This window comes from Lycium barbarum, chromosome 10, assembly GCF_019175385.1.
Source record: "Lycium barbarum isolate Lr01 chromosome 10, ASM1917538v2, whole genome shotgun sequence".
In the NCBI taxonomy this organism is placed as follows: domain Eukaryota; kingdom Viridiplantae; phylum Streptophyta; class Magnoliopsida; order Solanales; family Solanaceae; genus Lycium; species Lycium barbarum.
The window spans coordinates 96,120,381-96,192,469 of NC_083346.1; the positions used below are offsets into that span (position 1 = coordinate 96,120,381).

General features: G+C 35.7%; 3 protein-coding genes across 8 annotated transcripts; 2 read left to right on the forward strand and 1 right to left on the reverse strand.

Annotated features, from left to right (window-relative positions):
• The first annotated feature begins 13,733 nt into the window (after positions 1–13,733).
• On the forward strand, positions 13,734–21,998 carry LOC132615096 (protein COFACTOR ASSEMBLY OF COMPLEX C SUBUNIT B CCB4, chloroplastic). 5 transcript variants are annotated; one of them, XR_009572547.1, is made up of 10 exons: positions 13,735–13,960; positions 14,043–14,215; positions 16,529–16,628; positions 16,754–16,827; positions 17,965–18,140; positions 18,327–18,397; positions 18,569–18,652; positions 19,339–19,493; positions 19,587–19,696; positions 21,285–21,998. XR_009572547.1 is itself a non-coding variant. In XM_060329650.1 (8 exons), exons 1-8 carry the CDS (start codon positions 13,826–13,828, stop codon positions 19,393–19,395), a joined length of 870 nt encoding a protein of 289 aa, XP_060185633.1. In that variant the 5' UTR covers positions 13,735–13,825; the 3' UTR covers positions 19,396–19,574. The 5 variants fall into 5 exon arrangements, 1 of the variants encoding a protein (XP_060185633.1); XR_009572548.1 differs by having other exon boundaries at positions 21,288–21,998; XR_009572546.1 differs by having other exon boundaries at positions 19,587–21,998.
• Positions 21,999–30,973: 8,975 nt separating this feature from the next.
• LOC132613769 (pyruvate dehydrogenase E1 component subunit alpha, mitochondrial-like) lies at positions 30,974–44,829 on the forward strand. 2 transcript variants are annotated; one of them, XM_060327987.1, is made up of 9 exons: positions 30,976–31,401; positions 32,929–33,306; positions 33,892–33,971; positions 34,651–34,728; positions 42,716–42,811; positions 42,901–42,972; positions 43,147–43,200; positions 43,307–43,372; positions 44,524–44,829. In XM_060327987.1, the coding sequence occupies exons 1-9, from the start codon at positions 31,110–31,112 to the stop codon at positions 44,566–44,568; spliced, it is 1,161 nt and encodes a 386-aa protein (XP_060183970.1). In that variant the 5' UTR covers positions 30,976–31,109; the 3' UTR covers positions 44,569–44,829. The 2 variants fall into 2 exon arrangements, with proteins under 2 accessions (XP_060183971.1, XP_060183970.1); XM_060327988.1 differs by lacking the exon at positions 43,307–43,372 and having other exon boundaries at positions 30,974–31,401.
• An 8,548-nt stretch (positions 44,830–53,377) lies between these two features.
• LOC132615918 (histone H3.3-like) lies at positions 53,378–53,756 on the reverse strand. The gene has a single exon (XM_060330515.1). It carries the CDS (start codon positions 53,754–53,756, stop codon positions 53,421–53,423), a length of 336 nt encoding a protein of 111 aa, XP_060186498.1. The 3' UTR covers positions 53,378–53,420.
• Between the last annotated feature and the right edge of the window lie 18,333 nt (positions 53,757–72,089).

A 72,089-nucleotide genomic window follows, 5' to 3' on the forward strand; every position in this document is an offset into this window, starting at 1 on the left:
TACTCACACTCCATATTATTATGCTCATGATAATCATTTCCTGATGTATCTGGTGGCGTGTCATAATCCTTTTTCATCTTATCTTTTCCATGACAAACCAAATTAATTGACCACTTTTTCATGTAGTCCATCAAACCAGATTCATCCCAATCAGCAGGATTTTCACCATTGATCAGCATACTTGATCACAAAACGACGATAATTATAATCTCTGAAAGTCATAAAAGAGAGTTATTTTAGAACAACAGAAAAGTAAAAAAAAAAAATCAACAAAAAAACAACGGAAAAAGCTAAAAAATATAAGAATGAAACGTACGATCCTTGCTTTGGACAGTCAGCCGAGGTATATGTCAGATTACTGAATTTATTGTATGATGGCCTGAATAATTGAAAATCATTGATCGCAAACAACTTAGGAATCATACCACAGTAGGCCTCGACAATGCGAACCAAACGATCATCATTATGATTGAGTGAGTTATAAACTTCCAATTTATGCTCATCAATGATGAAGACAACAAGTACATAGTGAGAAATTGCTTCAGAATCATCATCACCTGGGCGAATAGGGATGAATGCCCTGCCGACATTCTCCCATGATATACCACATTTGCCTCTTTTCCCATACATAATATTACTAGGCAAAAATGCATCATCGCCTCTGCCACCAAACCAGTGGTAATTAACCGGGTCTTCGTAGTATTTATCGATGTCAAATTGCACGAGACTGATCAAACATCGTATCTACGGTTGTGTACTTAACAGTATTGGCAGATGGAGGATGATATATCATTTTCTTCCTCAAATAATATAGCATCACATCAATTTGCTGTGTTAAGCAAAAAATAAAAAATAGCGATTCAGCGGTAAAGAAAAAAAGAAGAAGCAATAACTAACAGAAAAATAAGAAAAGAAAAAGTAAAAGACAATCACGAACCTCATCATTAAGTGCATAGACATCATGGTACAACTCCAGAAAAACATCCTATATTTTGGCTCAACATCACCCAACTTATAAACTTCATTGAGTTGGTTCAACTTTCCAGGATACATTACTTCGTCTTTTGCCCTGATTAAAAAAAAAGAAAATAAAAATTACAAAAATACAGAGATTGTACTTAAAAGACTGAAAAGGAAAAAAAACATAAACCTAAAATGTGCAAGAAAAATGCAAGAAAGCACACATAACTAAAAACTTACCCAGTAGATCGAAATCTACTTCGTGGAAGATTTAGAGGATTGATAAAAAAAATTCAAAAGCCCACGACAATTTTTCTTTTGAAGTAATGGAATGGACACATCCTTGTGTACTGTTCGTTCCAGTCACTTTCATCCTTCCGTGACCCAAAAGGAAGATCATTACGTCTAGAATATAGCATCCAGCCGGGTACCGGGGTATCACCCACTGCTTTTCTTTTCCTCTGGCGCCTTGTCTTCATGGAAGATAGCACTTCCCCCACTTCAACAGGAAGTTCTTCTTCAGCAATAGCAGGGGTTTGAATAACAGTGCTCTCTTTGACAGTGGAATAAGCAACATTTACAATATCTTCAAAGGACGCATAACTAAAATTCTTCTCCATTCCTTAAGAGTTATCAGCCTTTCCATAAAAAACAGCAAACTCCCTCGGAGTACTGACTTCAACCCGGTCTACATTGGCAGGTTCACTCCTCAATGGCTCAACCATTTTAATAGGCTCGGGCATAGTACCAATAAGAGGAACAACAGCGCGGTCATCACCCTCGTTAGAAACTTGAGCTTCAGGTGTTTCAGGTATTGTATGCTCAAGATTTTCAGGTGTTGTTTGCTCAAGATTTTCAGGCATATCTCCTTTAGGTAGAGATACATTGGCATCTTCGCGATTGACGTTAGAAAATTGTTCATCGCCCAATTGTTCCTCCATAACAACCTACATAAAGTAACAAATTAAGAAACACAACATCCATCATCGAAGCAAAATAATAAAATAAAAAATTAACAAATTCTGCAAGTGGTAAAAGATTGAAAATTATGTCAAAAGAGGCAGAAGTTAGGTTTACAAAAAGGAAAAGTTATCAACAAGTTTTGAACAATATGCCGGAAACCTTATGTTTGAAAAAGGGAAAAGTATGCCGGAAGAGGCAAGAGTTAAGTTTCAAAAAGTAAAAGTATGCCGGAGTGGGTAGAAAAATAACTTTGCAAAAGGGGGAGTATGCCGGAGGAGGCAGAACAAGAGTTTGCAATAAAAGGGGAAAGTATATCGGAAGGGGCAAGAGTTGAGTTTCAAAAAGTAAAAGTATGCCGGAGTAGGCAGAAATATAACTTTGCAAAAGGATGTAGTATGCCGGAGGAGGCGGAACATGAGTTTGCAATAAAAGGGAAAAGTATGCCGGGGGGAGGGGTGGCATAACCATCATTTGCATAAGTAAAACAAAAAAGAGCAGACAAAGTGTTAACTATCAGAAAAGCGTACCGAGCAACTTAGGTTTAGAAAACAACAAAGTATACTGTAAGTTTACCGAAGGCAATTCAGCCTCAACATTTTCAGTTGCATTTCCTTCAGCTTGAGATATAATGGATTCATCATGATGAGGCGACACCATTGAAGCACCCTCTTCTATTGTATTATCTCTGGCATAAGATTCAGTTTGTTCAAATGCCTTTTGGTTAGGAGCTGGCATATAACTTGATTCCGGTGCATCTTCCAATGCCAATGTATCACCCTCTTTTATCCTATCATCTCTGGCAGGAGATAAATCTTGTTTGAGATGATTAGACACCACCACAGCATCATCTTTTGTCGTTGTATCTCTAATGGGAGATTGAACTTGTTCAACATCCGTCTCCATAGGATGTGTCACATTTGCTTCGCCTTCTCCAAAAACATGTTCAAATGCCATGTCCCTATCAGCTGCCACATTTGTAGATTGAGGACCATCTGAAAGCCATGGATTAGGAGAAGCATTTGCATCTTGTAATGTTTTGCGTAATTTTATTCGTTTGTAAAACCGGATTTTGCCTCCCAATTCTATATCATCAACGGTTCTTTCAGTAGAAACATCTTGCACATCTGTCGTCTGAATTTCTTGATTACTTTCAGCCTCAACATTAGACAAACCAACACCAAACGAGTTGCCCCCCTCGTCTCTTGTGGCATTTTCAGCATCCCAAAATGCCTGTTCAATATCAGCAATATCTTCACCAACATCAAACCGCAACGATCTTCTTCGTTGCCCAACGGAAGATTGCTCAACATTTTTATGAGACCCGACTTGTTTAGTTTTCCTTTTAGCAGCAGCACTTTTACGAATAGATCTTGTGCTCTTGCGTTTACCGTTTTCAACAAGACGAGGAGAATAAACATGTCGACGAACATTTTTAGCATCAGCACTAGTTTGGGATTCAAAATTTAACCCTGCTTTTTGTAGAGCAGAAATCAGTTGATTCATCCGGTCCATCTCCTGTTGTTGATTATTCAAAATCCTATCCAATTTAACATCACAAACATTTTCCAAGAATTGTGGAAAAAAAATACAGCAAAGTGTTAAACTCAAAAAAAAAAAAAACTTTTAGAGGGAAACAGAGAGGAACCATGAGAAATACCTCAATGCGACACTCTAGAGAAGAGCTTTCAGTGGTTTTGCCATCAACATTGGCATCTTCAGATTCACTTCCATCAACACTTGAATTGTCCGGAGATTATCAACCACCCTTTTACCTCGCTATTGAAATAAAATCCATACAATAATAAATATTAACTACATCAAAACATAAAAGCAACAGAAAAAGAAAACCACATTAAAAGTTGACACGAAAAGTAAAGGGCAATAAACACCATTACCTTTCTCATACTCTTCAGATACAAGCAACTTCTTGACATCATTGAATTATGGAGATTTATTACTGACATACAACAACATCAGAGGTTCACGACAATCGCCAACAACATCAACATATTGTCTGCGATAGTCATTGAGCCTAGACCAAACCCAAACGATAAAGCCATGAACAAAACCAACAACACCGTAATCAATGGTATGTCTGCTTATTCCTTATTTATATATTGATTTGAAACGCCTCAGGAGTTCAGAGAAACACAAAGACCCCCAATTAAACTGCTCAAACAATTCACTGTCCTCTATGTATACAATATGCTCCCACAATACCATCTTATCAAGCCTACCCCTCAATAAGACACGACCCAGAATATATACCTCTGTTAGCATCACCGCATCAAGGTCATCTTCAAAATCTACATTTTCAGCATTCATCACATTCTTCAAATTCCTCATTTCCAAATTCTTTTTACCATCTTCAACGTCAAAATATCTTCTCAAAAGACGACTGCCATTGATTTTGTTATATTTAGCAAAGAAAGACCTAGGAGGTTCAGTAATTGATAACCCAAAGACTCTCTTAAATGATTGGTCTGTAAATTTCACAAGTTTATCTTGTATATTAAAATGCATTTCATTGGTTCCAGAACAACGAACTTCCGACAACAACATAAAATTCACCAAGATACCCGACATTTTTAAATTACACAATTCCATAAATTTCCCAAAAGGACGATTCTTCAAAATTACCAACTGTTCTTTGTAAGAAATTTCTCAACAAATCTAACAAACTTTTCGTCCCCTCTCCATACAGCACTAATGCGTGTGTCTGTCCACTCTTCCGGAGGAATATAATAGTCAGCAACTTGTCCAAATTGACGTCTCATGATTTAGCACACTGACATGAACAAAACATAAAATTCAATCAGGAAAAAAAAAGAAAAAAAAACACATTAAAAACATTACCAAAAACTACATTAACGCAATGCATTACGAAAAAGGTAAAAGAAGGGGAAAAAACCAGAAACCCTATTAAAATAAAATACAACACAAACAATTGAAGGAAATAACTTAGCCACAAGTAATAAGATAGTAACTGATAACTTACAGATGTAATTCGAACCTCAGTAAGAGAAATCAATCCAAAAATTAATAAAGATTATATAGGAAACATCAAAAACAAACTGCCTTCTTCAGTTTTAAAATGAACAAATAAAAATAAAAAGTAAAATAAACGAAGAGCGGGCAAATATATATTGAACAAAAAAAAATTAAAACTGCCCACGTGCTAACCACGTGACAAAACTTATGCCGAAGGAGGCATAATGTAAGTGTGTTAAGAATAAAAGTTTGCCCTTGTGGGCATAACTGTATGACTTTATATAGAAGTTCAAATTAGTCGATTTTAAACTAGAATAATTGTTGAAACGTTTGGATTTCAATTGGATAAGGATACAGGGAGTTTTGCAGTTTTTTTTTTTTTAAAAAAAACAAAAACAGTTAGTGAAATTGAATTGAAGTAACTGTTGTAATTATTGACAAAAATACAAAGAGTTTTTCAGTTTTTTCCTTTTTTTTTTTAAACAAAAGAATTAATACATTTTGAATTGGAAGTAACTATAGCACCTATTCGAGATATTGGGAATAAGAGTTACTTTTTCATTATCCTTTTTTGTTATATCCCGTAATTTTGCACATTCGGAAAATTTGAAATAATTGTGACTTGTAAGAAACAGTGTTTTAAAAGGCGGGGGCGTAAAGCGGGGCGTTTTACATATGCCTCGATGAGGCGTAAGCCCCGAGGCATGGGGCGTAAGCCCTATGGGTATTTAATTTTTAATATTTCATAAAATAATATAATTACAATAATTATTTTTAAATAGGTAAAATTAGATAAAAAATAAAAGAAAACTGTGAATAAATGAAAAAATAATATATATTATATATATAGATGTGTTTGATCCTGATCACAAAATACTAATTAAAGCAATCGATTATACACCACTTACAATTTGTATTTATAAATAACATAATTTTACAAGTATAAACAATACAATGAAATAAAAGCTATTATGAAATGCAAATTAACTCTAACAGTTTAACTTTCAAACAATGGAAAATCACAATTTCTTAAAACAATATTACTATCAAACTATTCATTTTATCTCCCTATAAGCAAACAATCAATAAAGCTTTATCAGTATTATAATTAAAACTTAATCCTTCATGAATAAAATAAAATTACTTTCAAATAGAAAAATAATAAAATATGACAATTTTGATACATAGGACAAAAGACCAATGATAAGTGAAAATGTAAAATTCGACTATGTATTTTTAAAAGAAATAATAAATGATATTCACCCTCACTATGTTCTCAAATAGTAAATATGCAATATTACGACTTGTTATTTGAGTTACACCCAATCTTCTTATTTCTATAGATGAAAAACTATTAAGTATCATTCATTTGTTAAAGAATTATGAGGGTCAACGATTTTAATTAAAGAATTTAACATATGATTTGTGTAAGAACGGTTAGGCGAGCCCCGAGCGTTGGGCGTTAGGCGTGTTTAGGGCGTACAGTCGGGCACTTAGGGCGTAAGCCTCACAGAAACTAAGCTCCGCACGTGAACCTCAGGGCGTTTTGCCAGTGCCCCGCCCCGGGGCGAGCCCCGAGGCGAGTCCTGAAACTGCCTTTTAAAACACTGGTAAGAAATAAGGCCATATTTTGATTTTATTTAATATATATATGTGTTGTTCATGAAAAATGTTGATGTGGAAATATGGAGGAAGGCCAAGGGCAAAATTGGGAATTTTGAAAATTAGTTTCGGGAATTACAAAATAAGACCCACAACTAATTGGGCTAGAAAAAAAAAGGCCCAATGTGTGTGCGGGTGGCCGGCCAACTTGCAAATGGCCCAAGCCCATGTGGAAAAAATTTATCCAAGTAAATAAATAGAAAGAGGCCCTTTACTTAGACATCATTTAGAAGCTTCAAGAAAACAAATTGAGAGTGAAGAGCAAGAAGGCCTCACGGCCAAGGAAAAAAAAAAGGAAAAGAAAAATATTTGAGGGCTTCCATCCTTGATTCAAAAATTGTAATTTTCTTGTATTCCTACTAAGCTCAAGACTCTCTTCAACGTGGTATAAATTTTGAGGCAAGAAAATACCTTTTGTGGCAAGTGAAAATTTTTGAAAAAGGTAAACATTCTATATTTTTTTATGGAATATATATATATATATATATTGTAGTATATGGAAATGAATGTAAAGTATGAAATTTGTGTGTTGTGGGTGTGTGGCCGTGTGTGTGGGTGTAGTGAAGGGAGAGGAATTAAATCTATTTAGTATGTTAAATTATGTTGTTGTGGCCTTGTGATGTAAATGGAAGAATGATGGTTCAAGATTGGCATGAAAATTAGTTGTAAGTTGTTGTAGGAAATTATGTGATTTTATTATAGCTTTATGTAATTATGGGAATGGAGTTGTAAGGTGCAAATTGCTATTGTTGTTGATGAAATTGGAAGATAAAAATGTGTTGTGAATGTTCGTGTCGAAGATTGGAGGTTTCGAGTGAGGTATGGTTTTTGGTGGGATTGTCGGAATATTGTGTAGATTGTTTGAAATGTCCTTGAATTATGTTTGAATAATCTTGAGCTAGTAAATGAATATGTAAGTGGCGATATTGGCTTGAAAAGACGTAGTTGAATCGAATATGATACGCTATGTAGAGAAGAAAGTTATTAATGTTAGAATGCGTTTAAATTGATTCTTGATGACTATTATTATGGTTGTTGGTATTGTTGGTGTGGTTGTTGATGAATCTGGCCGAGTTAAATTCTCGAGGATGTTGAATTTACAGGGGAGATGCTGCCGAAATTTCTGTAGACAAGTACTAGTTAGAATTGAAGATCTGAATACTTGTAGTTAATGTTTGGTAATTGATAATGTTATTGTAGAGATTGGAGAGCCCGAGACTTGAGTCGGGATTTGATTAGCGAGCGATCGAGGTATGTAAAGCCTACCTTTCTTTCTTTTGGCATGACCTTTATGAAATGAACAAATGACATATATGTATGCTTCTAAAGAAAATTCTATTCTTAGAGCCACTAGGATGGCCGACGTCTTTGACCTCCATAAGCTATTCCATATGGTTTGATACGTGTTTATGATGTTCGAAGATTCTAGTTGTTGTGTTTCCGAATGATGTTCGAAAAAATATTTGATATGGCTAAAGTCTTGGATATATTTTGATATGTACATATGATTCTAAGGCTCCATTTGATTTGCTCCACAGCGATAGTTGAAAGTTCCCTAATATGATTGTTACTTGAATTTCCAAAAAGAGCTTCGGAAATGCTTTTAGAAAGTTCTGTACTTCAAAGGTTTGTAACTTTCGTATACAAACTCCAATTGACCCGAAACTGATTTCTGAGCCTTCGGATGCCGTAAATATATTTGTCCATCGAGTTTTGAAATTTATTTATGTACTTATATGCATATGGTTTCCTCACTACTCCGCTCGTGCATACTACTATGATATCGTTCGCCGGATCCCGGGCCGTTTTTTGTGATCGTGCGCACTATGTTATGTTCGGCAGTATGATGTGTTACGGTTCCCGAGACCTCGTCATAGGGCCGGGTACCGCTTATATACGGCGTTATGATGTGATATGGCATATGATGTGTTCTGATGATGTGATATGTTTCGATGATATGATCGGGGATTGTACGGAGATTTGAAACCTTCTGGAGTATGATGTGTTGTGGCGCCAGCGTCGGAGTGGCGACCACGTTCCTGAGCCCTATGCATGATTTTTATTTGCATTATATATATATTTTCAGCACAGGTTTTGATATACTAATTCTGTATCCATTTTCTGTACTTCTCACTTCAGTTATGATTCGGATTACTGCATTTCATGCTTTACATACTCAGTACATATTTCGTACTGACCCCCTTTCTTCGGGGGCTGCGTTTCATGCCCGCAGGTACAGACGTTCGTTCAGGTGACCCGCCAGTGTAGGATACTTATTCTGCTGTTTGGAGTACTCCTTTTGATCTGGAGCTCATATTTTTGGTACATATCTTCTGTTATACATGTTCTGTATATATGACTATTTGGGTACGGCGGGGCCCTGTCCCGTCATATGTTTCTGTCATGGTTTGTAGAGGCCTGTAGTCATGCATGTGGGTCATGGGTCATGTTTGTTCGTTTATGTTTGTGATATGTGCCTTAATGCGGTCCCGTTTGCTATTATGGCCAAAACGGCCCATATGTTTGTCTATGTTTGTATATCTGGGCGATGTGTATTTCGCCAGTCTACCGGTTTTGGTATGATATTTTTGTACGGGCAACCGCTTAAGATGATGTCTGTTATCAGTAACCGTATAAATAATGAATGTTAAGCTTGAATAAGTCCTTGATATGTCGATCTGGTACGTAAGTCTGTTTGGGTGTCCAAATAGGGCACCAGTCACGGCCCACGGGGCTAGGTCGTGACATTTTTATTTTTAGAAAAAAATAGTTACTATCAATTTAGAAGTATGTCGGAAGGGGCATAACTTCTGTTCACAAAGGGCAAAAGTATGCCGGAGGAGGCAAGCTCATTTGGCTTGACCTTTGCATATTAAGCTCTTTGGATTTCAATTGGATGGGGATACAGCAAGTTTTGCAGTTTTTTTTTTTTTTAATCAAAAACAGTTAGTGAAATTTGAATTGGAGTAACTGTTGCAACTATTGACAAAAATACAAAGAGTTTTTCAGTTTTTCTTCTTTTTTTTTAAACAAAACAATTAATACATTTTGAATTGGAAGTAACTGTAGCACTTATTCGAGATATTTGGAACAAGAGTCACTTTTTCATTATCTTTTTTATTTTTAGGAAAAACAATTACTCCCATTTTAGAAGTATGCCGGAAGGGGTAAAACTTCTGTTCACAAATGACAAACGTATGCTGGAGGAGGCCAAATTTCTTTGGATAAAACTCAAAACCCAAACTCTGCCGGTTAAGGTAGACTACAATAGAGTAAAGTTTAAAAAGTGAAACTTCATTATATGTACAGAAATGAAAAACCAATTTACATATACATCATTCGAAAAAGAGGAAACATAATAACCATCATTCGGAAAAGGGAGAAACATAATCACATAACACTTGCCTTAAATAAAAACACAAATATGTTTACAGTATTGTCACCACTAAAAAATAACAAAAAAATCAATTCACTTTCCTAACTCTTCTGCAGTACAGTATATATCAGTCCCAAAACTCAACGGTTTCTCAATTGGAGTACAGCTCGGTGTAAGGAAATTCCAATTAGGATAACCACCATCTTCTTTGTTTCCATCTTCGCATCTCGGACGTTTTCTACAATATTTAACAGCAGCTGCTACTTCATTTACATTTTGTGATGCTTCATTAGAAGAAAACACATAATCTCCGCGTCCAAAAGCATCATTAATTGCAACAATTTCTTTAAGTGTTTTTTTTTTTACGCGGTCTTCATTTTCTTTCACAAATTCCTTTTCAAACTGAGAAAGAGTTTGAGTTTTATCAGACAATTGACTTGATGAAGAAATAGCAGCATCACAAAGCATATCGAGCATGGGAGAGGTCTCAATTTTCGTAAACCTTGCTTTACAAAGCATATTCTCCAGACATTCCTGCAAATCTTTTCGAAGATGTGCATCTAACTTCACCTCATCATTCACTGCATAACCTAAATGAGGTTGTCTTTTACCAGATGCACAAGCTTTACACGATTTGTTTTCACTATGCAGTCAAACTAAACTTTCAACACAATGGATCACAGAATCAAATCTACTTTCCAAACTATCAAGTCTACTTTCTAAACAAGTCCTTTTAGCACTTTCAGAAGCTGCTTCACATGACTTCGTTTCATCATGTACACGAACTAAGCTTTCAACAGCATTAATCGCACCAACAAATTTTTTATCCAATTCTTCAAAACGGCTATCCAAAGACTACAAAACCAGAAATTAAAAAAAAAAAAAGAGAATAAACAAAAACAAGAAATGCAACATGCAAAATATACATATCATATTAACAAACTCGAAAAAAAAAAGTCATACCTTTACTTGATTAACAGTTGTAGATCGTTCATCATCAAGTTACTTCTTCACACTAGACAAAACACCCTGTATAACAGATAAATAAAACAACACATTACTTTTGATGCCATTAAATTACTATTAAACAAGTATGCCGGGATAGGCAGAACTGAAGTCTGAAAATGAGAACAGTATGCCGGAAGGGGCAGAACTGAAATATGAAAGGAGAAATGTATACCGGATGGGGCAGATTTTAAGTTTGCAAAACCAAAAAGTATGCCTCAAGGGGCATAAACTTTCATTTCCATAACCAAAACAAAAAAGACTGCAAAATGTGCTAACTACTAAAATAGTCTACCGAAAGGGCTCTAACTCAGAATTCAGTTAAACAACCAAAAACACAAATGGGAAAGTACCACTTACATCAACTATTTGATAAGTAAGTTGAGATGGCAAAACCGCACTGCAAGAACAAGAGCCTAAATCATCAGGAAATTTAAGTGCAACTGGATAATCCATCATTTCTTGTTCCGTACCAACAACAACAGCATGGATAATAAATTTCTTGAATCTCTATAACACAATATAAAAACATGAAATATACAAAAACACAAAAAATAACAACAGGGAAAAAAACCAATAAAAAGAAGCACCAACAAAAAGGAAACACATACTTTTTCAACATGGAAGAAATTCTCAGTAATAACTTTATAATCAACTCGCTTTGAAGGACCTCAGGACAACATACGAGGAAACTTCGGACCATGAAAACTTGAAAACCCTCGGAAGATAGGGAAAACCTCCAACAGCCACACATTTAAAGCGCAAGAGAAACCACTAATCATATAACGTGTAGATGGGGTGGTCTTGAAAGTCTTCACACAACCACAAATCGACCGTACCAACCAATTAAAACTAAGAGAACCCCAAGGATAAGACACTCAAAGACTGTCATCATCAATTATCTTCATTAGATGACCTTTAACAACACATTTCTCATTACGACCCAACAATACCCTCTCCATTATATAGATCTCAGCAAGTCTAACAGGATTACTAGATCTTTCCCAAAAACCACCAGTACGATTACTTGACTTAATCTGTAAGAAACTCTTGAGATCACACAATCTTATTCTATCCTGATTCGGAAATAAAGTCTCAACAATCTATTTGGTCTGCTAGACACAACACTAAAATCGCCAACACAAGAATCCAAACAAGTAATAAGACGAAAAGACTCGGAATCAAATACACACACGATCAAATATCTTAAACTTTAACGCACTATTAGTACTAGATGAAAGTTGGGATAAGATCAAGCAATGGAAAATACTATCACTCAGGTGGACATCACCCAAATTCATAAACTGTCCAAAAACACCCTTTTTCAACAAGTCCAATTGAGAGACACTCAAAAAGGACATAATCAAACCCTGAAAATGAAAACAGCACTCCACATACCACATCCTTCAACTTAGTGTTCAAACTTAACCAAGGGATGTTCTTCCTATAAAAGAAAAATTAATGTCAACAGAAACCAAGAATTTACATAAGAATAAACCAAAAATGAGGATGAAAATACTTAACATATACCATGATACAAAATCAGTTCCTAGACTAGTGCACAAATACCTGCATCATAGAAGAAAGAACCAAAACACATAAGATTGCATAAAAAACCAACATTATTAACAAAACAACACCAAAAACACATAAGATTGCATAAAAACCCAACATTATTAACAAAACAACACCAAAAAACCAAGACACACACAAATTAACTACATTCATGAAGTTATGCTGGAACAGGTATAACTTCAGTTTGAAAAAACAAGAACTCTGCCGAACCAGGCATATGTTGCCTCAGACAAACACAGTCTTCATGAAAACCAGATTACTAAACAAAAACAACACAAAAAAATCTTAAACTAGTGTTCACAGGCAAAAACAAACAGATTCAACACATTGAAAACCAAAAAACATACAAAATAACTTCATTCATGAAATTAGCCTAACAGGTACAACACACAAAAACCTATAATCAGGAAAACATATAAACTTTCATAAAAACCAACATTATTAACGAACAAAACACCAAAAAACCAAAACACAGACAAACTAACTTAAGTCATGAAATTATGTCGGAATAGGCATAATTTCAGCTTCAAAAAAAAAAAAATCCGGAATAGGCATATGTTGCCTCACACAAACACATTCTTCATAAAAACCAGATTATTAAACAAAAACAATACCAATAACCTAAAATATCTATTCACAGGCAAAACTTCAAAGATTCAACACAAATAAAACCAACACGCATATCAAAATCAACAAAAACATAGCAACAACATAATACGACATTCAAAAAACCAAGATATAACATGGGAAATGAAACTAACGTTCAAAAAATCATACAGAAACTTTAACAAAACACGCTAAAAAATAGTTTTAAATAAAAAAGGATCAATTAAATATAAAAAACGACGAAGACAAAGATATCAATTCAACAAACAACAATTTAACATAAAAACAAATATTGAAACGAGCAAAAGATCCAAATTCGTACCTAAATTTTCGAACAGATAAGAGAGACACAAACAGAGGAGGAACGAAGAAGCAAAAAAAAACGAAATAGAAAAGGTTTTAATGGGGTAAGGGTAATTTCGTCAAAAAACTTTCATTAAACAAGCGATAGAGGCAAAAATTAAAGAAAGCATAAATGATGAGCAAATATAAAGACCAGCCCAATATAAAGACCAGCCCAAAAGAAGGGTACTCCAGTATTGGGTTATAATTTCCTTCTTTACGCCCAAAATCCTAGTCCAGCCCATTATTCTAACGACGTCTTTATTTTATTTTTGTTTATTTGTGATTGGAAGTAAGCTGCTATTATCCGTTTGAGGAACATCAGAATCAGAATCAGAGAGAAAAATGGAAGCGGGAAATGTGGTTGGTTACATTCCGTTAAAGCAACAGCTACAAAAAGGACTTGTCCATTCTCCTCCTCGTCTCTCTTCTTTCCCTCGCACTCTTACTGTTACCGCTAAGGCTTCTCTAAGTTCCCAGGTATTATATTCCACATCACGAATAATTGAACAGAATTAGCCAAATTCTGCTTCTATAAATGCCTTTGTGTTGTCATTTGAAGGGAGAAAGTGGGTATAGAGGGCCGAAGCCAAGGAGGGAATGGATAGCTGATTGGGTATCCAATAATGATGATTTGGTTCGAAGTATGCCAATATACGTCGGTGGATTGTCTTTATTGGCTGTTCTCTTCAATCGCACCGTCTCTGGTATTGCTCCCGTCGCTGATGCTAGCAGGTTAACTACATTATTTTTCTTCCTTTTCATACCTACGCCGCTTATCAAATCAATGTGTTGGTTGTGGCCTGAAACTACACTTTAATACAAGCCTTATATATTTATATATCATCCGTTTCATTTTATGTGTTTTAATTTGATTCAACACGAAGTTGTTACTCTTAGAAGCTTGGTACAAATGGCTGTAAAATTTTAACGAGACAGAATTTGGGGCTGAAATTGGTGTCCCAGAATATTTTGTCTTGAAACAATGAGTAGACCAAATATTTTTCAAGTACTTCGAGAATGTTGGTAATATGAAGAGTTTAATTTTTATATGCTCGCACTATAAGGTTACTTACAAAAACCCACTATAGGTAATTAGTAATTTAAGAAGAAGGTAAGTATTCTCGTAGAATTTCGAAGTATCTGTTATCATAAGTGTGTTTGCAACAAATTTTCTCAATCACAAAATAAATAAAAAATCTCAAGTACGGAAAATAAACTGCAATCACAAATTAAATAAAAAGAGTGATTTCATTTATCAAGATTGTGAGTACAAATCTATATATTCCCTTAATTCTTCTCTCCTAAATATACTCCGTAATTCGAGGGCCGTTAGTAGCGTATTTCTCGAATGTAGGATGATTTGGATTTGGATATGTGTGGATTTTTTTGAAGTATTTGGTTGTCAAGAAATATCCGACCACATATTGACCTCTTTTTGAATACCCATGAGTTTATGGGATATATGAGATGCCTTTCAAAGGAAAGTGTGCCCCCCTTTTTATAGGCATGATTTAGGATTTATGGTAGAGTAGCCTCCAAGAAACCCTAACCGAGTTTAGAGTTTGAAGATGGATTAAACTCATCTTGTAGAGTCCTACTTCAAATCCAGTAAAATTTTGATGTCTACAAAGTGTTTTAGCTAAAGTTTGGTTTAAAAGGGAATGAAGAAGAGAAAAACACAGAGACACACTCCTCCTGATCTATATACTTGCAACTTGCAAGTCATATTAAGAGGAAACGAAGAGTGTTACTAAAGTATGAAATAAGATTTGTATCTGACATAATGTAGATGACTTGATGCAAGTTTTGCCTTGTAAGGTTATACCTATTTAAAGAATCCTCTAACAAAATGAGATTTTGGACGAATAGAATAGAGAGACATCTTTTAACAGGAATGCCTTTTTTTCATTTTAGAAACAAAGAAAGCTGAGGTCTTTTCCTTTTGAAAATAGTTAGTAATGTTTCTTAATTGCCCCATCTTTACATCTTGAAATGATTATACAGGCAAGCCTATCTATAACGGCATTGTTTGTTATGATACTTTTTTTGGCTGTTATAGCGAAATGCTATAGAAAACATTTCATATAAAAGGCCATGAAAAATCGGCTCCAAAAAATTATGTCATTTATAACAATATATTGTTATAAAAGATGGGTCCGGTTGTAGTAGATCTTTTTTGATATTGACCATCCCATAGGGGTATATAGTTGTTGATAATAATAATAATAATAATAAAAAAAAAAAACCTTATACTCCCTCCGTCCCAATTTAAGTGTCTTAATTTGACTGGACACAAAATTTAAGGAATAAAAAGAGACTTTTAAATCTTGTGGTCCTATAAATTAAAGATGTGTTTAATGTACTAAAAGATCATTGAATCTTGTGGTTTTAAACTCGCCGTCAGCTTACTAAATATAGAAGAGACACTCTTTTTGGGACAGAGTGTGTGTGTGTGTAGTTGCTTATAATTGGAAGAAAATGCTGAACTCCCCTAATAACTCCAATTACCAGTAAAACCTATGATATTATGCTGGGAACGTGTCCTCAAATGTTGAGCCATCTCAAAACTTTTTCAGTAATTTTCTCTGTCATTATTAAAGACATAGTCTGAACAAAGTCCCACATTTGTTAAATATAGGTTTCCTGATTAGTTTGTAAAGATCTTGGCTGTTCGCCTTAGGTTTTAAACTAGATGTTTTGGTTCTTTTACATGAGATCATAGCCCAACTTTAGTAAGCTCGTTTGTGTTATCTTGAGATCAAATGAGTTAAACACGAGGGACGGTGTTAAAAATATAGTTTAAAAAAAAGTCCCATGTTGGTTAAACAAGTTTTTCCAAATTAGTTTATAATGTTCTTAAATTACTACACCTATTACCCATAGATTTTGAGTTGAATGCCTAAGTGGATTCACAATCATATTCATATGGAACTGAAACAAGTATGTTTCTTTTAGGAGCAGCTCTTTCCTTTTATCTCACGTTTAGTTTAATTTTCTGCATGTTCTTGGACCACTATTTTAACTATTTGCTTTCAACTTATGCAGTTCTCAATCCAGAGCAGATTTATTAACACTTGGCTTGGCAGTCACGAACATCTTAAATGGCCTTGTTTGGCTTTCTATTCGACCAAAATCCATATCTGTGGTGAGGGCGGTATACACACACTCACACACACATACACACATGTTTTCTTTGTATCCCACTGTCTCTCCTCAGCTCATTTCTTACACCATTATAGTAACTGAACTATTTAAGTTCTTTGTTTTCAGGTAAATCCTAACGGCGTGGAGTGCCAAAGAATAGCTTCTCACCTACCAGATTTTGTTATTTCTGAGCTGCTATGGTATTGTATCTAAGAGTTGGAACTTTTTATGAAAGTGGTCCTTATAACTTGCTCATATTTATACTTGGATATCACTTATAATATTAATTTTGTCTGCTTGTTCATATATATACATATTACATAATTTAATTAATGAATAAATATTGTACTCGAAAATATGAAGCTGATCATTTTTTTCTTAGCTAAGAAAATTCAAATTTAACGTCATACATGTGAAAGTTCCATGATACTCCTCGCCAAGTCATAGGGAAGAGAGCTAGGTTCTACAGTCAAATATTTATTGATATAAACTGAAAAGACTTTATCAATTAGTCGTTGAACTTATAAGTATTCTGTGTTTATGTCTTTTGAAGTATTTAGAGAAGTTGTTTCTTGTTGACAAGAGAGGCTTACATTGATTTAGTGGGACCCTCCACCTTACCATGAATCTGGGGATTGAGTCACCAAGGGGTGAGAAAGTGGGAAAAGCTACTTTTGGCCTTTTGGCCTCTGAGGAAAGGGGTTTGTAGGGGGTGGATTTTCCATTTAAATATGCTGTTTTTCTGTTTTTGTGTAAATGCTAGTGGGAAAGAGCAGCTTTTGATGCTTTGAAATATAGTTGGTTTTATAAATGAAAAGACGGCATCATTTCTAAATAGTCAATACCGCATGAATTTTCTGTTCACCAACGCAGTTGCAGCTGTGAGCTTTACAGCACTGATATTCTCCCTCCGTCCCAATTTATGGTGGCACTCTTTCCTTTTTAGTCATTTCCAGAAAGAATGGCACCTTTTTAAGTTTAGTTATAATTTGACTTTAAACTTCCCATTTTACCCTTAGTGAGATGATTTATAACCACACAAATATCTAGGACTTGTTTTGGACCACAAGTTAAGTCTTATTTCATTCTTAAACTTCGTGCCCAGTCAAACACCTTCACATAAATTGGGACTGATGGAGTAATAGACAACTCGTCCTGCAAGAGAATGCATTAATAAATCCTTAAACATGCTCTTCCAGTATGCAAATGATATGTAACCAAGAAAGCAGTGTTATATGCATTTCCTGACGTTTTTAGACGAAAAAACTTTGGTCATCACGAAAGTGTGACTTCTTGATGATTTAATATGTTACTCTTGCTTTTTTGTCCATCCTCAGGGCATGGAATTCTCTGTCAGATGTCACATGCTGCAGGTCTCTGGTCATTGTTTATGATGGAAAATGTATACTTCAAATTGGGTTTGCTTTCTTTAATGGAAGTGAAGCAGTAGTTGTGGACACTAATAAATTGATAGAAGGATCACTTTACCAAGGAGTTTTAAAATCTGCATCACGTAAGTGATATCACTTACTTTTCTTTCATTCTAGCTTTTAAGATACAGTTATATCTTCTTATTCCTTTAAGCAAGTGGGCAAAAGAAACTACAAGCCTGAGAGCAGGTTTTGAAAGATGAAGATGTTTAAATTTATCATTAGACCAGAAGTTTAAATTACATGACCTTCATTGTCCGTATTTTCAGAGAGCTACTTGGCCAACTTATCTCTTTATCCTGGGAAGTCTGAGCTACCATTTCTTCCTTCAAATACACAGGTCGTATTAATTCCTGCACTTTTATTTTTTTCTCGCCACCACCCCACTTTTCCTCTGTGGTTCGACACTTTGCCTTGTTTCACCCAAGTCCACTATCAGTTGTTATTATTATGTTTTGTTAGAGGTTCAAACTTCAGGCAAAGGTTATTAATAACCATAATACTTTACTAGGCAGTAATCTTGCAACCTCTAGGAGACAAAGGAATTGCCATAATTGGTGGTGATATGATCAGAGGATTCACATCTTCTGACCAGGTATGGATAACCATTCATGTTGTGCTTATAATGCCTTATATAGTTACGGATATTTCCCTACCTTTGATTTTGGAAAGTGGTTGATAAAAGATGTTTTTCCTTGAGGCCTATATCATTCATACTATCTAGAATAACTTTTGGGTAACCTTAAGGGGGAGTTTGGTATGACAGAAAATATTTTCCTATTTTCCCTTGTCTGGTTGTATTAAATATCTTGGAAAGTGTTTTCCTTAAAGATTTGAGGTAAAACATTTTCTGGATCAATAAAACCATACCGGCTCATCTCCAACGCACCCCTGCACTATCCACCCACCCCTGCCTATCCCCACTCCTTCTAACCCCCCCCCCACGCCACCCCACCCCCACACACACACCAGAAGTTGCACTCCCTATTTAAAAATCTTATAGTGTTTTGCTTTGAATATATGTAAATGCTCTTAAAATGACATGTTCCAACTTGCGTACCAAACACAAGAAAATGAGTAGGAAAATCACTTAATTTCCGCGAAATATTTGGTTGAAAATCATTTTCAGTCATACCAAACACACCCTAGGTGCATTACTTAGGATGATTGTAGTTATAGCGTGTATAAGCCCTATTTGTTATCTAACTAGTTCAAATATCTGTGAAGTTCACCCTTTATATTGGTGAACTTAGCCTTGTGTTTTTCTCCTTTATTTGACAGGCATGGATCACATTGATTGGAGAGAAGTTAGATGCTACACTGACAAAAGTTATTTAACATTCCTAGTGGCAGTGCGAGATAGATGTTTCAAGACATTTAAACTGCAGTATCTTAAGTTCAAGCATTTGCCTATAATCACCATTTCTTCATTCAAGGTGATTTACCTTTGTTTAGTTTATGTTACACAGGTGGCCCATTGGTTCTAGAATATAGCTATATCATTTATTGGTTCATTTCATCATTTGCAGGAACAAAGAGTGGTAATTTCTTTCCATGATTGTTTGCTTTGAAATGATTTTCCCTGTGAGCTTAAGATCTGCTTTCATGTTGATTGGTGATAGGATTAGATACCAAGGAGGTAACATTTTCATACTTCTTGTTAGGGGTGTACATGGACCGGGTTGGTTCGGATTTTTTAAACACCAAACCAAACCAATTGCGTCGGGTTTTTAAATTTATACACCAAACCAATAAAATTTGGGTTTTTCAACCTCGGGTTTTCTCGGGTTATTCGGTTTTCTCGGGTTTTTCGGGTTTTTTTTTTCGGAATAGTCTTGATACAAAACATATAACTTTTACTTCAAATATTTCTTTAGTCCTAGTAAGATACAACTATATAATTAAGGTGTTTCATAAGAAAATAACACAAAATGTGAGAAGAGTGATGACATTGTATTAAAATATTCTACAAAAGATAATAAAATAGGTTAAAATAAATACTGCTAATTAATAAGCCATAAAGAAAATGACCATGATCTAAAAATACTAAGTCATGCTAAAATAAATACGGCTAATAAATATTAATTACATGACAAGAAAAAAAAAACTTAAGTTATGTATTTTCACTCTGTAAACCAATTATGCAAAACTAAAGAATATATATCCAACATTATTGTCATTCCTAGTGGTAAATTGAATTTCTTTTGTTAGTATTAGTGTTGAGTTGGTTTTGGTTAGGACTTTATATGAGTTACTAACATCCATAGGATATAAAACTTATTGACATTCAAAATTCTAAGTTCAAGCTTGAATAATATGATAATAGATTAAAAACTACCGAAAAAATTTAAGAAATATTTATAAATTACATTACAAATAAATATTTTTTTTGTATAAAATATTTTTAAAATTAAATACATGTAATATCGGGTTGGTTTGGTTCGGTTTGACTTTTTTTAGCTAAAACCAAACCAAACCAATTATGGTCGGGTTTTTTTTTTCAACACCAAATCAAGTCAAACCAAACCACTAGTCGGGTTTTTTCTTGGTTTGACTCGGTTTATCGGTTTAGTGCAGTTTGTCGGTTTACTTTGTACACCCCTACTTCTTGTGAGAAAATGAGGAAGATTATAATACAGAGAAAGCTATAACTGAGATTTCGTTCCTGGACCTCCCATCTTCTAAGGCATAGTTTGTAATAGTTTTCCAAGAGACAACAAAACTTCCTTCTTTTCTTTTTTTTCTTTCCCCCCTCCCCCCCCCCCCCCCCCCCCCTTCTTTTGGGTTGTCTAGCAAAAGCAGCAACTAACACTAAAGAGTCTACAGTTTTGAAGCTCAAACTTTTGCTATGCCGAATCAAATTAAGCGTTCTAATGAAAAGATGTCATCTCTTTATATGCCGATGAAGATGACCAAGGGGACGCGATGGAGTGGGTGAATCCTTCATCCGGACAAGTTTTAAACCGCCCGCCCTGCCCCGCTTAACAGAAGTATGCTTGCCTGATGTGTTGTTTATAGTTCAACTAAATGATTTAATTACAATTGGAGAGAAGTCGAATGAAATTGTGTGTGTATTAATGAGCCTCCAATGGAGTTTATATATAAAGCAAACAAAACAGGTCGTGCCAACCTGAGCAGATAAACGTACATGACCTATCCTAACTGAATGATAAAATATACAGACTTAAAGCCTAAATTAACTGAAGATGACTCATTCTAATTTTCAGCAGTTTTCTGAGTTGTACGTGCTCTGTTACGCCCCCTCAAGTTAGGTGTAAAGAGACAACACCTAACTTGGGAAGCATCCGCATGGTGAGCGGATCTGCATTTGATCAGGGAAGTGAACGTGTGATACTCGGACTAGGACATTGCGGACTTGGTTGCGAACAAAGAGAAGATCAACCTCAAGTTGCTTCATTTTCGCATGATGTATCGGGTTTTCAACAATATATGTGACCCCAAGGTTATCGAAAAGTATTATAGGAGCAGCAGAGAGCGGCACATGAAGATCCTTGAGCAAGTGGGTGATCCAGTTTGTCTCAGACAAGGTAGAAGCAACCGCCCTATACTCAGCCTCAGTGAGGAGTGGTACAAACTAGTGCCATCAAGATGACCATAGAGGTCATGGCCATGAAACAGGTGGCAATCTGGGCCTTCTCGATGGTGAAATTGTGGCTGCCAGATAGTTTAATGGGCAGCTATGATAATGGGTTGAATTGAATTAAGTGTTTGAGGCAGGGGCTGAGTCGGCATTAACAACGGGTGTGGAAAGGGCCACTTGTGCGGAGAAAAAAAATTGGATCTTGGACGGCATACTCGTTAGAGTATTTTGGCTCTGATACCATATAATTGTAGAGAAGTAGAATGCAATTGTGTGTGTATTATGAGCCTCTATTAGAGTTTATATACAAAGCAAAAAAAGATAGATTGTGCTAACGTAACTCCTAAAATCGGAGCAGATAAACGTACGTGATCAATCCTAACTAAATGATAAAAGATACAAACTTAAAGCCTAAATTAACTGAAGATGTCTCATCCTAATTTACATCATCTTTCTTAGTAGTATATTCTTTGTTATTATTAACCTCAGTACATTTTTCCCTAGTGTATCATAGGCATTCGCCACACTCTGATAGAGTTAGGATAATTATTTTGGTACTAACCATGCACTGTTGTTATCATACAGAGACTCTTCACCTTTAAAACTCACTTTTATTTTACAATAACCACTATATCTTTGAAAGAAAATTATTTTCAATTTTTGGAGTGGGTTTTTTTAAAAACAATATACTACTCCCATTCCATCTCATATGGGAGTATTTCACGGAGTTCAAAATTTTGGTTTATGTGTGAGTTTAGAAATCTTAAAAAGAAACGTTTTTCTTGCTAAAACAACTCAAATAAAAATAGTTTGAAAAAACTCAATGAAAAAGTTATGCAAGCTCTCTTTTTTTTTTTTTTTTTTTTTTGTGTGTGTGTGTGTGTGTGTGGATCTTTTCAAGCAAATATCACCTAAGATCTTGTGTCCCATATACATGAACTAATGGTAGCAAGAGGCACACACCTTTGACGGTAAGCGCTTTTTCTTTTTCTGTAGTGAAATTACTCCGTAAAAATCTTTTTGCTAGCTCCGTCTCCAACGTCCCTTCTACTCCCAATTAGAATAAAGAAAAAGAATCTTCCCTTTTTATTTTATGTAATGTCATGTTTTAAAAAAATTATTTAAAAAAGATTGACATTTTCGCCATTCATGACAACTCTTTAATTTCATAATTCTACTTTTAAGCTTAATGAAGTATTCTTATAAAAATGTCAACTGCTCACACAAGAATACAAGTACATTATGTTTCGCAAAGTTGACAGTGGTCTTTTCACTTGTACAATCCTCTTCTCTTTCCTTTTTTCTTCTCACAAGCCGGCAATAAAAAAAATGAGATGAAAAGGAGAACGTCACATAAATAATAGATTTGGAGAATGAACTTCACGATCTTACGTCCAAGCCCCGATGAAAGTTGAGACATACAACAAATGCATTAATGAAGGAAGCTCGCATCTATGATTTTTCTTGTGTCGATAGATTTTCAAACCTATTAACTTAAAGTTCTGGACGATTTTCTTTTGTTATTGCTCAAGGTTTAATTTGTGATGTTAAAGTTTCCTGGTCCTTATCATGATTTAATAAGCTGCAATATAAGAGGATGAACTTTGAGGGATATTGTTTTTGTTGCATTATGTTTGGAGGGAAAGCAAATTCATGGGGTAAATATCTCAAAAGGTCATTGAACTTTGAGAAACTATATAGTAAAGTCATTGAATTTTGCTACATATCAATAAAATCACTCAATTTTAGCCTATTATCTCATAAAATCACTCAACTACATATGTCATTAAAAAAATCTGACATGGCAATATTAATTAATTATTTTTTGCCATGTAGACGTGGGCCCCATAATAAAATAAAATAAATTCATATCTTTATACCCATACCCACTCACCAATCCTTCATCCAAAACCCATATTTCCACAATAATAGACAATGAATATTATAAAATATTGAAATTAAGATTTAGATATACGAAAAACTGTAAAGAAAAGTACTATAAACTGTAAATTTTTCACATAAGATAATTAAGAATGTTAAAAGGTTCACTTAGTTTATATTGTGAGAAGTATAAGTGAAAAACATCACTTTGATCTCTCTCTATCACACACACAAATAAAAGATACTTTATTTGTTTTGACAAGCGTCTAATTAAGTGCAGCATGGTGTAAAAAAAAAGATTATGAAAAAGGAGAACTTCTTGTGGGTTTCAAAAGTTCCATGTGAAAGAATTGACTCAAATGCTAAATTATTTAAGCAACACATAACAATTTTGAAACAAAAAAGAAGAGCACTAATCACAGCTGATTCATTGAAATTAAAACTATTTTAATGCTTGAAGTTTGTAAGGGCATGACAATAATCTATCTTATGGTATAGCAAATCATCCGTATAACTAAGACATAATGTCAGTACAAAATTGAACAAATATGTATATAGGTCTTGATGGTGAGAGTTTCATAATTAATCTACATTAATTTTAACACCAATAAAATTCGTTAATAGTGAAACCGATAAACATGAAAAGAGAATAAAAAAAAAAAAACTTAAAATTACACATAGCTAGTCCGCCAAAAAACTAAGAGGAGGGGATGCAAAATAGTGACGATATGGCTTTGAAGTATTGGGAATACATGCAACATATTTAACCAAAATAAGTTGTTTTTTTCATTTAAAACAAAGAGTTATTAGCCCCACTGATTATAACAAATGTTGAATCATAGACACAGTCGGATTTAATGAAGGACTTGCAAGTACGATAAAATCCAATGCTTTGAACGTTGATTTATATGTTTGTAAAAAAACAAGTCTAATAAATACAGATTTATATATTCAAAATTCACTTTCTCATTTTATAATTTACAATGTTTAAATTATGAATTCGCCCATCTAAAGATATGGATTTATTTTATTTTATTGTGGATTTGGATGAAGGGTTAGTGAGTGGGTGTGGGTATAAAGATATGAATTTATTTTATTTTATTGTGGGGCCCACATCTACATGGCACAAAGTAATTAATTAATATTGTTATGTTAGATTTGTTTTGATGACATATGTAGTTGAGTAATTTTATGAGATAATAGGCTAAAATTGAGTGATTTTATTGATATATAGCAAAGTTCAATGATTTTACTACATAGTTTCTCAAAGTTCAATGACCTTTTGAGATATTTTCCCAAAATTCATGTGATCTAGGGGTTTTTTTTCTGCTAAAAATCTTACGAACTTCAGGCTTGGACTATGAGTGCACCACTTTGTTAAAGAATATGGACTATCAGTCCAAATTCTCGCACGATGGAGCTGCTCCACAAGAAGCATTCCAGGACCAGGGCAAACGTTTATAGCATTCCACGAGAATAAACCATCTTTGACTAGTAGAAGTGTTTAATAAATACCACTCCTGATTCAATTGTCAAATGCAAATATAAGTATAAGAGGCCGCTTATGTATTTCGCCTAGTTTTTTCATTATTAACAGATCCTTTTTCTAATTTCACAATGATTCTCTTAACTGGACATTTTTGTTTTTGTGTGACTAGTGTTGAAATTAGAGGAAAAATAAAATCGGGAAAATATCTGGGATTGCTATTAGACCAGTGACATTATTGCTATAACCACTCAAGGATGTGGTGCAGTGGATGAGGCTGCTCCTCCCTTAGTCAAGTTTTCGGGTTCGAGCCCTGGATATGAAAAAATCCTTGGGAGCAATTTTCCCAAATAAGCCCTACGCGGCTCGAATTCGTATTTAGACGGGCTCCAATGTGAGTAGTGGACACCGGGTGAGAAAAAAAAAAGGTGTTATTGTTATAAGTAGTTTCCTTTTTATGATCAGTTTGGACGTTCTGTCAATTGAACCAAATGTCTAGTTTTCACAATAAGGACTAGAACATACATATCCTCGAACTTAAGGGACCATTTGAGTTAAAAAAAATGGAAATCCTCAAAATCATTTTTGGACAACTTAATAGCTTAGTTTTAAAAGGCGTTTTTGGGCGAGGCATACCAAAAATGTCCCGAGGCGTACGTGCTAGGCGTACGCCCCAACCTTGCAAGTGTTTGCCTAGGCGTAAGCCCCAATAGTCTGAGCGTTCATTTGGGGCGCAAGCTCCGAGAACTTTTTCAAATTTGAGCCAAAATTGCTTAATAAATCTTTTTTTAAAAAAATTAAATATCCAAAAGTTAACTCATAGTAAATTCTCAAACTAAAAATCTCAAAAAGTAAAAAAAATTCTAATTGTTTATCCTAATTTCATAATCTTTTCTTTATTGTTTACGGAGTAACAGATACACGTTAGACCTTTATATGCAAAGTGCAAATTACAAAGCAAAGAGTTTTGTCATCCAATTCTTACTATGCTTCCATGCTTGCATTTTCTTCAAATTTTTTATAGCATTTTTCAATTATTTTTTTTTCAAAATAGTTTTCATTTTAGAATTTCTTTTGATATCGCTCTAGTTTAGATACTGTTTTGAAAACTCTATTCTAGCTATTTGTGTTATAATGGGTATTAATTTGTTATATAGTTTTAGATTTTAAAACAATAACTTTATATTATTGTCATTTTTATCTTTGAATTATTAGGATAGAGTATCATTTTTACAACTCTAATTATATTTCATCATAGTTATGCTATTAGTGTAATGCATCTTTACGTCATTCACTTTTTCATGATTTTTCTTTAATGATTCGTGCAACATGTTAATAATACATATATACATTTTTTTTTTATTTTTTTTTTACAATTTTAATGTATTCTTTACTTATATGTTTATTTTACTAATTTATAAAATATTAAAAATTAAAGGGCAACTTATATAAATGACTACATTTTGAGGGGTTTTTTTATTAGGCATAGCTACATTTTAGCTAATTACATTTCGTAGCTACAGTAGATTGTATTCGCGCGATACAGTAGATTATATTCAAAATTCGGATTGTATTCAAAATTCGGCTGAGTCAGATTTCGTTGTATTCAATTCAACTAAGTCGTATTTCAAGTCAAGTGTATTCAACTCAATTGTATTCATTTGTAGCTACTTTTACATTTTATTCAGTTTATTATATGTAAAATCGGATGTATACAAAAAAAAAATCCTTCAAAATACACTCCCAAACACTTAATTTTGCACTAAAAATTAATGAATACACTCAAATACTGAATACAGGAAACAAAATACACCCCAAAAAGAAATAAATACACTCGAATTTGAGATACAAGAAATAAAATACACTTCAAATTCACTGTATTCGTTTGTATACAAAAAGATCTCCTTCGAATACACTCAAATACTGAATACATGAAATAAAATACATCCCAAAAAGAAATAAAATAAACTGTATTTTCCGGTCAGATCTGGAAAATACAATGTATTTTTTGGTCGTCGGAGACTAGAGAGACGGCGGTGGCTCAGATCTGCCCGACGCCTCCGCTGGTAGATCTGGCCGAAAATCGTCTTCCGCCAACTGCTTCCACTGAATCCCCGCCAACTGCTAGATCCGACCTCGACTACCACCACTAAATCTAACTCCGTCCGCCAACCACGGTGGATGCTGCTCCAGAAAAGTAATACAACAAGCTGTTCTACTTAAAAATTTGCTGGTATGATCGAAAGAATATTTCAATCGTTAGGAGATCCTAAAACTTCTTATAGAGACACCAAACGTTAGAGAGAGAAAGTAGACGATAGAGAGAGAGGAGGGTGGCCGGAGCTCGTTCGCCGGAGCTCCGGCGGCGGTCTGGCTGAGAGCAGAAGCAGTCATTTTTTTTTTTATAAATAATAATAATAAGGTATTCTACTTTAAATATATATGTAGCTATTAATTGTATTTAACATATTACTCTTAGCTATAGGATGTAATTATCTAAACTATAGCTACTAAATATAAATATGTACTAGTATTAGTTATGCCACGTACATTTTCCCAAAATTGAATACCCACGGGCTTACGCCCTGTCGAGGCATATGTAAAACGCACACTGCTTAATAATAATGTCAATGCAATTGTCTTTTATCGGATTTGTTTAGGGCCTATTTGGAAAGCCACCCAGGTAATTGGAATTGGGTATAATTACACAGTTTGGCCTATTTGTTTGACCAGGTAATTACACAGTTAGGTGGGAATTGATGTAATTGAGAAGGTGTAATTACACTCTCCAATTCTCAAGAGGGTGGGGTGGGGGGGGGGGGGGTTGAGAATTGGATGTAATTACACCCTGTAATTATAGGTTACCTTTTAGTTTATTTCTTTTTAATTTTATTTTATTTTAATTTCTTTTCTTTTTTAATTTATTTTTTATTTCTATTATTTAATTTAATTTATATTTTATTTTAATTTATTCTTTTTTTTCTGATTTATTTTTTGTTTCTATTATTTAATTTCTTTTTTATTTTTACTTTTTAATTATTTTTATTTTTTAAATATATTTTTATTTTTATAGTATTTATATTTCATTTCCTTTCTTCTCATTCCCAAATTTTACTTCTTGTGACTTCATATAATTGCTCGTATTTTTTTTAGTTTTTTATTTTATTCTTTTAGCATAACCGTGTTAATATTCTAATTTTTGAAACTACATCTTTTAATATTAGAAAGAATGAGTCATTAACAAACTTGGCATATAATAAACATTGTTTTAAAAGGCAGTGTCAGGACTCGCCCCGGGGCTCGCCTCGGGGCAGGGCAGTGGCAAAACGCCCTGGGGCTAACGTGCGGGGCTTAGTTCCTATGAGGCTTACGCCCTAAGCGCCCAACCGTACGCCCTAAACACGCCTAACGCCCAACGCCCAGGGCTCGCCTAACAGTTCTTACACAAATTATATTTTAAATTCCTTAATTAAAATCATTCACCCTCATAATTGTTTAACAAAATAATGATACTTAATAGTTTTTCATCTATAGAAATAGAAGATTGGGTGTAACTCATATAACAAGTCGTAGTATTGGATATTTACTATTTGAGAACGTCGTGAGGGTGAATATCACTTATTTAAAAAAAAAAAAAAAACGCATAGCGGAATTGTACATTTTCACTTGTCATTGGTCATAAGTCCTATGTATCAGAATTATCATATAATTTTATTTTTTGTTCATGAAGAAGTTATGTTTTAATTGTAATATTGATAAATTTTATTGATTATTCGCTTATAGGGAGATAAAATGAATAGTATGATAGTAATAGTGTTTTAAGAAACTGTGTTTTTTTTCGTGTTTGAAAGTCAAATGTTAGAATTGTTTTGCATTTTATAATAGCTTTTATTTCATTGTATTGTTTATACTTGTAAAATTATGTTATATATAATTACAAGTTATAAGCGGTGTATAATGGGCTTTGATCATTTTTTTGTGAGGATCAAGCGCTCGCGCGCTCACACACACACACACATATACATATATACATATATATATACATATATACATATATATATATATATATATATATATATATATATATATATATATATATATATATATTTCATTTATTTACAGTTTTCTTTTATTTTTTTTATGTAATTTTTACATATTTAAAAATATTTAATGTAATTCTATTATTTTAAGAAATACTAAAAATTAAATACTCATGGGGCTTACGCCCCGTGCCTCGAGGCTTACGCCTCGTCGAGGCGTATGTAAAACGCCCCGCCTTGCGCCCCCGCCTTTTAAAACACTGATAATAAGTGACGTTATTAAATAGAATTTCGTTGTGAATGAGGTTATAGACTTATATTTTCCCTTTCTTTTGAATTATAGGAGTATTTACTTATGTTATGTTGAAACTTACTTATATAACGTTGGAATTTGACATAAGAGTATTATGTTAAATTTTTGTCTTTTGGATTTTGAATTTGGATTATATTTTCGATTTTAAAAATATTTGCTTTAGTACTATTGACTTGTTATTTGACATTGCACGATTTTATTTTTCACTTACAGTTGATAGAATTTTGTCAAACATTTGAATAACGTTATGACATTATATTTATAATTTATTTTTTTGTCAAACGTCCAATCCCACGATGTTCTCACAAAAAAGGTATGCGTTTAAGTTTTATAATCAATTAAAATAAAAATATTATTAATTTGAAATTATATATCAATTATTTTTTACAATAGTAGTTACAAATATATGATTATTAATTGACATATTTTCAAGAAACAATGTATTATTAAATAACTAATTTAATATCATTTATAAAGGTACATATTTTTTAAATATTAATTTTAAATTTTTTATAATCAAATGTTATTTTTAAATTAAACTAACTGTGTAATTACACTTGTGCAACCAAACAACACGCTTGTAATTACATTATGACAAACAAACAGGTCATTGTAATTGCAAGGCTGTATAATTACAAGGCTGTGTAATTACTAGGGTAGTAATTACACCAATTCCAATTACCAGGTGGCTTTCCAAACGAGCTTTGAGGCATCATTTGTTTGCACTTATTGGAGGTCTGAATCTGAATGGTTCAGACTTTAAGCCATTAAGTGCATTTGTTTGCATTAAGATCTAAGCACTTATTGAGTCTGAATAGGTCTTAATCATTAAGATCTTAAATAAGGTCTTAATAGCATTAAGAGGTATTTTTGTATGGAAATGTTTTATCACCAGCTCCAGCTCCAACCCCAATCCCAACCCTTCACGTCAACCCCACCCCCACCCACTCTCCATTCCAACCCCACCCATCCACCTCAACCCCACCCCACCACCCACGCACCCTCCACTCCAACCCCCCACTCCCCACCACCAACCCCAATCCCACCCACCCCTACCTCACACCACCCACGCCCACTCCCCACTGCCTCCACCTCCCACCACCAACCCCACCCTCACTCCCCACTCCCCACCACCCCCTACCCCACACCACCCACCTCCACTCCCCACTACCCCCACCTCCTACCACGAACCCCACCCCCCACTACCTCCCACCCCTCACCCCAACCACCCACTCACCCCTCCACCCCCACTCACCACCTACCACGACCACAAAACATCTCCACCATTACTAGTGAACATAAATGTTTTATTTTTTTTTATCAAATTATATTTTATTTTATTAAATTTGTATTTATTTTCTACTAGTTAGTTACTTTTTAATTTGAATTGTATATTTATTATGTTTAAATAAATACATTATGCACATTCAAATATTGAAAAACAAACAGTCTTTAATCATTCAATATTCAGACCTAGAGACAACATCTTAATCATTTAGATGTGCATTCAGATTCAGACGTCTTAATCTTAATGAACACAAATGAGGCCTTAATGTTTTATGCTGTTATTATGGATAACTAATTTAATTAATTGATAGAATTGAAAAAACAAGTTGGTAAAGGAAAAAGTAGAATTCTTTCCCGGTTCAGTAGGCTGCTGTGACATTTTCCGTTTCCCTCTCCATTGCCTCTTCAACTACAAAATCACAGTGTCTCAATTGAACGATCAAGATGGCGTTATCGACAAATCGAACGGCGATTAATCACCTCCTAAAACCTTTAACCGTCTCCACGCGCCACCTCTCCTCGGCAACCATAACCATAGAAACAAGCCTCCCATTCACCCCACACAAAATCGATCCTCCTTCACGCGCCGTCGAAACAAACCCTAAGGAACTCATGAAATTCTTCAACGACATGGCGTTAATGCGGCGAATGGAAATAGCAGCAGATTCGCTTTACAAAGCCAAACTCATCCGTGGTTTCTGCCACCTTTACGATGGACAAGAAGCCGTTGCTATAGGTATGCAAGTGAAAATTATGCTGTCTATTTTTGAAAATATTTACGCCCAGGGGCAACAACAACAACATACCTAGTGTGATTCCACACGCAGACCTTATTTCTACCTTCTTGGGGGCTAGAGAGGCTGTTGGATTCTTGGGGGCTAGAGAGGCTGTTTCCAATGGACTCAATGCAGAAATGCAAGAGAAGATAAGACAACAAAATATCAACATACAAAACCGCTAAAAAAAGGAAAAAATACATTAAGTGGGAAATGTTCCCTAGTCCTCTGGGTAAATAACTCACCTTTTAACCAACTGCATCATTTAGCCTTCTTGTAGCATGGGTGCCAGCAAATAATATTATACAACCCAACATACTCCGTCCACCCCAATTTATGTAACACCATTTGACTTGGCATGGAGTTTGAGAAAGAAAGAAAAGACTTTTGACATTTGTAGTCCAAAACAAGCCTTAGATATTTGTGTGTCTGTAAATCAATCTCATAAAGCTAAAAGTATAGAAAATTGACATTCTTTTTGGGACAGACTAAAAAGTAAAGTGTGCCACATAAATTGGGACAGAGGGAGTAATATATTATACCTACATATTCATATTTTCAGTTTACATTCGCATAACCAACTTTTTGGTGCTTATATACACGGTTTACAACATTATACAACATATACACTTACGTTAAACGATGTGTCCACCTTGTATAAAAGTGTATAATAGTGTATAAGAGGTGTTTAAGGAAAAACTGGGCTAAATCGGGTAATTAAGGAAAAACTGAGCTAAACCAAAAACGGAGCTAAATCGTGTATATATTCTTTCCCATTAGACATAGAGGGAAATTACGCCCTATGTCTATTTTTGAAAATATTTATGCCACGTAGCCCATCTATTTTTGAAAATATTTATGCCACGTAGCCCATACTTTGTTTATAAACGCCCGATTTAGCCATATTTGTGTGTAAACACCCTTTATACACTATTATGCACTTTGTACAAGGTTGATACATTATGTATAATGCTTTCCCAACCAGGTATAATATTGTATAATGTTGTATATTGAGCTACGTGGCGTAAATATTTTCAAAAGGTGTATATTTTGGAGGATCTCTAGCGTTTCCACACTTCGTGGAGGTGCTTCACCTATTGAAAAACCCTCACTTGTCATTAGAGATGTCAAATTGGGCGGGTCAAAATGAGCTGAGTTCACAAATGGATGTGTTATTGACCTGCCCAAAAGTTACTTGGGCTGAAATGGGCTAAAATGCGGATCATAACCCAACACACTCAATTTTTACTAAGTTTTAGTTCCTTTATTTGTTCTTTAATAATTTTTTAGTACCGAATAAACTATTTTCTTTCTTTATTATGGCTATATATAACATATTAAATAAGAAAAATGTCTTTTTGAAACAATTTTTACAAGATTTCTCATGGGTCAATTTGGGCGGCACATCAACCCAACTTTTTATGGGCTGAGCTAATAATTGGGCGGGTCATGTTTTCATGGGCTGATTTTGCCACCCTACTTGTCAGGTATGGAAGCTGCAATTACGAAAAAGGACTGTATAATTACGGCTTATAGAGATCATTGTATATTCCTTGCACGTGGTGGAGGGTTACATGAGTCATTTGCGGAGTTAATGGGGAGGAAAGATGGTTGTTCTAAAGGGAAAGGAAGTTCGATGCATTTTTATAAAAAGGAGAGTGCATTTTATGGAGGTCATGGAATTGTAGGTGCTCAAGTTCCTTTAGGTATTGGACTTTCATTTGCGCAGAAATATTCGAAAGAGGAGCATGTTACTTTTGCGATGTATGGTGATGGTGCTGCTAATCAAGGACAATTGTTTGAAGCTTTGAATATGGCTGCTTTATGGGATCTGCCTGCCATTCTAGTCTGCGAGAATAATCATTGTAAGAACTATACTACTGTTTTTCCTGGTTTTGTATTTGTTTGGATGGTTGTTATATATCGTTTCATAATGTATTGTATTGTGTTGCGTTGTGTTGTACTGTATTGTTTTGATGAATATAGAATTTGGATAGATTGTATCGTTTTCCATCGTTACGTAATGCCACACATCAACAATTTGAAGGATAAACCTACAAGAAAAGTAGGGTACAGGGTAAAGCTATTATAAAAAGGTAAGGTAAAGGATAAAATAAGATTTTAAATAATAAGCAAAGACAAAATGAGAAGCAAAAAAGATAACGATGCGATCGCACCAAATCCATCGTTACACAACATGGGGCTTTTCATCGTTACATAACGATGGATTTAACAATACTACAACAAGGAATAGTATAAATGTATGTGTGCTTTATATTCTAATGAAGTGGAGTAGTAGATTTGTTGATATTTTGTGGTGCAAGTTTAGTACTACAATAGCATTTGATGTTCATGAAAAGAAAAAACTTATTGGTTCCTCATATAAGTTGTTACAAAAAAAATTGTGGCTAAGCGCCTAGTATTATGTGTGATTGCTTTTGTTGATGCAGATGGAATGGGGACAGCGGAATGGAGGGCTGCAAAGAGTTCAGCCTATTACAAAAGAGGGGATTATGTTCCTGGTTTAAAGGTAACACTCAGTCACATCTTGCAAATCCATTGTTATGATTTGTAGACATAATTTAGATGTTCCCTTTTTTACTTTATGTGTTAAGTAGGTACCAAAGACAACATTTGACATAAGATGTCTAGAATGACCAACTTCTCTTCAATTTGAAGTCTGGAATATATGCTGTTAGATGAGAATTAAAATGTTGCTTTTGCAACTGTAATTTTTTATCGTAACTTAAAGATAATATAGCATAGAAAGAGTAGCAGCATTCTCCTCATTTTTTACCATTAATGTCAACGTTAGAATAGAAATTCTTTAACCCTGTAGTTGTTTTATTGTGAATATATTCATAAGACATTTATATAATCCATCATTATTAGGTTATTGGTTCAGCAAGATGCTTTAGAACTCCATAGAAAAATTATGCAGTTTTCTTACACCTCAACTAATCCACTCGGTACTTGTAACCTCTCACACAGTTTCTTGTTTGTATCATAAACATTGGTATTCTTTGCCACCCACATCTCCAACATAGAAGGAAAAAAGTAGGGGGGAAAAAAAAAAGAAAGGAAAAAACTTTCTCCTATTGCCAAGATAAAGACCCAATGTGATCATCCTAAGTGAGAATTGATAAAAAGACTCAGAAAGGATTTAAGAGTATGCTAACAATGTTGTTCATTTTGATGTTTCAAAACAGGTGGATGGTATGGATGCCCTTGCCGTAAAACAAGCATGCAAATTTGCCAAGGAACATGTCCTCAAGAATGGACCAATTGTAAGAACATAGCATGCCTAAATTCCAGGATTGATATGCAGTTTCATTTCACACTTTCTTTTGTGATAAAAGGTCATGTGTACGTATGGCGAAAGATGTTTTAAACGCTAGATATTAGATACTCTTGGGGCTTCATAGATATTTCCACAAATTTAAATGATTGGCTAGGTTGAGACAAGTAATATGGAGAAAAGTGGCATGGCATGAGAAGAACTGAATGTGAGATGCTAGACATTTCAAATCACATGGCTTAACAGTCGCGATATAGTCTTCTTTTACATAATTCTAGTTTCTTGACGTGATACTATTCCGTATTTTCTGATTCTTTGTTTGACCTATGTGTTTCATGGTCATAGAGGCCCCCTTTAGGAGCACAAGAAAGTCCATCGGTTTGCCAGAGATAATTCTTTTCTTCTCTGCTCTCCTTTCTTCTTTAAGAGAAGTTTTGAAAAGATGTGTTCCACTATATTTATGCTAGTACTTCTTTTAATGTTGAAAGGAGGAAAGTGGCTGGAAAGATACGGATGAGATGCTAGACCTTTCAAATCAGATGGCTTAACAGTCATTGTATTTTCTTCATTTCCATAAAACATTCTATTGTTTTGACATGGTGCTTTTCCGTGTTTTATGGTTGTGCATTTCATAGTTTTTAGGAGCATAAGAAAGTTCATCGCCTTGTTAGAGATAATTCTTTTCTTTTCTCTGCTCCTTTTTTCTTTAAGAGAAACTTTGAATTTTGTGATTCACAAAAAGAACTGACATTACTGATAACTAATCCTTCCATTACCAGTTTGTATTATGATGCATATCCATCTTTTTCCGGTAATAGTGTGGTTTTATGGTAGAATCATGTCATTGTTTGTTGAATGCTAAATTAGTTCCATCAGTTCTTTCAAAAAATTTAGGTAAAATGCATAGATAGCCCCTTAAAGTTTCCACCGATGGACACCTTTGCTATCATAGCTGTCACGGGGGTAAATTTTTTGTGCCTGAGGTTTGTCCCTGTGCGGCAGTTGAGTCCCGCACTACCAATTTGCAACAAAAGTAAAGAACAAAAAACAATGCGGAAAATTCCCAACCTTTGTATTAATCACACAATACAAAAAGGAAACTCGGTATGATCACATTTTGACCATAGGCCACTTCTACAAGATCACAAGTTAAGCAATGCTGCTCTAAGACTTCCCTAAGCTTTAGCCCCTTTTCTACTTGGAACACTTTTAGAAACTCTCACGTTTCTTTGTAGTTCGCCTTCTGAAATTCTCTTACGAAATTCCCACACCCAAAATCTGTCCAAGTCCAAAGCTAAAAGGAGAAATCTGATGCTAATGAACAGTTGACAACGCCAACTGCTTAGGACATTTAAATTTCAAATTCAAAGGCTACAAGGATAATGTCACATGGCTACAGGCAGTTACAAACAAAAGAAGCCGCCAACTGCGTTGCATGTGCTTGCTGCCTGACTGCCTGCTGTGCGCCCAAGGCTTGCTTGGCGCCAAGCCTTCGCGCCTTGACACCGCCTCCTGCATATGCCATGGCCGTGCACTTGCTGCCCATGAATTTGCCGCATGGCCACTGCCAATGCGAGTATCGTGTCCCTTGTGCATGCTTTGATCGAGTTTCAACCTTCTTGTGCCAACTCTTGTTTTAGCCGTGCCATTCCTTAACTTTTTCTTTACCTTGCCTTTGCCATTAACTTGCCTTGATTTGCCACAACTTTGCCCGACCTTGGAACCCAGCACGCGCTATAGTGCCCATGTCAATGCCGCTCGGCACCAATGACATGCCATGTCGTATGCCCGCCGCACCCGACTTTTCCATACAACTTGTTGTTAAGAATGCCACCCCCGTTGTTCCACATGTTGATTTTACCCGCACATAGGCCAATGACAAGGTCATCATGCCAAATCCTTGACACAACCGTGCCACACCCGAGGTCAAAGACCCAGGCCCCTAAAGGTAACCCTATAGATACTTTTTATTGGATTAAGGGGTCGTTTGGTAGGAGGTATAGGAGGGGCTGGATTATTAATCCAATGGGATTGGAATTAATTCTATGTTTGGTTGGTGGGATAACCTTTTTGATATCCCAATCCAATCCCATGTAGATGGGATAAAAGGTGGGATAAGGTGGGATTAGTAATCCCACGTAAAGGGTGGGATTAGTAATCCCACGTAAAGGGTGGGATTAGTAATCCCACCCAATCCCATCTACATGGGATAACTTATCCTCCTACCAAACGACCCCTAAGTGTGCCTTGTGCTCACCCTGATCTGACCTGACGACAACAACAACAACAACATACCCAGTGTAATCCCACAAGTGGGGTCTGGGGAGGGTAGAGCGTACACAAACCTTACACACGTGAAATACAATTTCCATTTAGCACGTTGGTTTGTACTTATCTCAACCGTTAAAAATACAGGAATTTACTTATTTACCCTTAAATTACACAATCTATCCATTCCATTAACACTGACCCACCTCCTCCCTTGGCTAAATAAATATCCTCTAGGACACATTCCTGTCCACAGATACACTACATCATTCACCACCATGTAAACTATTGAAACTATCAGGAGTACGAATCAATAAATTCTTATTAGCACTCCATAATTCAGAAAAAAAGGGTGAAGATTTTTAGCAAGAAGAAAGGGCTTCTTGTATTTCTGAATGAATATACAATCCATAAGAATGGATACTTATACATGAGTTCTAAGACTAAATAAGGAAAGACAATATTACACAATCAATTCCTAATCATTCACATCAATACAATATATTCCTAAAATTAAACTATCAATCTTAATCATCAATATCAAATCAACATCTCAATCTTAGTCATTAATACCAAATCAACACTCCCCCTCAAGTTGGTGCAAAGATGTCGCACATGCCCAACTTGCAAACCAGTGTATGAAAAGTCCGTTTGTTAAGGCCTTTAGTAAACACATCAGCTAGTTGTTTTTCTGATGACACGTGGAATAAACTCAAGACACCACCTGTGACTTTTTCTTTGATGAAGTGTCGATCAATTTCATCGTGCTTTGTTCGGTCATGCTGGACTGGATTTCGAGCTATACTGATTGCAGCCTTGTTGTCACAATACAAGGAAAGTTTCCTTTTTTCAGACAATCTCAATTCTTCTAGTAACTTTTGTAACCACAAAAGTTCGCAAACACCCTGGGCCATAGCTCTATATTCTGCCTCCGCACTTGATCTAGCAACTACACTTTGCTTCTTGCTTCTCCAAGTGACCAAGTTTCCTCCTACGAGTGTACAGTAACCGGATGTAGACCTTCTGTTATCTAAAGACCCAGCCCAATCTGCATCGGTAAAGGCTTCTATTTGGAGGTGACCATGTCTGGAGTAAAGTAGACCTTTTCCTGGAGCAGACTTCAGATACCGCAAGATGTGAAAGACAGCTTGTATATGAGGATCTCGAGGATCATGCATAAATTGACTCACTAGGCTGACTGAATAGGCTATGTCTGGTCTAGTGTGAGAGAGATAAATGAGTCTTCCAACTAGCCTCTGATATCTCTCTTTATCAACTGACTTTCCAACTCCGCTTTGTAGTTTGTGATTGCTTTCAATGGGTGATTCTGCTGGTTTGCAACCTGTCATACCTGTTTCTTTCAAGAGATCCAGAATATACTTTCTTTGAGAAATAAAGATTCCTCTTTTTGATCTAGCAACTTCAATTCCCAAGAAGTACTGCAATTTTCCTAGATCCGTGATCTCAAATTCCTGTGCCAACAACTTCTTCAATCGGGTCATCTCCTCTTTGTCACAACATAAACTACGAGAAGAGTGAGTTTACCCTTTAAATGTCGTATAAAAAGGGTGTGATCCGCATTGCTTTGTTGGTAACCAAAGGAGATCATTGTTTTATAGAGTCTGTCAAACCAAGCTCTAGGAGATTGCTTCAATCCGTACAAGGCTTTCTTCAGTCTGCATACCTTTCCTTGACTTTGTTCAGTACCAAAACCAGGAGGAATCTCCATGTACACCTCTTCTTCTAAGTCTCCATGAAGAAATGCATTCTTCACATCAAACTGTTGCAAGTCCCAGTCAAGATTAGCTGCACAAGATAGAAGAATTCTAATAGTATTCATTTTTGCAACAGGAGCAAATGTCTCTTGATAATCCACTCCAAAAGTCTGAGTGAATCCTTTAGCCACCAATCTTGCTTTGAACCTTTCAATGGAACCATCAACTTTATGTTTTACAGTGAAGACCCATTTGCAACCAACCAACTTCTTGTCTGGTGGTGATGCGACAAGTTCCCAAGTCTCATTCTTTGATAAGGCCTTCATTTCTTCCATCATAGCTTGCTTCCACTTAGAATCTGCAAAAGCTTCCCTCCAATTCTGGGGAATAGACACAGAAGAAATAGACAAGGAAAAGGCTCTATAGGAGGGCGATAAAGAATTATAGGAAATAAAGTTAGATAAAGGGTGTTGAGTGCAAGATCTGACTCCTTTCCTGTGAGCAATAGGCAAATCTAACTCATTGGGAAGTATAGATAATTCACCAGAAGAAGAAGGTTCGGCTTCGGCAGGTTGCATGATGGCTTCTTCTGCTCTATTTCTCCTTGAGTAAGTAATCAAATCAGGCCTATCCAAACGCCCAACAGTCTCCCCCTGAATTCTTTCACTTTCTCTTATGGCAGTAGTTTCAATAGTCTCCCCCTGAATTCTTTCTCCAATTTCACTTTCCCTTGTGGCAGTAGTTTCAACAATAGAACTAGGAAAAACCATCTCTTCTTCCTTATAATTCTCCCCTTGAAGAGGTGATGGTGTAATACTGAAATAGGGCTCAGATTCCCGAAAGGTAACATCCATACTGACAAAGAATCTCCTAGAAGGAGGGTGATAACATTTTTACCCTTTCTGTGTTGGAGAATACCCAATAAAAACACATTTAAGAGCTCTAGGTTCAAGTTTCCCAGAGTTCCTAGCGTGAACAAAGCAAACACACCCAAATATCTTTGGAGGAACAGTATAGTCATTTTTACCCTTTAAAGCTTCTAAAGGACTCCGGAAATTAAGAGTTTTAAGTGGCATTCTATTGATAAGGTAGGCAGCTACTAGAATGGCATCCCCCCAGTAAGGCTTCGGCAGATTCATAGTAAACAAAAGAGATCTTGCTACTTCTAACAAATGCCTATTTTTTCTTTCAGCAACCCCATTTTGTGCACTAGTATAAGGACAACTAGTTTGATGCATTATCCCAAAAGACTCCAAGTAAGCTCCAAAAGTTTTATCCATGTATTCTGTGCCATTGTCAGTTCGAAATATCTTTATCTTAGCCTCAAACTGAGTACAAATCATCTTATGAAATGACTTAAAACAGGAGAAAACTTCACTTTGGGCTTTTAACAGATATACCCATGTCATTCTAGTGCAACAATCGATAAAAGTAACAAACCATCGACTACCAGACAAAGAAAGTGTTTGAGTAGGACCCCAGACATCAGAATGAATAGTCGAAAAGGGAATTGTGCTTTTATTGTCACTCAGAGGATAAGAGTTTTTAGTGTGCTTGGCATATTCACATGCATCATAAGACAAAGATTCAAACTCAGTTCTAGAAAATAAACCATGGTATAACTTTTTTAAAGCAAAAAAAGATGGGTGTCCCAACCGTCTATGCCACTGTATTATTTCTCGGTTGACATCCTTATTTCCTACAAAAAAGGCCTGACCAGAGTCTCGAGTTTCATCGATCAAATATAAGCCATCATGCAATCTACCACTGCCAATCTTCTTCCCTGTATGAAGGTCTTCAAAAACACAATAATCAGGAAAGAATCTGACACTACTGTTTAGTTCTTTGGTGATAGCGCTAACAGATAATAGGTTAATAGGAAAATCAGGCACATGAAGAATGGATGATAAGGTAATATCAGGAGTACAAAAGATTGAACCTGTTCCAGAGACAGGGGTTAGGGAGTCATTGGCTATTCTGACATAATCTCCTTTGGGACTAGGAGAGTAATTTTGAAGGCCTTTAGAAGAGCCTGTCATGTGTCTATTCGCACCAGAATCAATAATCCAACAATTAAGCTGAGCATTAAAAGCAATACCTGACTGCACATAATTGGGGCTAGCAACATTAGAAGAGCCAAGTTTGTTCAGAAGACGGCGAAGATATTGAACTTCATCTTGAGACAAAGTCTCTCCAGAAGTAGTGTCACCCATATTATCTGGAGGGGAAGGGTTAGAATAGGCCTATGACCCGAGAACTGAAAAACAAAATTCCAGAAAAAAATCGCCGGAAAGTTAGCTGCCACGCCGGAATCCTAATTCCGGTCTTGGTCACTACCCAGTGTAATCCCACAATAGTGGGGTCTGGGGAGGGTAAGATGTACGCAGCCTTACCCCTACCTGGGTAGGGAGGCTGTTTCCGATTGACCCTCGGCAACCCTCCTCCTTTATCCTAATTCCGGTGATCGGAAAAAAATCAAAACTGATAGGGATAGGCTCAGAATGTTCCAGCGACCCAACAGAGAAAAATAATCCAGAAACGAACTGAACGGGAGGAGTTTTTTGTGCGGACAGCCACAAAGAGAGAGAAAAACTCGACCTCTTTGATAAAACACGGAACCTTAGTGCTGCGAAGGAGAAAACTCACCTCAAAAAGGCAGCAATGGCTCTGATACCATGAAGATTTTTAGCAAGAAGAAAGCGCTTCTTGTATTTCTGAATGAATATACAATCCATAAGAATGGGTACTTATACATGAGTTCTAAGACTAAATAAGGAAAGACAATATTACACAATCAATTCCTAATCATTCACATCAATACAATATATTCCTAAAATTAAGCTATCAATCTTAATCATCAATATCAAATCAACATCTCAATCTTAGTCATTAATACCAAATCAACAAAGGGCAACAAGAACAAGCTAGCGAGTGCACACTACAACTGAACCACATATAAGTAAAAACTAGATTCAAGCATTAATTCCAAACATCACACTGAGTAAATTGGTTAATATAAGAACTCTTGTTAACAAGAACAGCGCATAAATCAAAGTGACGATACAACATTTCACAATATCTGCACCTGTGCCTAATTGATCTACACCTATACAACAGTCCTTTCGTGAATTAGAAACGCGAAGTATTAAAGCTTCCATGTAATTCACAAGAGACCATCCATGGCCTTTGATGCCTCAGTTCTCACAGTGTTTCAGGCTTCACCTATTCCAGTTGGATTAATCCCTGTTTGGAAAATCGGTTTCTGGTTGAAGGTTCCAGTGAGTTCTTGTCTGATTCCGGCTTTACCGATCGAAAGAAATTTAGGGAATTTGAAGATAAACATTAAGTGGGTTTTGTTGAGAACTCAAAATTACAAAAGGGAATATTTTTTAGAAAAGTATTGGTTTGATTTTATAGAAAAGCTGGAAGATGGATTTGTTGAAGGTGAATAGGGATGAATTTAAGATTTAGAAATGAAGAAAGCAGGAGAGCCCGGGGGGGGGGGGGGGGGGGGGGTTGAGGTTATGGCGGAAGGTTCTGTTAGAGCTTTTAAAGTTTTATGATTTCAGGTTTGTCCTGTTGGGATCTTCTTTGTTGCTGCTTCTATGATGGGGTTTAATTTGTTATTTTGGTTTGTGGATGGTATAGGATGAAGTAGACCTGGGGTTTGGACCTTCTCTCTCTCTCTCTCTCTCTTTTTTTTAGTTATTTTATTTTGTGCTAATTCATTTTATCTTGCGATACACGTGAAATTTTTGATTTGTTCTTCGGGTGTCACGACATACATGTGCCACCAGGATAGTTAAAGTGTCTATCTGGTAGTTGGTGGTAACATTAAGAGCTATCCATGTATTTTGCCAAAATTTTATTTCATTTTTTGCTCATGTCATTGTTTGTTGAAGTTGTTGCAAATTCAATTTGTTTAGTCAATCTATTGATTTCATTCTTTCCATATCATGGCAATTTGATGTTTGCCCTTTTTATTTGGTCCAGATTCTTGAAATGGACACCTACAGGTACCATGGTCACTCCATGTCTGATCCTGGAAGCACCTACCGTACACGTGACGAGATTAGTGGCATTCGACAGGTTAATAATATTCTTTAGACTTTCTGACATATCTGAACTTGCAGATGACTCGTGAAGTATCTTGATAAAGTTATCTTTCAACTTTGCAGGAACGTGATCCTATTGAGAGAATTAGGAAACTCATATTAGCCCATGATATAGCCACTGAGAAGGAGCTGAAGGTAAGTTTTAATGTCATAATGGAGTTTGAAACCTGGAAAACCATATAGGTTAGTTTTAATGTCATAATGAAGTTTGAAACCTGGTAAACCATATAACCAACAACAGATTGAGTGTGGCTCTTGACCTATAAAATGCTGCTAAACTATCTTTTTCCTGCTTATTCTCCTGTCCAGGATATCGAGAAAGAAAAGAGGAAAGTGGTAGATGAAGCCATTGCTAAAGCAAAGGTGATAAGAATGATGCCATTTTTTCTAATTCGTCATGATTCTAGAATTGTAGAAATTGTCTTAAAGCATAATGGCTGATTAATGATTTGCTCATATTTATTTTCAGGAGAGCCCCATGCCTGACCCTTCTGAACTGTTCACCAATGTATATGTGAAAGGGTTTGGAGTTGCGGTGCGCACATGTTTTCATCCAGCATTTTACCCCTGTTATACTATACTAATAGAAGATACCTCCATAACTCTAATTACAGCCATTTAATTGTCGTAATGGTAATAAAAGTAGTTTAAGAATGCTAGAGAGCCTGTTTGTTAAAAAAAAAAAAAGTTAGAGAGCTTAAAGCTACCCTCACCCCCCCCCCCCCCCCCCCCCCCCCGCCCCAAAAAAACAATAACAACAACAACCCAGTGAAATCCCACAACGTGGTGTCTGGGAGGGTAGAGTGTACGCAGACCTTACTCCTACCAAGGTAGGACGGCTGTTTCCGAAAGACCCTCGGCTCAATAGAAAGCATAAAAAGAGGTCAGATAAGGCCAAGAAATTCAAAGCGATATGGAAATGAAAATAACGAAAGCGACTAAGCCATGATGAAGCAGTTTGCAAAGGGGCAGTAGCTATCACAGATAAAATAAGATAATCAAAGTACATATAGTAGCAGAAATCAAAGCACAAGAACTTATATCGTGATAATGCGACTAATAATATGAAAGGATAAACGATACTATCTACTAGCCTTCTACCCTAATATGAGTCCTCCATACTCTTCTATCTAAGGTCATGTCCTCGGTAAGCTGTAACTGCACCATGTCCTGTCTAATCACCTCTCCCCAATACTTCAAGCTTGATCCTCAATATTTAATTTAAGAGCATGTGAGAATAATATTGTACGGTATATTGGAGTGGCAAACACAGTTATTGGTCCTCAAGTAAGGGAGATCGTTATGAGCAAATTGAAAGAGAACTTGTCCCACATAAAACTTTCCTTATCTCCAAAAGACAAAAAAAAGGAGAGAGAACTTGTCCTACATTGATTTACATATTTTGTTCTCCTTATTATCGGTTAGTCATTTGAGTTAGGCTTTCTAATTTGGCCTATATCAATTGGTAGCAGAGCGAAACTTAGGTTTGGGAAGTGACATATATAGTACAGTAGAAAAAAGTGATTTGCTTTGTAACAGGGAGGTGGAAATTGTTATTACACAGAGTAATAGAAATAAAGAATGTTCTATAAAAGATGGTCTTTTTGAAGGACAAGTCTGTTTTTGAGTGAATCACTAGCTTCTGAATGTTTAAATGGACAGACTGATAGGGGGTATGCTTTTCAGGTCTTTGGAGCAGATAGGAAAGAAGTCAGAGCCACACTTCCATGAGGCAAAGCATATGGTTGCAATTTTTGATTGTGTTGCTTGGATGCTGGAGAGAGAGAGAGAGATAACTGCAAGAGAGCAATATGTCTGATGACAAAGGCTTGAGTTTCTTCTGATTGCGTATAAATATTGAAATGGCTTGTCTTTATTGTAGGAAATGGTTCTTTGTTTATGTTTTTTGGCTCTTGCTGCAGATACTTGGCCTATGAATTTTTTTGTACACGATTGCAATTTCATATAGCAATAAAATTGAGCATGCAACCACGTATTTGCAGCTTGTGCTGTTTGGTACTCTTTTAACATTATTACCTCAATTTATTTTAATCATGGTGCGTCTGAATGTTTGTTAGAGTTCTTTATTTGAGGGAAGAGCCATGAAGTATTCTGTGCTTGCTATTTGGTGTTTGAGGTAGGGAGTGAAGGTAAGAAGGAAGTTGATTTACGATTGGATCAGGTTTGCTTGAAATGTCGAATTTCAGTTAAATGCTTTCCAACTTCTTGGTGTGCAAAATGGAAATATCTCCCTGCAAAAGTTGTTTTCTAAGCCAAGGATTACACTTTACAAATTTGTTATTTTAGTAGAGCTACCTCCCCTGCAATTGTTGAAAATATTCGATAGTTTTCTATTTCTCCTACAGACTATGTAAATAGATTCAACTGTCCACTTTACCTTACACTTCACTTCAAATCCCCATTGTGTTTTTTTTTTCCTCCTGCTAACACTCGTATCTCCCTATTTGCATGTACTCAATAACTTATTTTATATCAAATTAAGACTTCCACAATTCACGATAAAACTAAACACTAATTAAGTGAGAGAAAGTTAATTAAATTATGACTATGCTACTTTTATTTAAAAAGAGGAACTCTCAGTTATTTCCAATTTACATTGGTACAATAAGTTCATTTTAAATACATGTGGACGATAAGAGATTAGTTAAATTATCTTGATCAAGTCACTTCAAAATGGTAGAAGTTAACCGGGAAGATGTTTGATACTAATAAAATTATTTGATCACTTGATACTTAAATCTTAACACTAATATTTTCAAATTAATACTAATCATTAAGTAACTTACTATAGTTAAATTACACCATTTCTAATACTTATGAAAAAATAACATACAAAGTAGATTTCCAATACTTATGAAAAAATAACATATACTCCTGTACAAAGTAGATTATCTTAATGTCTGATGTGATCGTATCTTTGCTTTGTCATATTGTTTTACATCAACAATATTAAGTTCTTAATTTTAAATATAATTATGACTATTATTTTTGTTACTCCTGCTTTAAGTGGGCTTACTTTTCTTTTGAAATTAAAATTGTTCCTCTACTTAATTTAGTAAGTTTTCAATTCAAATATCTTACATGAAAAATTTAAGATAACAAGATTAAAATTAAATAGATTTTGGTATACACATCTTCAATTTAAAACCACAAAATTCAAAAGCATCTCTTTATTACTTATTTATGTGCTTAGTCAAATTAAAACACTTAAAATTAAAACGAATGAAATATTGGATTTGTACCCGGCCTTCATGTCTAATGGAATGTAATTCAATCTAATTAATAAATATAATATCATTAACCTTTATATGGTATGAATATTACATCTACCATAAAATAAATTTAAAATATATAACAAGAGATAAAATTTGTATTAAAAATGATTTTAGAATATACAACCCTCGGATAGATCCTCAATAGATAATTCATAGCAAAATCTCAACAACAAATCCCTAATTAATTTCCTAGGTAATAAAACTCTTAGATAAATTCAAAGGAAGTAATCTCAGCTAAGTTCGCAGCAACAAAAGCCCCAAGTGATTCCCTAGGTAATAAAATCCCTAGATAATCCTCAAGAAATAATCCAAGTTAAAACCGATGCAAACTAAAAAAAAAAAAACCCAAGTAATTTCATAGGAAATAAAATTCCCACATAAATACCCAAGAAATAATTCACAACTAAAATCTTAGCTACCAAATCCCTAAGTAATTCCCTAGGTAATAAAATCCTCAAGTAAATCCCCAAGAAATAATTTCTAGCTAAATCCGTAGCAACAAAATCCATAGGTAATTCCCTAGGTAACAAAATTCCCAAATAAATCCCCAAGAAATAATTCCTAGGTAAATCGGCAGCAACAAAATTCTCATGGAATTCCTTAGGTAACAAAATCCCCAAATAAATCCCCAAGAAGAAATGCCCAGCTAAAATCGCAGTAACAAAATTCTCAAGTAATTCCCTAGGTAATAAAATCTGTAGGTAAATCCCCAAGAAATAATCCCCAGGTAAATTCCCAAGTATTGCTACATGGGCAATTTCTTGTGAATTCACAAAGGGAATAAATTTTTCATATTTTTGATCTTTTACCTGCGGAATTACCTATGAAATGATACTTGGGGATTATATTTCTCAAATAAATGCCCATGTAAAATTTTGGCGCTAAATGACGCCAAATTTACCTGCGGATTTACCCGGGAAAATCATATCCGCATGTAAATATAATAAAGTTTAGGAATTTTTAGATTTCCGCATGAAAATCCGCAGGAATTATCTGCGAAAAATTCCCTAGGTAAAATCCCCATGTAATTCGAGTTTTTCTGATAGTGTATTACTCACTCCAACTTGAAGTTAGCTTTTCAAGTTTGAAAAATTGGTTCTAAGTTTTTGTTTTGCTCACATTTTCTTCAAACAAAATGCAAGTCCAAACATAACTTCAATTTTTTAAATATACTTTTTAGCTTAACTTCAAATACTATTTCTTTTTTCAAATAGTATCAAACGCCTACTAGTTGTCGAATGCGAGGGAAAGGGTAATGGGATGACAACAAATTTTATGTCATTTAAAAAAATAAAAATAAAACTTAATAGTGCAAAATGCCAAAAGCTCTGAGGACATTCCTACGGATGATTAAACGAAGAAGCACATCGACTTGGATAAAGGCATCAGAATTTTGTTGAATTTGATTTTTTCTTCTAGACATTAAATACATCATGAACTTGTCCAGAGAAGTGATTCTACCTCAATTTTGATCATTTTGCAAGATTATCTATTAATTTTAATGCTTGTATTCATAGATTTGAAAGAGAAAGTTGGAATCTTAGTCATAGGTATAAAAGTAAGCATTTCGAGAATTTGAAGGACGACTTGATGTTGAATTTGCGTTTTAAGCGTATCTTTGAACACTTTCAGGGTAACGTGCTTGGAATAAAGTTATAATTTTGATCCGGCTCGGGTTTGATTACTTAATATTGTAATATGAGTATTGTTGAATTTATTTAACCTTGTAGAGTAAAGTTTTGCATAGATCTGCTGATGAATCCAAACGCGGTAGAGATTTTGGGATATTAAAGCTTTGCTTGAGGAAAGTTAAAACTTTGACTTCGATAGAAATTTTTTCACGATTAAATGATTAATGAAAGGGTTAACGGTAAAAGGATACGATATACATGCGTTGACAAGCGCTTATGCAAGTATCGGGTGCCATGTCGGGGTACCTTAGATGTTATGTGTGCTTCTTCCGTGCTACTTGATTGGTAATTAAATTTCTGAGCATGCCTTAAATGATTTGGCGATAATACATGTAGTATTAATTAACATACTAGAACAATAATCTAGATATCTTATGAAATTTTTACGATATTTGAGTTGCATAGATTCAATTCATGCACCGTTTATATGTTGTATGCGTGCTTTTGAGCTTCATGTGTTTATGACATTCTGTGTTATAATCTGTGATGGTTTATATGGTCACGATTCAATGGGATTTGATTTTACGCGGAGTAATGAGATTGTTGCCCAATCAAATCTAGTTCGGGGCGAAGTGATAATATTATGGCACAGTGAGAATTTGTTCTGTGCTGGCATGTGGACAACTCGATTATCTCCCATGAATCGCTTATCGTGCAACCCCTAGCCGGTCTAGGTGTATGCAAAGTGCTGAAAGCACTGGATGAGACAGTTGTGGTAAAAAGTATTTGCATATATTTTATCATTACTCTTGCTTATGAATTTTGTATGTTGTTATGGTAAAATCGGTGTATATCTTCTATATATGTTGATTTTGTGCATTTTATATGCGGTTTGTCTTAATATATGCATCATCTATATATGTTGATTCTGTCCATTTTATGTATTATTGGGTTGGATCTGTGTATATCTTTTACATATGATGGTTCTGTGCATTTTATATGCTATTAGGTTGGATTAGTGCATATCATCTATATATGTTGATTCGGTATGTTCTATTACACTGTTTAGATATATCTACTTTTATGTAGTATTTTCCTTATCTGTTGAGATTATATAAACTGGTCAGGATGACAGGCAGGTATTTGAAAAGGTCAACCTTGGCCACTACCTTGTTGGGGTCGATCAATCATACTTGTTGTGTACGCATTGATTTTTGCAGTCATGCTACACTTGTTGCATCTTAGTGTGTGCAAGTTGAGTGAATTTTATTGTGGGTGTATGCCGAAGATCATCAGAGATCATCCCAGTGATCCAAAGTTGATCTACCATCTAGTTCTTGGTAGCAGGTAGTCTTTTACTTTTTTGTCTTCTTAACAAATGTTGTACCTTTTATATCCAAGTTGTATATTCCGTTGTTAGTATCTCATCACTTGTAACATCAGTTTGTGGGGGTATTAGAGTTAGTTCCGCATTATATTAACTAGAATTTGTGGGGGTATTAGAGTTAGTTCCGCATTATATTAACTTGAAAAGTATTTCATTTATGTTATTTCGAAGTTCTTTAGTTTTGCTATGATGACTCATTTTTGTTGTCATTTTTAGATTGGTTGCTTAGCAGGATTAGGTGCCATCACGTCTTAGGTGAAATTTTGGGACCATACCCTCAAGTAGGGTGTACACGGATCGGGTTTTTAAATTTATACACCAAACTAAACCAATAAAATTCAGGTTTTTCAACTTCGGGTTTTCTCGGGTTTTTCGGGTTTTTTTTCGGAATAGTCTTGATACAAAAGATATAACTTTTACTTCAAATATTTCTTTAGTCCTAGTAAGATACAACTATAAAATTAAGGTGTTTCTTAAGAAAATAACACAAAATGTGAGAAGAGTGATGACGTTGTATTAAAATATTCAACAAAAGCTAATAAAATCGGTTAAAATAAATATTGCTAATTAACAAGCCATAAAGAAAATGACCATAATCTAAAAATACTAAGTCATGCTAAAATAAGTACGGCTAAATAAGTATTAATTACATGACAAAGAAAAAAAACATAAGTTATGTATTTTCACTCTCTAAATCAATTATGCAATACTAAAGAATAGATATCCAACATTATTGTCATTCCTAGTGGTAAACTGAATTTCTTTTGTTAGCATTAGTATTGAGTTGGTTTTGGCTTGGACTTTATTTGAGTTACTAACATCCATAGGATATAAAACTTATTGACATTCAAAATTCTAAGTTCAAGCTTGAATAATATGATAATAGATAAAAAACTACGAAAAATATTTAAGAAATATTTATAAATTACATTACAAATAAATATTTTTATGTATTAAATAATTTAAAAATTGAATACAAGTAATGTCGGGTTGGTTTGGTTCGGTTTGACTTTTTTTAGTTAAAACCAAACCAAACCAATTATGGTCGGATTTTGTTTTTTCAACACCAAACCAAGTCAAATCAAACCACTAGTCGGGTTTTTTTCTCGGTTTGACTCGGTTTAGCGGTTTGGTGCGGTTTGTCGGTTTACTTTGTACACTCCTACCCTCAAGTTAACAACAACAACATACTCATTGTAATACCACAAGTCATACAACACAAAATAAACCTATGAAAAATCTCAATTAGGGGAACAGAGGTTTAATACTCAAAATGGCAGGATGGATTGTTACAAATATCCAGTAATACATATTCATCCATATCTATCAACTATCAATATGAATATCCTAAGAAGAAAAAACTTACACAAATTGCAATTAATACTTTAGCAATCTAAGCAACGACAAAGCAGAGCGTTCTAAGGTTTTTCTCCCCTAATTCTTCTAGCAAGTTGGATATCCTTGGGCATGATTGTAATACGCTTGGCATGAGTGTAACGACCCGTTTCGTCGTTACTTTGACTTCCAGGAAATTCGCGACCTTGACCCCTTAAAACACCTTCAGTTCGTTGAGCTCTTAAAAATACCTAACTTGATCGGACCAGTCGTGCGAATTGTGTGTAAAATACCGAATTTGGGCCACTGGGCCCAGATATACCGTTATAGCGACAGTCCCACCGCCATAGCGCTTGCGCAGTAGCGATAGTGTGCTCCGCTTCAAGACGCCCCAGCAATGCAGTTGTCGCTGTAGCGGTGCTGCCGCAGCGACCGCTAGACCGCCACAGCGGTTGATGGGCAGTTATATACCTATTTAAAGCCCATTTGTTGACTTGACCTAATATTCATTTTCCCAAATCTGCAGCCGCCACTAAGAGAAAATTCGAGCCCTACATACTTAAATGTTGGGAAGGTGAACTCTTTAAACCCCTCATTTCATCCTCCTTTTAATTTCCTCTTCCTTCTTGCACCAATTATGATTATGGTAGAGCATTAAATGCGGGTTCTTTCTCAAATCTTATGAGACCTTTGGGTTAATGTGGTTATGATTAACCTAGAACAATTAATAACTTCAAGATAGCTCTTTTATTGCAAACCTAGACTAAATAGCAAGTTCTAAGCCTAAATCATTCTATTTTCTAAATGGGTTAATTTGTTAGAGGCTAATAATGAATTATGTGAATTAGTGAGGTGAGTCTGACTTAGATAAACCTTGTTCTCCACAAAGAGGTGAAATAGCTATAAATTAAGAATCTAGATTGATTACTATTGAAATGATGATTTTATCCCTATGACCCCGGATTCCTAAATTGTCACTTACTTGAATGTATCCATCATTCCTAGACCTCTCGGATCTACAAGTTCGCTACAAATATGGAAGATGGAATCCAAGTAGATGTTCGCGTACCTGTTCGGCCTCGAGGTAGATTACGGCTTCCTCCTATTGGTAGACTCCGGTTAGACTTTCATATACGAGTGTTAGATGAAATGGAGAATGCATGTATAAGATCTTGGTTATTGGGAGGGATACTTAGATTGATAATGTATAAGAGGTAGCGGTTATTATGTAACACTAGTATAGTGTTGGTTCATGATTATCCTACGGTGAGGCTTTGATTAGCGAAGCATATATTTAGACGATATTGTTGGAGAATGCATGTAAACCTCGGGTATGAAGTTGGGTTGGATATTGCCATAGGTTGGGCCTTATTGTGTGATTTGGGGCTAGCCATCCTGTTGTGTCGTGACTTATTTTGTTCCAATTTTCATTGGCTCATTGCTACATGGAGATAGTAGATATTGGTGACGAGTGATATATCTTGATGATGCTATTGTAGCACCTTACTTGTTGCTATTTGAGATGAGGATTGTGATTCTATTGTGGCTTATTGACATAGTTGGTGTGCCCATCTGTAGTACTCTTAAGATTGATTTGATTATTGACACTGAACTTATACATTGTACGCATTCTCATCATTCACGATATACTGCTGATACATGGATGATATATAAGGAAACGCTGTTATGAGCTGGGCTCAGTTGGATGAGAGTGACGTGAGAACCGATGCCCGATGTTTATCCCAAAATTGAGGTATGAGTGCTTGTAGCGATTATCGAGGTCTTTGCTGGAACCGTGAGGATTGGTACATGGACTTCGCAGGTCCCCCATGGGTTGTGCTGCCGAGATGTGATGTTTCATCACTGGAGTACATGTGTATCGGTGCATATGCATTGCATCCATATTTCATACATTATTGCATTGCCTTGTACCTTTGGTTTCTTGTGATATTCTTGTGATATAGTCGTGATATACTGATTTGGATTGGATGTATTAAGACTTGGCACAGTTGGGTTTAGACGCTATAACCTAGGTGATGACTTGTTGTGGTTTAATTGTGATATTCTGAATCAGATTAGCCATAGTTGGGATTAGTTGCTATAATTATAGGCTGAGATCTAGGATTAGGAAACCGTGGTGTTAGGTGACCTTAATATGAAGGTGTATGATTTGCTAGGTTGGGTGAGTGATGAACACTAGAACAATAAGAGAACTTTCCTTAAAACACGAGTGAATTTTGTAATGATAGTGACTAGTGATACTTGAGTATTATTTCCTATTGTCTGTTATATGAACTATAAGGTGAGGGTAATGTAGTCAGCAAATGAATCCCTAAAGATGAGTTAATGGGATAAGAACTTCATACTGTCGACGTGAGTGGTAGATGATATGTACTGTTGACTTAGTTTTGCCTACCATGCTTATTTGTAAATTCTATTAACATTATGTTATTCTAATCACTTTCGGCCTATGATGCTTACCAGTACTAGTGTTCTACTAATACTACACTTGCTACATCTCTTTCGGGTGTAGAGCTTTTTAGGATATTGATTGATTGTAGTTTTCCGGAAGATGCACGGTGCCTATATTGGAGGCCTTCATCATTCTCATTCCGAGATGGAGGTTGAATCTTTAGATTTATAGTTGCCTTCATTGTTCAATCTTAGTCGCTCTTGTACTAGTCTAGACCAGGTCATGGGAAAAGGAGTTAGTGTATTTATTAAATTATTGTAAATACTACAACTATTTTATTTAAATATATTGGTTTGACTTCCGCTTTTGATTATAATATATCTTGAAGGATAATGAACCTTGTTATTTACTAGTTTATGATTTTGTTTTGGGTTAAGGGTTCACCTACTGAGGTGGGAATGGTAGGTGCCAGCGCGATCCTAAATGGGCTGTGAGAATGATTCGCACACAAATTTGCGTATTTAAACATTATTTGCGTCTTTAAACATTCCTACAAGGTATGCCTCGACTGCTTCCTTCAAGGCCAACATAGCATGACTCTGGAAACGCAAATCAGTCTTGAGGTCATGTGCAATTACACGAACAAGCCTCTGGAATGGCAATTTTCTAATCAACAACTCAACACTCTTCGGGTTCTTGTGGACTTCACTAAGAGCAATAGCTTCGGGTTTATACCTATGAGGCTTCTTAACTTCTTCAGTTGTTAGGGAAGATTTACGGGCTGCGTTGATGATAAGCTGCTTCCTTGGAGCCTTGCCTCTGGTAGTTTTACATGCTATTTGCTTTGTATGAACCATCTAATTTTCTTAAGTTTTCTTGGAGTTGAATGCCAGTGAAAAGCTCATACATCTATATAATGTCAAGGTAATTTAAAATATCAGTCTATTATAGATTTTCTTACCAATTAGAAGTATGTATGGTTAATTTCGTCAACCAGTCAAATTTAATTTCATTCCATCTATTTTTTTGGATATTAATATGATACCAAATTTTATTTAAGGAGTAGAATTAAATACTGCGTAATATATATAAGATATATGTGTCCACTTAATATTGTACTCAATTGTAAGCTCTTTTAAATGTTCATGTAAGAAGTTACGGCTCTCTTGTTCTCTCTCTTGGTTCTTGAATTTCACAATGTAAGAGCATTTTTCTCGGTTTATTAATTCATCTGTTATAGGGCTAAGACTCTATTAGTTTTCACGTAATAAATATTTAAATTAGTATCATTCGTATATTAACCAATTAAGTGCATTTATATTTTCTTGTATAGTAGCTACTTTTTCTCTAAATAAGTCTATTTTATTCAAACCTTGTACATATCTTGAGATCGTCTAAGACATGATGCTAAAGACTCATCTGAATATATCTTTTATATCTACTAGTCTCTCTGGACATGTATTGCACGTTTATCTCATGTTATTACTATAAAGTTTTGCTTATTTGATAGATTGGAAGCATTCAGAGTCCCTCAGGAAAAGAAAGGCGGCTTTATGAGTTCATTTGCTCGTCTTTAAGGTAAGTTGAGATTTTCCTGCACTCCATTTGGAGGATGTTTTTGATAACTAAATAATGATAAGGGTTTCGAGTAGATGAAAGTTTCTGGTATTCGTGATCTGACGGGGACTGATATGGGTACCAATGCCATGTTATAAGTACTTTATAAGATACGTAATTGATAGATGGAATCCAGGATTGCTAAGGCATGTTGCGTATTAGCTGATTGATCATTCTCTTTATTTGACTGTTTATGTGCATACATCACTCCAAATAATCTCGTACACTTGTAATAATCGAGTTGCTTTATGTATTTCTGAACAATAATTAGTTATTGTTGTGTTGCATATGAAATTCATGCTTAATGTGACACCCATACTCATTCATTGTGATGATTCACACGGTTATGACTCAATGTAGTCCTCAGGGACCTGATTTCGATTGGAGTGATGTTGTTTCAGTTTGAAGGACAAATACATTTAGAATCTTTGAAAGGATTTGATTTGTGGTGAGTTGCTTTGCTGATCTGTAGCGTCTATCTCCTTTTAATCTCTTTTATGCATTTCTATCTTTTTGTACTTTCTCAGATAGTGTGATTGCTTTTTGATTTTGTAAATATTTGATAAAAGTGGTTAGCATTTTGTTCCCAAAATGAAAGTAATGCAACTGATATACAATTTTAACTAACTTAAATGTCGAGATGTAAAATCTATTGATTTCTTTAAACCTCACTGGAAATTTTCTAATCATATTAGTGAACTTCATTATTTAGCTTTTTCAAGAAAGAAACATCATTGTAACACAACAATACTGAAAGGAATCTGGAGATTCAGTTGAGAAAATACAAATACAAATTCATGTGACGTAAATTGCAAATTAGGGTTGAAATTGGGGAAAGGAGAAGAACATTCCTAAGACAATAATCAAAAGGAAATAACCAATAGATACATGTCACGATCCAATTCGTGGATCGTGATGGCACCTACACTGTTCCCCCAGGAAGGCGAACCATTCCCAACTCATTTTAATCATTTATAAAAATTATGTGGAAATAAACAATGATTTAGTTAACAGATTCAAATCATATTGATAACAAGTTCGGAAATAACAACCCCAAAATCTGGTCTGGACTAGTACAAGAGCTACTACCAAGAAGATACAAGTCTGATAAGAAAATAGAAATCTCAAAATATCAATATTGTCTCAAGAATACAACGTAGACACCCAAATTCAAAGGAAGAGTCTCCAGGTTGCAGATCTAGCCAAAACTCACCCTGAAATCTCTGTCAAGTAGACTCAAATCACTCTCGATGATAGGAACTAGAACTAGTAACAGACCCTGCACTCAAAGAAGAGTACAACAAGAGTAACATCAGTACAAACAACACGTACTGAGTAAGCATCATAGGCCGACTAAGATTAGTTCACGCATTTAAGCACAAAATCAACAAGATAAACATATAGGCAGATAATACTCAAATCAAGGTCACAGAACATTTCGTAACTGAATCGTAGCCTAAGATGAAGCTTCTAGACAACAAGTCTGTCGAGTCTCAATACTCAATACTCTCACATGATATTCACAAGTCCAAGTTCCATCCCTAGGTAGAGTCGCTACTCCACAAATTAACTCAGTTAATAATCATATCTATACTACACAACCGTTTCAACAAATCATACCAAAATCAGAGCTAAAAGAACCATATAATAATGCAGAGTAAAGGGTAATAAACTGCAATGCAAAATATAGTGTTGTGTAATGTAATGCACTGGCCAAATACCTTAAACCTGTACACACATGCTAAATGGTAATGTTTGCCCAAATACTCATGACCTGCAGGGGACCCATGGTGCCTATCTACCACTCATTCCAGAACGAACCTTGGACCACGAGTTCACACCAAGACCACATCGTCACCCCCGTCAAATGTGCCTTACGTAGATGTATATGTTCCATCTTCAATTATTATCAGTATAATCCATCACAATGTATGTCTCAGCATAATCCAGTTCATTAGTATGTATGGACTATGAACAGTTAGCAATATCAATGTCAAACACAAGGCATCATGCCACAAGTCTTTCATGAATCGTTTCCAAACCATTTCCATCATGTATGAGTGAATGAATGCAAAATGCTTAAATCAATGTAATCAATGCTAATGAATATACTATGGAAGTCACACTGCTATAAGCCATATCAAGACTTATATAAATCAACTAAACCATGGAATGAATCATACAAACCATCTCAGTCAACACAAAGAGTCTATGTCCCCATTTACTTCTACATATAATGAGTACAACTCACAACTAAGTCTTGTTTCACGAAGGTGTTCCATTTTATCGGATATCATCATCAACACCAAGTCATAACTCAATATCAATATACGTAAGAAATGAGAATTTATGCCATACACAATATCATCATCAACAGTAAGTCATACGTCAGGTTTCCATCTGAGTACTACCATAAGTATATATCACGATTCAGGTCTAAACTCATTATCCTTCCTTTCTCCGATGATATTTGTCATAATAAGAGAGAATGGCGTACAACACGTATCACAACACAATAATTCTGGTAACAAGTCTAATCACAATAATAGGGCAACAAGCCATCGTCAACAACAACCATCCTAATAGAACTCTATCCCGAATCACCACAGTATGAATACAACTATACCTTCACAATGCGTAAATAACAGCGACAAGCCCACATAATAAGAAGTCATACCAGCCTAGATAATATCCAACCACATATCTTGTCCGAAGACCTAGTCATTATTTCTCCCGTCAATTCTACACAATATATATGTTTCACTAATCAAAGTCTAACTAAAGTAAGCTGTAACCTACCTCGAATGCAGAACAGGAGCCATGAACTACTCCACGCGAGCCTTTTATTTTCGAAACGCCTCAGAACAATAGTAGTCTAGTATATAACGACAGACCATGATGCTAAGTAAGCAACATACCATTTAATCAACAAAAACATCAATTGGGGAAGAAGACCCAATTTCTTCTACCCTTTTCAAATGGATGGAACCATTATTAAATGGTAATTCTATCATAATCTCACTCCCAACCAGCATTATCCTCCAATTTATAGGTTTCTAATCAATTTAACCTTTTCAAAACAGATTTTAGGCCAAAGTTCTCATTTTTATTAGAACCCTAAGTTTCAATACACAATTCTCATCCTAGGAAGTGATAATCTATACTCCTAGATGATTAGACAACAATAAAATCAACAACCCATCACTTATTTAAGGATTTACTAATTCTAGGTTTCTAGGATTTTCATTCACCATTAGAGAAGATTATATTAGCCATGGAACTTAAGGAAGAAGGGTAAAGAAACAAATAAAGGTGGGGACTTACCCTCAAAGATTCTTTCACCAATGGATGGAATATAATTCGCCTCTTTCTATCTTGAAAACTGTGTTTGGGGTTTTGTGGGTAATGACTCAAAATTTCAATATAAAAGTAGGTTTCTGCCCCCCCCCCCCACCCCACCCCCCATCTTTGTTGCAGCGGTCCCCAGCTTCATCGCGACGGCTTCGTTGCAGCGGTCACGAGTTTCACTGTAGCGGGTTCATTGCAGCAAACCCTAGCGTTGCTGCAACGGACCTCCTGGTACAGCCCGCACTAAAATGACCATAACTCCCTCATCCGAAGGCGAAATGCGATGATTCTTTTTGCTATGGCTTCGTAATTCCGATACAGATCTAATGATTCAATCAAAACACATAAAAAAATATCGTTTGAACAATAAGGTTCCCTTAATTTGTAAAGGACTACGGCGAAAACATCGAATACGAGCGCGACACAACCCGAATCCATCTGAAACTATTTGGAACCTCACCAAAACTTGTGGACAAGTCCAAAATCATCATACTAATTTGTTGGGACTTTCAAAATATTGAAACGGGCTCATCTTAACCCGATGTTGACCGTGGTCTACTCAATCTCTTTAACTTAACTAGTTCCCCCACCAATGACTCAAATCACATTCAAACCTTACGGGAATCAAATCAATGACTTTACTAAGTCATAAGTCATATTAACAGGACCCGGGGAAGGGTCAACAAGGGTAAATGGGTCAAAACACTATAACGACCAAACGGGTCGTTACAATACAACAATTACTCACTCATGGTGTGGTGTGAACAATATGACTACTCTCGTTTATGCAACATCGGTCATGGAAAATTAGGTGCAACTCATCACAGTCATCAACGATACTGTAAGCTACCCGAAGCTCATAAGGTTAGGATAAATAAATGAAACGATTCATCTGGGAGAAGCTCAAGCTCAACGGATCAATCAAGATTCAGAGATTGTGGATTCTTTAGGGATTTGTGGGACGAGGAAGCTCCTAGATCCCCTTTTGATTTTTTACTTTACTTTTTGCTTTTCGCTTTTGCATTTTGTTGAATTTATTTCATTTTGAACATGTAACGATCCGTTTGATCGTTATAGTCTCTTCAGCGTTTTCTCCCATTTTCGGATGCATTTTGGGACTAGGGATGAAAAATTGAAATTAAGGCATCGGGGGTTGACTCGGTCAACGATGCCCCCATTGGAAATTTTGAGATCACGAACGCATTCGCAGCGTATTTTTTTATGGGTTTGTGTCTTTGGTTTGAGAGCAGATGGCCTCGGGAACAACCCAAGATTTCGATTGAAGACTTAGAAAAATGGGGAATTTTGGTATCTGGTGCCCACAATGGCAGCACCACTACTGGGGTGTGTTGGCCGCTGGGGCGGCCATGTATATAGTTGGCCATATCGCTGTGGCAGTCTCCCAGCAGTCGTAGCGGCACCGCTGTAGCAGCATCTCTATAGCCGTGGCCATGACGGACAGTTATTTTTTATTAAATGTGTTTTAAATAAGTCTTAGACCCTCATTATTTTTCATCTCGATATTTGAGCTTGAAGAAACTATTCTTGGAGATAATTTGGAGAAATTCTTGGAGGTAAACCTTGCCTAATCCTTTACTCTTCCTTAATCACAATCATCATAGATTTCCCCTTCCCTTTAACAATCCCTTAGAGATGGAATTTGAAAGATGGTTTTGGAAGAACATTTTTCTCCGTAGATTATTGATGATAAAATTGGTGATGATCATGTTAGATATTGACTAATCTAAGCTTATTAAACACATATCTTCCACTTTTAGCGTTGAATTTCGGAATCAAAGACTTAGGGTTTATACCTAATTTGGGGGGTTTTGCTTGACATCAGAAATTAGGCTAATCCTTAAGCTAAATCAACAATTAGTGGTTGGGTTATGATTACCTAGTAGTTAATTTGGTATTTTGCCCCCGAATTTTCTGTTTAACCCTTGAGGGCCCGTTTTTCCAATTTCTAGGGTTAGAATTGACCTAATTGAACATAGCAATATTAGTATCATTCTTCATAATTTTGAATATAGAATTCGATTATGCTTAGACTGCTTTGATTCTGAGCTTCAGCGGAAGGGCAAGGCAAAAGAGTGAGTTGTTGGTGTTATGGTTCGGCCATCCAGGTAGATTATGGCTTATCTTTGGTGAGACTTCATATAGTGAATCACATATTTAGATTATAATGTCGAAGACAGCATGTGAGCCTTCAGGTATGAATTTGGGATGGATATTGCCTTGTCACGACCAACCAGAGGGCCATGACGGGCACCCGGAGCTAACACACCGAGCACCTCTGAACATACATCTTATAATCATTTTTGGGTGGACCATAAAGATAACTCATGGATATCATAATCTGTAAGGACATATATTACAACATAACGACACATCTCTATATAATCTTCAACAATTATGTCCATCATCACCGACCGACAAGGCTACTAAAATATTATCCAATGATATGAACTGTTAAGGTTATGAAATGTCTACTGTACACACATGTCTACGAGCCTCTGCATAGAATAAAAGTGACCATAAGGACCAATACCCATAGACTGCAGCTCCAAAGTAAGTGGAGGACTCCTGGGAATCCGCTGATAAATCACCTACGGGTCAGATCCGTCTACCTGTCTACTTGCGGGCATGAACGCAGAGTCCATAAGAAAGGACATCAGTACAAGCAATGAGATGAGTATGTAAGGCATGAATAACAACATAATGAAAGTATGAAGATAGCATAATATAAAAGAGATCAGCTTGTGACTTTGAATGCCTTTTTAAGGCGAATGTCGTGCATGCTTAGCTTTTTAATTTTTTTTTTCCATATATACATATATACTATCTTGTCCGGCTGTTAAGGCACGGTGAAATATATAGATTGTCTTGTCCGGCCATTATGGCGCGGTAAAATATATATAGCATCTTGTCCGGCTATTAAAACGCGGTAAAATATATATAGTATCTTGTTCGACCATTAAGGGGCGGTAAAATATATATAGTATCTAAATTACTCATATATAAATACACATAACATGCACGAGAGCCCAATTAAATGTTACTACTCTATCGGAGTGACGTAGGGTCGGTAACCTCCGATTTATATTATGGATTGTTCATCATCGCTATACCTCACCTCGAAGGAACGAATAACATAAGATGAGATCAATAACGATGAATAAGATTGCAAAATCATGAAATAACTCAACATTCTCATATCATCATTGAAATCATAACTTGAGACGTTTAAACATAAAATCATCATCATCGCAATCATCATAGAAATATTCCAATCTTTAACATGATAAGAAGATTTAAGAGTCATGAACTTCTAGCTTTTGGAAACAAGGTGGTTATGGAAACATTTATGGGATCATAACATAAGAATCATGCCTTTGAAAGAAAGGGACGAGCCTTACATACCTGAAAATTCACGTCTCAGCTTTCCTACCTATATCCGGTCTCACAGTCTACATATAAGACCATTCATACTATGGTTAGGCCCATTGTTATATACTTATCCTAAGCCTTCAAATTTAATCTCCTTAAAGTCTGTCGAAATTCGGGCAGTATCTCCCCTGTTTATATGTCTAGCCCGAAATTATAATTCAGCAACCAACAACAACAAGTGCGACAACAACAACAAGAACATCATTATCAACACCAAATATTCCATAAAACACCCCACACGGTGTTTTCTAATTTCCATAACTAACCAACTCGCTATACAATTGTTTAACGACTTTACCTTCGTAAATAAATCGAAATTAACATTAATGATAAGATATTCATACCTACTCCCAATATTATTGCTATATCTTCACTTTCCTTCTTGAACTTGAGCCAAAGCGCGCCGCTATACGACTTTACAATCGCAACTATACGCTGTTTGGACTGGAATTCGAGAATTATTCCTGATTTGGGCTCAAAATTTGGTCTTGGGAATAGGGGGAATTCTCCAAAATTTTGGAGAAGATTTGGGGTGTTTGATGAGGAAAATAAGGGGTAAGCCCCTTTTTATAACGGTGCAGGTTCTGCCTGGACCAACTTAAAATTTGCTCAGCGCGGTCGCGCCACCTTGGGGCGCGTTTGCGCAGAGTAAATTTCTCTGCTCTGACAGTCTGTCTTAAAATGCTCATACCATTTGATACCGGTATCGTATGAGGGCCCAAAACCTATGGTTGGAAAGCTATTTCGATTATCTACAACTTTAATTTTTGGTGTCTTTCCAAATTCCAAATTTATAATGGCATTTTGGCCTCTTTAAGTCAGATCATCCAAAAACGTATCCTTAAACCATCCTTTTGGAGGGCTTATGCCCATATTTGGCTTAAGGGTCCTTTTTAAGACTTGCTCAACTTCTAATGTACTACTCATATAACTTTTCATATGTCCTTTATAAAACCCTGACATGTGAGCCCCGCCTTAACTTACGGTTACGAGAGCTATTCATCAAGTAACGTATTAATTGATTTACACCATATGGTCTCTAAATGTCATATATATGTTATTATTATACTCATATAGTATAATCTTGAGAAAAGTATTCAAAAAACACTTAAACTATGGCCAAAATTTCCATAACACACCTCAACTTTGCGGGGGTCCTATGACCCCCCCCCCCCCCCCCCCGGACTTATTTTTTGTGTATTATTTATGCTTTCAAACGGACAAAGTCACTCAAAATCATTTGAGTGTGTGCACGTGCTCATAAAGTTAAAACCAGACGGGTCATTTTCATTATTTTCTTTTCCAAAATTTGAAATCCAAAATTCTCTCTCACCTTCCACTCGATTTCTACCATTTTAATCACTCAAATACCATTTTATTCGGAAAATCAGTGTGAATCACAATTAATCTAAGTTTAGGTTGTAACATCGCGGTGGATTTTGACCTGAAATCGTTGATTTATCTTCAAGGTTGTGTCAAACTTTTAGTGAACTAAAAAATACCAAGTTAGTCGTGTTCTTTGTCACTATTGTACGCATAAAGTTTATTTTTTTCTATATTATATAGGATTGATGACATTATCGTAAGAATTTCTAGGGTTTGTTGAAAAATTATGGGTTTTTTCCTAGTTTAAATTGGGGTTAAGAGATGTGTAATCTTATGTTGTGTAGTATTACTGTTGTAAGTGCGTCCAATTTATTTTCACCCTAAAATCTGATTTTATACACTGTTTGGCCTTGTATTGTCACATGTCTGAATTTAATTGTTGTTATTTGATGTGTGTGTGGGGTTGTGATTGTTGTTGACCACCTATTGCTATTGTATATGTGTGGTACTGATTGTTTTTACTATTATTGAATTGTAATTTCAGGTATGAGTGGGTTTGTATTAGTAACATTGAGATGGTATCATGGTGGGGTTTTGGATGTTAGTAGTGGGGAACCAAAGTATGAGGGTGGACAAATAACAGAGTTTTTGGATATTGATGTGGGTAGGATGTCCTTTTTTCAACTAAGGGATTATATTAAAGAATTAGGGTATACTACAAGTTGTTCATTTTGTGTTAGGAGACCCAATAGTGATAGTGTTGTAAAAATCCAAACTGATAGGGACATTTTGGAAATTTCACAAAGCTTTGAAAATGGGGATACTATTGAAATCTATGCCTGTCACATGGCTGATAATTTAGCAATGTCGATGGTCCCATTGCTTTTTTGGAATACACTAGCCCCAATGAGGAATCCTTGGCTGCTTTTAATGAAGAAAGGGATGGGGGTATCCAAGAAGGGGATGAGTTTGCTTTTAATAAAGAACCAACAGCTATTGAAACTGCTACACTTGCTGAACCAGTAGCTGCTGAAACTGCTGCTTCTAAAGACCCATTAAGTAGTGCATTTCCTATTCTTGAATCTGACCAGTCCACTGATGAGAGTTCTGAGTCTGACCAAGCTGAACTATTTAATGAACATGATGCTGAACATGAAAGTGATGATGTTCATGAAGAGTGCATAAATTTAAGGGTTGAAAGAAGGTCATATCAGAGGAGGAAAAGAAGAGAAAGGATACCAAATGACCCTGGAGAAATTCATGTTGGTGAAGTTGGTCCAGATCTGGGCTTTGATGAAACTACTACTCCTGATACAAGCTTGAAAGGTAAGGTTGCTGGGGATGAGCCAATGTATGTTAGTTCTGATGCATATAGTGTAGAATCAGATACAGATGATGAGTCAGGGTTTAGGAGGGCTAGGAGAAGGATAATTTTTAACAAAACTGTTGAAAAAGTGATGTGGGAGTTGGGGATGGTTTTTGAGGTTGTGAATGAGTTTAGGGATGCTGTTATAAAATATGCACTTCAAAGGGGTGCGTGGTTAGAGAAATTTGTCAATGAGCCCAAAAAGATTAGGGTGAGGTGTACGGATGGCTGCCCATGGCTGCTATATGCAAGTCTTGACAAGAAGACTAATGACTTCATGATCAAAACCTACAATCCTAAACATAGGTGTGTCAAGACTATTAGAAATTACATGTGCAATGCTAAGTTCTTGTCTAAGCATTACATGAATAGAATTACAGAACAGCCAAACATTAGGATTTTCAAGTTTCAGCAGTTGATTAGGGAAGAACTTAACATACATATTGGAAAAACCACTGCCAGGAGAGCTAGAGCTAAAGTACTCCAAGAAATCATGTGTTAGAGTTTGGAAGAATATTTGACTATAGGGATGAAATGTTGAGGACTAATCCTGGGAGTACTTGTGGTGTTAATATTGATGACTCTGGTGAAAGTGGTAGGTTGGTGTTTGAAAGTTTTTATATTTTCTTTGATGCTTTGAAAAAATGTTTTTTTAGGTGGTTGTAGGAAATGTATTGGTTTGGATGGTTGTTTCTTAAAGAGAATAACCAAAGGACAACTATTGGCTGCTGTTGCAAAAGATGCTAATAATCAAATGTTGCCTATTGCTTGGGCTATAGTGGAATATGAGAATAAGAACACTTGGACATGGTTTTTGAAATTGTTGATAGCTGATTTGGGATTGGGAGATGGCAGCAACTACACAGTGATATCAGACATGCCAAAGGTATGAGAATCACTTTTATTTTTCTTCATTTAGTTTCTGTCCATTCATAACTGTTTCTTAAAATTTGTAGGGGCTTCAATCAGCTATGAAAGAATTGTTACTACTGGTGGAGCACAGGATATGTGCAAGACACATCCTAGCCAACTGGGCAAAAGGATGGAGAGGTCTTCAAAGAAGGAACCAATTCTGGAAGTGTGCAAAAAGCACCTTTGAAGGAGAGATGAAGATAACTCTAGGCAAAATGAAACAGCATGGTACTGCCAAGGATGGTAAGGATATTGTTGCAAATTTACTGTACTGCCCACCTGAAACTTGGTGTAAACTGTACTTTAGAACTGACATTAAGTGTGATAGTGTGGACAATAATATGTCTAAGAGCTTCAATGCTTGGATTTTAGGACCAAGGCATAAAACCATTATCACTATGCTTGAAGAGATTAGAGTGAAGGTAATGACTAGAATAGGCCAGTTGAGTCAATTTCCAAAAACATGGTTAACCAATATATCTCTAATGGAACTGGGGTACTAGAAATCAATATAAAGAAGTCAATGGAATGTAATATTGATTTCAATTGTGAGAGAGGGTTTGAAATTAGTGATGGGCCATATCAACATACTATTGATTTGAGAAATAGAACTTCCAGTTGAAGGGCCTGGATGATCAAGGGAATACCATGTCCACATGCCCTTGGGGCCATATTATATAAGAAGTATGAACCCATTGAGTTTGTTGATAGCTGCTACAGTAAGGAGACCTACTTGAGGACTTACTATCATTTTCTTCAACCCGTCACCAATATGAAAATGTGGCCTGAGTCCAATAACCCCTATGTTGCACCACCAGTTGTAAATTGTAACACCTCGTATCGTAGAACTCATGTTAGACTCGTAATGTTAGAGTTTTAGAGAAAAATTTGAAAGTTTGTACGTATTACGAAAGTGGTTGACCAGCCTAATTCGAGCACCCGTAACTCCTTGATTAGTTGATTATTTGAGAAAACTTAAAACATGAAAGTTGTATCCCTTTGGAATAGATTTCCAACGGTATCTTATGGAGCTCAAATGGAGCTATGTGCTAAGAGTTATGCCTGTTTTATTATCACTGGTGGGAGTAGAATTTTCAGATTTTGGGTTACGTTTTTTAGCCTTTTCCTACTCGAATTGGGACTCCTTATTTTATTATTGTATGAAGTAAAAACGTCCCTAACACTATTATAAACCCTAAGAGACTATTATTTTTCTTCTCCATCCCTAAAGAACCTAGACACTTCAATCTTGCAAGAAACTCATTCTTGCAATCAAGAAAAATCAAGAAACCTTCAAGAATTTGGTTTGGCAATCTAATTTCCTAAGGTTTCCTCCAAGGTAAATATTTTAATCAAGAACCTTTGTATTATACAAGATTTATCATTTATAAAGACTAGAATAAATCCATCCATCCCGTTACCCTATAAAAATCAAGAGTTGTAAAAAGTTGGAGAAAACTCTAGTATTTTTCTGTTGAGTTTCATTCCGATCAACCATATTAATTTAGTGTTTGCTGATAAACTAACCGGTTGATCAAGCCCAAATTTTAAATGAGTGTTCATAACACACACGTATAAAATATGAACGGTGGAGATTGGATTTGAGGTCCGGAACAGTACCCTTTGAGCCACGAACAGTAGCTACGAAAATCAGTGAAAATCCTCTCAAGGTTTCCAAATTCAAAGCTTTTGGAATTCTTCTTCAAAGATTCAGACTTTTCTTCAAGTTTTGGAGCGATTAAGGTATGTAGAGTTACTATCTACGTGTGGGAACATCATTGTTCTTCCCTACGCCTCCTAATCCATAAAGTATGAAACTTTACAAAACTAGGGTTTCTATTCTATACTATGCTCATGATAACCCTAGGTCCATGTCCATGATTATATTATGTATGAATTGCGATGATTCTATCATTGTGTTCTTAATAACTCCATATGATTATTGAGAATCAGTCTGTAATCCATGAAAACCCATATCTCGTATTCCATGGGTTCTTGCACGCGTCATTTTTAAATAAAAATATTATTTCATGAATATCCTACAATGTCTACAATTTTTCATGCAACTATATTATATAATTACTTTCATGCTATGATACAAGATACATACATACTAAATACAAGCTATCTCATGAAACCATGTTTACAAGTTATTTCATGAAACCATGTTTACAAGTTATTTCATGAAACCATGTTTACAAGTTATTTCGTGAAATCATGATTACAAGACAAGTACAAGTTTATTCACGAAAATCATGGGCTTCTTAGCCAATTATATTATGTTCATGTTTTTGAGAGTTGCACGAATTACCGAGAAAGCTCAGATAGCCTGAAACTATGTAGCCACCATAGCACAAGGATCGCTCCACCCAGTTAGGACGATACCTTAATTTTACACTGAATGGATCCATCAGGCACGTTACCACCTTATACCCTGGCAAGGTATGAGGGCTCTGTTGGTCTGGCGAGGTACCAGACTCCACGTACCTACGTGGTGATATCACATGTCGGTTTATGAAATGCTCTCCCTACTTATCATGTTTTACTTATGTTATATATATATGTACCCATGCTCATGCTCATGCTCATGCTCAGGTTTTCAGTTTCAGTTCTTATCATGTTATTCCATGTCCCATGTTATTTCTTTCAGTTGCTTTACATACCAGTACATTCAATGTGCTGACGTCTCCTTTTATTTCCCGGGGGCTTGCATTTCACGATGCAGGTACTGATTTACAGGACGACACATCTGCTCAGTAGGACAGCATTCGTATCAGCTTATTGGTGAGCCCCATCTCATTCGGGGTTTAGTCAACTTTTGTTTTATGATTAGTTATGCATCTAAGGTATGTTGGGGGCCTTGTCCCAGTAAGTATGTTTTTCAGTCAGACTCATGATAGAGGTTTCATAGACTAGACAAGTCAGTTATGTTATGTCAGACATTCAGAATCGTATAGCCATTTTGGCTCATTCATGTTATTTCCGCACTCATGTTTAAACAAGTATTTTTATTAAGTATTATGACTTACTACGTTTATAAAGGATCATCATGCATTCACGTTATATTCCGCTCATGTTATGCCTCATGATGATTCAGCAAGCCATGTGGTTCGCTCGGTCACATGCAGTAAGGCACCGAGTGCCGTGTTTCGCCCAGGCCATGGTTCGGGGCGTGACAAAGCCTATACCAGGCAGACCAAAGAAGGTCAGGAGAAGAGAAGCCACTGAGTCAAGAAGATATGGTAAGTTGTCAAGAAAAGGATTTGGCATGACTTGCAGCATTTGTCATGGAAAAAACTATAATAAAAGAGGCTGTCCTTTGAAGGTATGAACTTTTAAAGTAAACTCTATTTTTTATACTCTTTGTAGTGATGGTTTTGATTTGACACTACTATTTTTGGTAGGATTCTGGTAGAATAAGCTTTGGTAATGGACCAGATGCTGCTGCAGCATCTCAACCAAGCTTTGTTGAATCAAGTGTTGCACCTGCAAGAGCTAGGGGAAGGCCAAGAAAACCAACTCCAACTTCTAAAGCACCAGCAAGAGCTAGGGGAAGGCCAAGGAAAAATTCAGTAACTTCTGATGCACCAGCAAGAGCAAGTGCAATGCCAAGAACTTCTGAAGCACCAGTAAGAGCAAGTGCAAGGCCAAGGAGTACTTCTGAAGCACCAGCAAGAGCAAGTGAAAGGCCAAGGAGTACTTCTAAAGCACCAGTAAGAGCAAGTGCAAGGCCAAGAAGTACTTCTCAAGCACCAACAAGAGCAAGTGCAATGCCAAGAAGTACTTCTCAAGCACCAACAAGAGGTATGGGAACAATGAGGGACAACCATTACTGCTAAATGGTTTGAAAATGCAACAAGTTATGTTGCACCTGTTGCAGCCAATGCACCTATCCAACCTATCCAACCTGCTGCTTCTCAGTCTAATGTGAGTAGGGGAAGACCAAGAAAAACCTCTCAAGCTTCTAGTGTTGCACCTGTTGCAGCCAATGCACCTGATCTACCTGCTGATTCTCAGTCTAATGTGAGGAGGGGAAGACCAAGAAAAACCTCTCAAGCTTCTAGTGTAATAGTTGTTGACAATGAAAGAAGAAGAACTACCCCTTATAAAAGGCCTAGGACTATTGGAATGGGTATATTTGTTACAGAAAATAAATTTACAACATACAATGTAAGAGCTGAAATATTTGTTGGAATGGGTATATTTGTTGCAAGTGAGTTTACTAACTATAAACAACTATTTTGCTTTGTCTACAGCATGGCTTGCTAAATAGTAGGATAATTGATGCTGCTCCAAGAAAGCATATAATGTCAGCTGATGTTACTGGGGACCTTGGTCACAAAGCAAGGACTGGAGTGAGGTGGAAGGGCAAAGCAACAATGACATCAAGCCAGCTTGAAGAGATGAGGGTAAAGAAAAGGAAAAAAGTGACAGCAACCCAGAACTCACAGACAAAGGATCCATGGAAGTAGTGTTAATATGTTGGTAGTTGCTAGAACAAGTTAATGTAGTTGGCAGTTTTTGCAGTTGATAAACAAACTAAAGTAGCTGTGGTTTAGATGCTTGTTTTGTGACATTATGCTACTGCACTTGAATGTTGCATCATCATGAATGTGATGCACTAATTTTGTACAAACTTATATTGGTCCAATTGTTTATATATACCAAGGTCTGTTTCTATTAGTGAGTTCTGTCTCTTTCAGTAGTTGATTGGTGCACATGTTTATGTCCAGAATGTCTGTTTCTTTTTTAAATTGTTGGTGCACATTTTTAATGTCCAGAATGTGCAACCTGTGTTGGTGCAGCTGTTTCATGTCCAAAATGTGGAGTTTATGGACCAAGTGAAATCTGGTCAAGCATTCGAACTACATTAATGTTGCTCATCAAATCTGGTCAAGCATTTTGAACGAAATTAATGTTGCTTACTAAATGTGGTCAAGCTTTTGACCGGATTTAAAGGTGGTCAACAAGAGCTAAGGTGGTTGGGGGTTAAGTAGTGGGTAATTTATTGCAAAACACATTATAATTATAGGCTTTCACTCACACTCTAATACTATCAAATAGCATTCTACACAACCTCTAACATGAGCCTTAATTCGAAAATGGTAGCTTATTTTGAGAAAAAATTGACCAAATCATACGTCGAAAAGGATGATTTCGTAAGTGTTTATCTAATTTATTTGTTATTTTCAATTGTTACTTTAGTTTTAGTAATCACAAGTTTTTTGGCAGATCCTTCCAAGTAGCATTCTTAAATTTCTCCCAGATGATGACCATGAAGCTGTTGTAATTTCTAAAAGAGGTGCGTACAAAATGAAATACAAAGTTGGTGCTCATGCGCGCCTCTATCAAGGATGGAAATAATTTATAGATGCTAATGGATTCAAGACAGGGGATGTATTGTGTTTCAAGGCATGTGACACTGCTAGGGACCGGATACACTTCCTTGTTGAAAAAAAACAGGAGATCATAGAAATAGATTAGACTAGGTCTCCGTGTTTTCAATTTAAGCAAGGTTTATGTTGGAGCACATGTAACACCTTTGCTTTCTAAATTAAAGGGATTTCATTCATCAACTTCGAACTTACATTAAACACAAAACAAAAGAAAACTAAAAAGGATTTCCTAACATACATTAACCACAAGACAAAAGAAAAGGGAAAAGTAGTCCCTAACTAACATTAACCACAACACAAAAGACATTTTTCCAAGCACTGCCTACCTAACATTAAGCACAAAACTAAAGCATTCAACTTCAAACATACAAGAAACACTCTAGCAATTGGTCATGACAAGTCTTTTCATATCCTCGCATTAACCAACTGATCCAACTAGCAAAACAAAAGAAGATACAAAATGTGAAAATCAAATTAGAGCTAAAGTTGTTGATCCCCTTCTTTTTCGATTTTATCTCTTTTGAATTTTTAATTTTGGCCAGATTGATCACACTTGATTGTTCTTCCATCTCCTTCATTTTCTTATCACTTGAGGCAGATTGTTCTTCCATCTCAATCTCTTTCAACATCTCGGCAATTTCGGAACTTCCACATCGTTCTTCCATCTCCTTAATTTTCTTCTCTTTTGAAGCTAATTCTCCGTGCATCTCCTTCATTTTGTTCACCAACTTTGGAATAATGTATTTGATATTTCATCAACTTTGGAAAGATCCCTCCATCGAAAAAATTTACATTTCTTTGAACCATAGTAGGGGTAAAACCAATATCTTCTTCCGAGATTGTTGTCAGACCAGGAAGTCTTCAATGGGAGCAATAGACCATGACTGCATCGCACCTCCGCATTCAACATTGGATCTTCATTGTCCATACAAAGCTTATTCAAATCCAATCTTGTTTCTTCCATAGCTAACCCGAATTTTTAAACAGAAATTTTGGGAAATAAATTGTAAGAATCCAATCTTAGGTAAGAATTGAAACATAAAGAGAAGAAATTTACCACAAAATTTGGGGAAGAACTCAATGTGGAAGAAGAAAACAAGTTCTAGCCGTTTGTGGGGATTTGATATTGGATTTGGGGAACTAAAAACGTTATTTGGGCGGCCATGTGGCAAATATACACTGGTCTATATAGTTTTTATCTTCTCTTACGCGCTGAAGGAGAGTAGCTTCACTTGCTTGTCCAGGTCACCGTTTGAAAGCGTAAATAATACAAAAAAAGTAAGTCCGGGGGGGTCATAGGACCCCCGCAAAGTTGAGGTGTGTTATGGAAAATTTGGCCATAGTTTGAGTGTGTTTTGAATACTTTCCCCTATAATCTTCATCCTTAATCCTTGTATAATTTTACTCTTCCTTGAGCTCATACTAAGCCATCTACAGTCTTGGTAACGCGAAATTTTTCGGGGTGTAACATGCCTTAAGTTGGGCCCTGATGTGTGTTGGGATTAGCCACCCCGTGTTGGCTTGATGTCATGTGTAGTTGGTAGATATCGAATCTTGTTTTGTCGTCTTAATTTGGATAGAATTGACATACCCGTTGTTGGTATTGTACTTAGATATATTGTAGGCGTACCCACTGTTGGTACTTGAGTTATTGATACATGTTGGCATACCCACTGTTGGTATTGTGATGTGATACGTTGTTGGTGTACCCCATTGTAGTACTTGTGATATTGAATTTGATCGATTTACATAAGCATTGCACGTATTCTCTCATA

Bases quoted from the DNA above. Each gene is read 5' to 3' on its own strand.
- LOC132615096 (XM_060329650.1), top strand. From the start codon at position 13,826: ATGGAAGCGGGAAATGTGGTTGGTTACATTCCGTTAAAGCAACAGCTA. The intron at 13,961-14,042 runs GTATTATATTCC...TGTCATTTGAAG, and splicing joins AGGCTTCTCTAAGTTCCCAG to GGAGAAAGTGGGTATAGAGG. The intron at 18,653-19,338 runs GTATGGATAACC...TTTATTTGACAG, and splicing joins GATTCACATCTTCTGACCAG to GCATGGATCACATTGATTGG.
- LOC132613769 (XM_060327987.1), top strand. From the start codon at position 31,110: ATGGCGTTATCGACAAATCGAACGGCGATTAATCACCTCCTAAAACCT. The intron at 33,972-34,650 runs GTAACACTCAGT...GTTTCAAAACAG, and splicing joins ATTATGTTCCTGGTTTAAAG to GTGGATGGTATGGATGCCCT. The intron at 34,729-42,715 runs GTAAGAACATAG...TATTTGGTCCAG, and splicing joins TCCTCAAGAATGGACCAATT to ATTCTTGAAATGGACACCTA.
- LOC132615918 (XM_060330515.1), bottom strand. From the start codon at position 53,756: ATGGTTCATACAAAGCAAATAGCATGTAAAACTACCAGAGGCAAGGCT.